A 72089-nucleotide genomic window follows, 5' to 3' on the forward strand; every position below is an offset into this window, starting at 1 on the left:
AAAAATTTGACTATTGTCTCTTTCCGGTAATTTTCAAAAGTTAAAAGTTCCTGGCCCTGTTGTTTTTTTTTTGGGTGGTGGCAATTATTCAAACTTTTGGGGACCGGTTTTTCCCAATCACCACGTTCTTTGGTGGGTCCCCTAATTTGATTCCATTTCAAGCCGAAAATACCGGGAAAAATAGGTGGGTAATAAAAAATTCATTGGAAGGCCCCGGTTTTAAACTAAAAAGGCCACTTTGGGCCTCTGAGGTTTTTTTAATGTTGGTTTGAAAAACTGGTCTGACCCAACAAGTGGACACCAAAAATGATGTTGAATTTAAAAACTTATGGGCCCAAAAATTGATTTTGTGTTTTTTACCACAAAATTTCCCAATTTCTTGAAATTTTAAAATGGTGTGGCCACCTGCTGATTTGATTGAACAAAAGCCTCACATTTACATGGACAATGTTTGGAGGTGTTGACTTATGAAAGTGTTGAACCACACTGGGCCACCCAACCAGCTCGACCTCCAATTTTTGGAACCCACTCGTGAGTGGACCAAAATCTCCGTTAGTGAAGCGAATGGCCCCCACCGTTTTACTTTGACTAAAATTTGATGGCCCAAAAAATAAAAAGTTTTTGGTATTTTTCTTTTCAGGCCCACCAAATTTTAATCAAAAATTTTAATGGGTTTATTGGAGCTCAAAATAGTTGAACCCCAAATTCTCAAGTGGATCGCGGGGGTGATATCAACCCCCCATAAATTCTCCACCCAAAAAGGTTTTGGAACAATATATTTTTTTTCCCCTTCCTTCCCAGCTCCCTGGGTTCTTTCATGGTTTTAAAGTAAATACCAATTAAAACCAAAGGGCAGGAGGTTTTCCGGTGGACTTCAAAATTAAACTGGGAATAGGGCGTGTCCCGAATTTAGGGAATCCTATCTCATTTCCCGGGATTCCAGCATTTACCCTTTCAAAAATGGATAGAAAACGGGGCCTATAACACTTACATTGGTGGGTCCCCATTGAAGGACACTAGAACTGTTGGCAGGGACCTGAAACGGGGTTCCTGTATATCACACGTTTAACATGGGGTTTTTCTTCCTGGTCCCCTTTTAAAGGATAGAGGGGTTTAGGAATAGAAATAAAATTTGGGAAAACAGGAAAAGAACGGTTGGGCTTTTTAACATGGCAATAATTATTTATTTTTTTTTTGGTGGTGTGGTTGGTGTGTGGGGGGGGGTGGACAAACTCCCAAGGTCGAGTTTGGGCCCCAGGAGGTTCGAATCAAAGTAATGGGCCCCCAAAATGGGATATAAAAATATATCAAACCGGTCCATCCATTTTGGAAGATCATTTTAATTTTTTTTGGCCCCATTGAGTTTTTAATCTTAAACTTGGTTGAACCCACCAAACCACTAATGGAGGTTGGAAAAATTCTCACCCAAAAATGTTTAATTTTAAGGGCACCCCTACTTTATTTTTTCCCCAAAAGTCATAATTACATTTTCGATATCCAAACGGACATCATTATGATGGGAAGTGTTGGATATACACATACCTCATGGGGGACCTCACATAGCGCCGCCGGGACCATGCCTTTAGCTAGGTATGGGGTTCGTACCCCCTCCAAGGTTTGGTATTACTATTAAAAGGGTTGTAAATTTATTTTTTTAACTGTCAAATTTTCCCAGGAAATTGTGGGAAAGGAAATATTTTTTTCCTCATTTTTTTTCACTTTGTCTATCTCATAAGATGTTTTTAACGGGGCATTCAATTGGTTTCTTATGGTTGGTCCACCTGAGATTTGATCTGCTTTTTTGGTCAAACTAAAATTATTTTAAAATGGATGAATGGCAGGCCTCAAATACATTAGGTGAGCCCCACACACAGCCACCACAGACAGCGCAGCCACACACCAGGCCATGATAACACCAATGGCTTTCCATTTTTGGTTTGAATTACCAAATCAACAAGGTTCTATGTAGGAATTTGGTTCTTGTATATTACCTAAATCAAGTCATTTTATAAACGGGGGTGCACTTAATCATTATAAAATTCAAAAATAAATTAAAGCTGATTTTTATTTTTTAATTTTAAGTCATTTTAATTAAAAAATAGAATTAATAACTTGCATTTCATCACCATAATGGGAAATTTCTCACCCTTAAAATGTTTATGGCCACCTAAGTTTATTTTCCACCAAAATTTGTTATAAGTTAACTATTTAGTAAGGGAAAACAAATACAATAATAATGGAGTTTTTTCAAACCTTTCCATCAACCTCTTTTTCCCCTTCCCTTTCCTCTAAACTGAATTTACGCAACTAAATTTAAAAAAAAAAATAAAGGTTTAAATTTTTGAGGCCCTAAGAGAGCATTAAAACATGCAAACAAACACTAGACGTTTAAAAACTTTGGCTCAAAAATTTTAAAATTATCAAATGGATGATGGTAATTGTGATTTGGATTTCAACTCATTTTAAATATTTAATCAAAAGAACCAATTACAAAAATAATAATAAAAGAGTTTAAAGTTATTTAAAGTAATCCTCTTTAAATGGTCAAAGGTTTCCAGTTTAATTCTCTTGACATTGGTAGGAATCAAATTTTATAAAAATGTTATGCTTACCCTTAATTTAATAAATGGGTAAATTTTTTCATTTATTTTAAAATTGCTTCCCTATTTTTATTTTTTAAATTTTTTATGTATTTAATTGATCATCTAAATTTTGGAAAAAATGTATATTTTTTAATTTATTTAGGCCATTAAAACTAAAAAGCTAGTGCACACACGGTAACAGCAATCGCTCATCCTCAGTCCCTCTCTCATTTTTTAACCTTTCTTTTTCTTTAACCCTGGCTTTTAGCTACCCTTTAATTTTAATGTTAAACTTTCCCGAATTTAAAAGGGACCGTGGGGAAAAGGGCTTGTCGAGGAGCAAATTTCAAAAAAATAATCAATAATCCAATTTTTTAGAATTTTGGCAATTAAACCATATTTTATTACTATTTAAAAACTCTTCAAATTTAAAATTAAAATGAAATTTTTTTTTTTAAAGTTAGTTTGTTTAAATTTCATTTCATTCCTCACATAGATTCTACTCGACCGAGATGAAAACCAAATGACAGTTTTGTTTTTTCCCATGGTTATCATTAAAAGAACCATTTTATTATTTTTATTACAGTTAGGTTTGATTGGGTTCATTTTGATTGAGCTCGCTCGAAATTTTCTTGAGCTAAAAAAATCAGCTCGGCTAGGCTTGAACTCAGTTTCAAACCGAGTTAAATCAAGCTTTTTTGAGTTGAGTTGAGCAAGTTAACCAAGCTAATTGAGTTCGCGTACTGCTCTACTTAGGCCTAACCTCAAACACAGGCTAATTGACCCAAGCCCGAGCCCGGCCTAAAAATCAATTGGGCCTTTACACGCCAGCATGGGCTCGGCCCACAAACCTCGCTGCCAGGTCTAAGCCCGGTCCCATGCTAGGCTGGGCTCGTTGTCTGGGCCAATCAACATGCATGCACACATGCCAATGTAGCATGTGTGCTCGATCTGAGTCTTCAGCTACACCATTCAATCTTCGTACCTAGGGATGGGCCCTTTCTTACCTCAGGTCGGCCACAACAAACAAAACAAATGGACGGTTAGGAAAAAAAAAATCTGGTGAACAAGAATTACTCATCTTTCACCTACCTTGCAAAGAGAAAAACCTACAATAATCCCTCATGTTCAATAATCTAAACCGTCCATCATGTAGACACTACCTTGGATGGGCCATATCCCAAAATACATGCCAATTGGACAGTTCAATCCCTTGGATTGGACCATTTCCTAGGGAGAAAAGTAGATGGTCCTCTGGTTGGTTTTCTTCAGTATACCTCCAATGGAATGGCTATGGTTATCAGAGCAGTACTGCAGACCGTCAAGATCGCCTGGCACAAAAAGCAGGTTGATCCATTCATCAAGGGGCCCACACTTTGATCTTTGTATCTTCATCTAAGCGTGGGAGCTTTCTTATGCACCACTTAGATATCTCAGGACGGCCCATTGATGGCGGGCAAGCCTTGCTTGGTTCAAGGCCCACCTCACAGCGACCCACGGCGAATTTCAGTTCTATTCTGTTGGCGTTCGGAGTAATGATTAGGAGAGACAGTCGGGATATTTATATTTCATAGTTAGACGTAAAATTTATGAATTTATGAAAGACGAACCATTGTGAAAGCATTTTGCTAAGGATGTTTTCATTAATAAATTGGTCCATTCATCATGATTTAAGATCCGCGTGAATGGTGGGTTCACTTGCTAATGGGAGATGGATGGGCTTAGCTGCGCATGTGTGAGATCTGGTCCATTCATTTTGTTGGCCATCATCAGGTTATCCCAATGTTAATTGATATCTGATGATACAAAGCTGATAGGGGCAATGGCCGGCACAAAAATAGGGTGAAGGAGATGGTCTCATACAAAGAAAAATAGTTCATGATCAAAGGACTGAGATACTCCCACGTGGGATTTTTATTTTTTATTTTATTATTATTATTATTATTATTATTATTTTGGGTGCATCCACCGTGTGGCCCACAGCTAACGGTTTGGATCAATGAAAAATGTCCCACATCCATGAAATCGTCCATGTCAACCAGAAGAAAGAGCAAGTTTGCTATGAGTGCAGGATCACACTATAATTTCTTATATACAGAGGTTTTATCTGCTGGGTCCCGCCACTCCCACTCCCACATGGGACCCGTGGCCTACAGACAGACACTTTCAAAGAGAAAAATACATCAACGGTCCATATACAACCAAAATAGTCAAATTAATAGTGGCCAAAGGATCTTCAAATATGGCACATTTCTGGGTCATCTTGCATCCACTCTATGACGGAAACATACCAATTATTTTAATTAGGAGGCATTTGGATCCATGAGTTACTTTAGATAAGCTATTTATGTCATAATTAATTTATATTGATTTCTACTTAATAATATAAATATTAATATTTTAAAAAAAAAGGTATTTTTGGCTTGTTTTGATACAGTCCAGTTGGGTTTTTAAATCCACCTCATTTTTTGTCACAGCAATAAAAGAATAAATAGGTAAAGTAGATTTTTCACAAACATCACAGCAAGAGATTCACATTCTTCAATTCCGAACAAAAAGCGGAGGAAGATTTCCTGCCAAAGCTGTATTAAGATGTTAAGTGTAGTTGGTAATAAATCCATACTTATATTCATTTTTTAATTTAAATTTTAGTATATGAAACTAAAATTCGGATGGATCAGCCGTACCAGAGTAAAAGTTAGAATTTTTAGCGTTGAAACCCTCCTGAGATCTACCTTATGTTTTTATATCATTCAAACAGTTTATAAGGTCATTTCTAGCCAGATGAATTAAAACACCGAAAACCTATCCGGATGCCAATCTTTTTAATTTATTTTGGCTATTAGTATGTTTAAACGATGTTTACTGAATCCCCACTGTTTTCTTTCATGTGGCCCACTTGAGTTTTGAATCTAGCTCATTTTCCGTTGCATGTCCTAAAATGAGATTAAAAAAGTAGTTGGGCTGGTGGATTTCTCACGAACGTCATAGTATGCTCGTTTAACCTGGCGCAGATTAGGTACCAGCCCTGCCTTTTTGGAGCGCGGGATAAGCGGAGGCCCGTGATGTATGAATTTTATCCTCACCGGCCATCTATTTTTTATATAATTAGAAAATATTAGACAAAAACTAAGGCAGATTAAAAGCTCAAATGGACCATACAGTGGGAATTAAATTCCTACTATTGAAAAACCTCAAATGGACCATACAGTGGGAATTAAATTCCTACCATTGAAAAATTTTTAAGGACTACGAAAGTATTGGATCGAGATGATATTTATTTTTTCACTTCATACGTGTGTATGTGTATATGACCATATCAACAAGTCTGATGGAAAATAAACGACACGGTGGACAGTAATAAGGTTTCAATGGTGGGCGTCCTTAGCACCACTTCTTTCTATCGTGCGGTCCACTCGAACCTAGGATTTATCTTATTTTCGATCCAGTATTTTAAAATTATATGAAAAAATAGATGAACGGTGTGGATAAAAGTCGTCCATCACGGTGGCACCTCCGTGGCCCTCAGTGCCTCCGCCTGTCCCGAGCTCGGAACAGGCGGGGGTAATACGTAATCTGCGCCCCATTTATGACGTCACAGCGCAGGAACTTCCTCCTATGTGATTTCCGCGTCCTGTGATTTCCCCAAAAAGCCCCCACTCAAGTAGAGACGAGCGAGAGAAGAGTATAAAGATAAGCATTTTCACAGCTGCAATCACTCCTCTCTCGTTCCATCAAAACGCCATGTCTTTGATTTTCCGAGCTTCTTCACCTTTCACAATCCATCGCTCCATCTCTCCCTCTTCTCTCTCCTTCCCTATCTTCCGCCATTTCCTCAAATCCCATTGCAGACTCCCCAAACGCAGAATCTCCACTGCTTCTCTCTCCGCCTCCGCCTCTGCTTCTCCTTCTCCTTCTCCTTCTCCAAGAACCCTAGTTTCACAATCTGACCTCAGGAACTCAGCTCCTGGCGAGAACAATTCTCTCGTATGGGTCAGCCGCACGGCCTACTGCGGTAATCTGACGGATGTCGATGTCGGGAAGCGCGTCAGGCTCTGCGGGTGGGTCGCGCTCCATCGGATTCATGGCGGGGTCACGTTCGTCAGTCTCAGAGATCATACTGGGATCGTTCAGGTTGATTTTTCAAAGATATCCATGCTTCTGTACTATCTATTCACGCATATTGGAAAAAATTTCATTTACACCCCCCTTTCTTTGTGAGATGAATTTTGATACTGTGGCAGAGTGTGATGGATGAGACGCAGGAACTTCGAAATTACTTTAGAAATTGCATATGTGGTATTCAAGTACTCAGATTAAACTGTCCAAGTTATCTTTCTCTTGAAATTATGCTTATTTGATTATCTAAACTATCAGATTGGTGGAGATTTATTCGACAGTAAAAAAAATGAAACAATCCAATGGTAATGTTTCAATAAAGAAGTGCCGACAAATCAATGGTTAGGATCGTTTAAACACTTTGGTTTTGGTGACAGTGACTTAGTGACAGTGGATTCCACAGTTTAGTTGGTCTAATTTGAGTAATATATGCGGAATTTAGAATTTCCGAGTGCTTGTGGATTAAGTGTCATATGCTGCTTGAGTGTTAGATAACTCCACTTTTTTCATTGCTGCATTCTTTATACAAGGTACAGAAGTGTTATATTATAAAAAAGTGGGGTGGAAAGAATGGGATGTTTGCTTTATATATATATATATATATATATATATATAATTGTTTTGTAGCGTTTCGTTTCGGAACTTTTTTTTTTGGCAATGCTCTGACAATATTAGACGCTTTGGCAATTTTTTTTTTTTTTTTTGGTGATCTTGACTGTTCATCTGGGCTGACTGGTCATGGGTGGGCCAAAAATCTCATTGATTCGGTGATCATGATTGATCACTTGTTAACTGACTGTAAACTGTAAATAAGACTAAGGGCTTGTTCGGTAGATGTCTAAAAATGAGTTCATTTCTTTTTAGTTAATTGTAGTTATGTATCAGAGATCATATTTCTAATTGGCAAGGATTAAAAATAATTTTGATAACCAACAATCATGATCTCTAGTACATAATTACGATTAACTAAAACGAGATGAAATCATTTTTCAGGTATCCGCCAAACAGGCCCTAATTGTTCACAGTTAATGGCAAAATCAACTGGTGGCACCACCGGGAATCTGATTCATATGATTCTTGGATTGTGCCCCATCCACAGTACCACTCATCAGATGAACGGTTGGCGCAGGGGGGGACGTGATGAGGTCGATCACCGTCTTCCTTGGGATAACTACTCCGAATCCACGGAACTCTCTGGACTCCTCACAGTGCTTCCTCGAATCCACGAGGGATAAAAGCAGGAATAATTCCCAATAAATTCGAAATAATTTGATGGATGATAAAAAAAAACAAAATTACAACTCTTTAAATAAAGAACTCAAACCTAGGACGGAGTTTTAGACCTAGATTCCAACTCAAACACCCTAAAAACGTCACGTACTATAGATAGTAATCTTACTATTTATAGACGACCCCTATTCCTACTAGACTTCATGGTTTTCAGCCAAAAATAGTAAGTGTCCAATTTGGCCCAACCACGCTATTCTCCTAACTTTTCTAAGCCATTTTCATGTTGGACACGACTTCTACAACTCAAAGGATCAAAAGTTATACTCGAACTAAAACTTACTATTTATAGTAAAAACGAAACTAAATGGGACTTTTGACCATCGATTTGATGGAATCTTGCAAATCCGGTGTGGGCAAGGGTTGGTTGGCTTAAGTAGGTTCTCCTATCCCAAAATCATATATCATATATCGAAAAACTCATATCGGTTTGCGAGATATGATTGATTTAAGGTTCTAACAGTCTGGATTGTTTCCGCCTCCGATCGGGCTTTCTTTGGTCCATCTTTGCCATGAAAGTGTCTGCGGCCCGCTCTACATCAAGTCATCAATAGTATAGATAACTGCATTGTTGTCCCACCACCTACCCTTTTCTGTGGCCTTAATTTTATCAAATGCCCATATGAAAATGCCCTTTGTACTAAGGTGAATGAAAATGGAGATATGTTGCTTGCTTGCTTGCTTGTATGTGGATGACTTGATCTTCACAAGAGATAATCCAAGTATGTTTAAGGAATTCAAGGAATCAATGGTTCAAGAAGTCGAGATGACGGACACTGGCATCATGTCATACTTCCTTGGCATATAGAAGTGAAGCAAATGGATGAAGGAATCTTTATCTCTCAGTAAGGCTACGCAAGGGAAGTTCTCAAGAAAATGTGGTCTCAAATTGACAAAGCATGATGAAGAAGAAAATATGGATTCTACACTTTTCAAAAGCCTAGTTGGAAGTCTTTGATACTTGACGTGCACAAGACCGGACATTCTATATGGAGTTGGGCTAGTGAGCCAGTGCATGGAAGAACTAAAATCCTCTCACATTAAAGCAGCTAAGAGGATTCTTCGATACGTAAAAGGTACAATGAGTTATGGTTTGCTATATTGCTCATCTTAAGACTTTCAATTTGTAGGCTATTCAGACAGTGATTGAGGAGGAGACAAGGATGATAGAAAAAGCACCTCCGGTTTTGTATTTTATATGGGAGATAGTGTGTTCAAAGATATTCAAATGCATCAAGAGGAGCCTTCGAAGATTTACGTCGACAATAAGTCATCCATTGCCTTAGCAAAGAATCTCGTATTCCATGAGAGGAGTAAGCATATTGACACTTACTTTCACTTCATTCGAGAGCATGTGAAGAACAAGGAAATCGAGCTCATATTCGTCAAGTCACAAGATCAAGTTGCTGACATTTTCACGAAACCCCTTAAAGCCGACATCTTTAACAAGTTAATAATTATGCTTGGAATGGTTGATGGAAGAAAATTACGCTTAAGGGGGGTTGTTGAGAAATAAACATAATTTTTGTAAAATTGTTATAATATGATAAACTAATAGTGTAAGAATAGAAGCTTCAAGAGAGCCACCTAGAAGCTTCATAGTTTAAATTCTTATGGAAAATGACATGGGTAGCTAAGGTAGGTGGAATCTCATTAAATGTAACGAAATGTGTAAAAAGGACCCCAAGGGCCTATATATACATGTAGAGAGTCTTCATTGTAAAACAACAAGTGAAGAATATCCAATACAAGTGAGGTTTTTCCCATCTCTAAGTCCTTCCTCTTGTCCCACTTCTAGCTTATGTAGGAATCCAAGAGTGCATGTAGCATTTTGAAAAATTTTCTACAGGGACCCTACTATGTGCGTGAACGGAACCATCAGTGGGTTGTACTAGTCCAACTAAGTGCCCTAATTATGCTAGAAATGACAGATTTAGGGAAATTTGAGTCGAACGCTTCCCGCTTATCACGAATGGGTAGGCTCGTGAACTCAGGCAAGTCCAATGCTAGTTAACATCCACGAGAAGTTTGGAGGCTTAGTGTATCCCATAAATGCCCCAATTAACTAGATTAGGTCTAGGTTGCGCGTTCTACGTCCGCTAAACTCAAATCTATAGATTAACGTTCGTTTTGCCGGGCTTGATGTCCATCACGGATGTTGAGCCAAGGTGACGCCTCGGATCGCTCAACTTCAGCCCACAAGCTGAGCACATGAGACGTGCAAGTGCCTTAGTTGATAGCCTTAACTTAAGTGAAATGATCACCTTGCGCTCCTTGACGAAGTTTTGACTTTTAGACCGTTGGATCACGGTCAAACTCAAATCGCTGACTTAAGACATTTCCCTACACATATCCGTATAGTTGGGGCCCTGATTGACTAGTGGTGACTGTCGAACCGGATTTGGATCTTATCCGTTGATCAGCATATCCGATCATCAAATGGTTATATCCGACATAGATCTCCTAGTGGGGCACCTATCCCCTAGCTTAGAGTGACCCGTGCGCCCTCCTATGGGCCCCAGTGGTTGGAAACCTCCCATTAGGTTAATATAATGAAAACTTAGCCTCTAGGGCGATTTGCACACGTTCTAGCATTATAAATACCCTTTCAAATTCACACCCCCTCTCCCCATACGATTTTTGTGCCCTAGCATTAGAAAGGAGAGAGAAAGAAGAGAAAGTTGTGTGAGAAAGGGAGATCGATTGTGAGGATTTGCTTCCCTCCCATTCAATCGGAGATCTAGCCACGATCAGATCCACCATTGGATCTTCTTCGCAAGTGATTGAAGGTAAACTTTGACCTGAAATTCCCGAATCTAGGTGTTTTGGGTTGAATTCTCCCAAACCTTACAAAAGGCTTGTTTGAATTGTTTAGGTTTTAATGATTCTTCCCAAAACCTAACCCTAGGAGCAAATCCAAGTCGAGCGAGCTAACGCAATGTGCAGACTATTCTCCTAGGTTTCCGTTTATCAACCCTTGAGGGCGATAGACTATGATCTCTTTTAATTTAGTAGAAATACTTTAGTCAAGTATGCCCTAAATGCTTTGCTATAAAAATCCCTGTTTGTGGTTAGTATCAGACTATCAGTAGCTATCATGTATGATGAAATGCATGCTCATTTTAATGCTTGCTTTGTTGGTGGTTGATTAGGGTTTGTAATGGCAATGGCAGATTTCAAGGGTGTTTAATGCGTTTATAACTTTGGGCATGTGCTTTGCATATTTTGTTGTGGATTGAATGTGGACATATGTAAATTCCGACCCACATTTGCTTTGAGATGCATTGATTATTTGAGCAAAGTTTAAAACCACTGTTGATGTCAAATAAATGCTAAATTACTGATTTAGTCATGTTTTATAAATTAGGCTATGATAGAAAGAGGTCGAGCCTTGCCTAACTTTGAAACAAAGGATTGGCCGTCGAATCCGGCCATTCCGACTCATGTAGTTGACTGAGGTGGAACTTGAGCGATCGACAGTAGTTGGAACTACATGGGTTGCTTGCACCCAATGCCGGTCTGTCCAGGGTTCCCCTTGGACAATCAGAATAATCCCTTGCACGGCTCGATTGCATGTATGACAAATTTTTGAGACATTATGGAATGTGGAATACCCTGTCACCAACGAATGATGTTCATTCATGATCATTAGTGCAATACGATTCGTCGAGACTTGAGGGCCAGACATGGTGGTACGGGATATTATGCCTGAGTTGTCAGCCTACGCTGGGGCGACAAGCTTGCCACATTGGCAAAACATTGGGTGATGAGCCCGCCATATTGGCAAAACATTGGGTGACAAGCCTCCACGTAGTGACCGGCAGGAACGTAAGAAGGCCACGACTCTATCATGATGATGATGATATGGGTGGTGTGCCTTCTCCATACTAGGGTCGGGTGGCGACCTTTGCCCTAGTTGTGGTTGTCCCTGGGGATTGGCCTTACTACAAATCCGATTTAAGTATAGGGATTTAAGGGAAATGAAACCCAAAGTAAATCAAGGGATGCTGGCGAGGAGCCGCCTAGCACCGCAGCGAACCACATAATCCGGATAGAGACCGGAGATTTAACGGCGGTATCCCTGCTTTGCCAACCTGCTGTTTGACTTGAACATTAATAAATACTTGGCTAATCATGCACTCCATAACATTTGTTGGGTTGTGCTTTGGGCCAACCATTGTGCATACGTTGACGTCCTCGCTAGCGATAGTGTTGATGTGGTTCTATATTGATATTGTTGATCTCGGGTCATGCATATGCATATCATGTCATTCATGCATTTAAAAGAACTAGATATAGGACTTTTGTGTTTTGATTTCCCATCATTGCCTATGCATGTGAAACTTAGGTTAATAGTAGCATTGAGTTGATCACTCACTCCTACCTGGGACGATGTCCTAAAATACCATTTAGATGATTTTGTCAATGCAGGTGCCCTAGAGGAGAATACACCTGTTGAGGAGTATGTGGACCCCACTGAGGAGTTCTCGTACTTCCAATGTGCGGACGACCAGACGTAGCACGACACCTTGGGACCACCGATTTTGGTTTCTTTTGAGGATAGGGACGCTCATTACATTTTATTTTTAGATATGTACATTGAGTCCCCAGCTGGGTGGACTCTATGACTTATTTGGATGTATGTAGTTATGTTTAGAACTTGCTTTCTTATACACTTGCGATAACAATGATATACATTGTTTATTTTGCCCATTACGCATGCTTATGATATACTTGGTAATCCACTTAACCAAATTATGCTTCCACAAGGCATAAGTGATACTCAGAATATTGGGGATTGAGTACGTGCTCGACCCCTGAAATTCGAGGCGTTACAGTGCAAAAGGCTTCTTCACATACAACATAGTGGACAAGAGGAAGGACTTGGAGATGGGAAAAACCTCACTTGTATTGGATATTCTTCACTTGTTGTTGTAAAATGAAGACCCCTTACATCTATATATAAGCCACTGGGGTCCTTTCTACACTTTTCTTTACATTTAATGAGATTCCACCTACCTCAACTACCCATGTTATTTTCCAAACGAATTTAAACTACGAAGCTTCTAGGTGGCTCTCTTGAAGCTTTTATTCTTACACTATTAGTTTACCACATTATAACAATTTTACAAAACTTATGTTTATTTCTCAACACCCCCCTTAAACATAATTTTCTTCTATCAACCATTCCAAGCATAATTGTTAACTTGTTAAAGATATTGGCTTTGAGGGGTTTCGTGAAAATGTCAACAACTTGATCTTGTGACTTGACGAATATGAGCTCGATCTCCTTGTTCTTCACATGCTCTTGGAAGAAGTGGAAGCGAGTGTTGATATGCTTACTCCTCTCATGGAATAAAGGATTCTTTGCTAAGGCAATGGATGACTTATTATTGACATAGATCTTCGTAGGCTCCTCTTGATTCATGCAAATATCTTTGAGTAGATTCTTTAGCTAAATTGCATGGCATATTCCTAATGATGTAACTACATATTTGACTTTACATGTTGAAAGAGTGACATTCGGTTGCTTCTTTAATTGCCATGTAAAAGAAGTATCTCCCATGTAAAATACAAAACTGAAGGTGTTTTTTCTATCATCCACGTCTCATCCCCAATCACTGTCTGAATAGCTTGCAAGTTGAAAGTCTTGAGATGATGAATAAATCAAACCATAACTCATTGTACCTTTTACGTATTAAAGAATCCTCCTAGCCGCTTTAATGTGAGAGAATTTTGGTTCTTCCATGTACTGGCCTACTAGCCCAACTCCATATAAAATGTCCGGTCTTGTGCAAGTCAAGTATCGAAGACTTTCAACTAGGCTCTTGAAGAGTGTATAATCCACATTTTCTTCTTCATCATGCTTTGTCAGTTTGAGACCACATTCCATGGGTGTGCTTATCGGCTTTGTCAGTTTGAGACCACATTCCACGGGTGTGCTTACCGGCTTGTCAGTTTGAGACAATGATCATCCAAAATAAGCAAACTAAAACACTTATCATCAATATTGACCGTCAAATAAATCGTTAAAAAAATAAATAAAATAAAACAAGATCAGGGTCCAAGGGGCAGTGGCCTGATCGATAAGATCCGACGGTTGGATCAACACGGAAAAAAAAATCGTATGACTAAAACTGTCTTCTAAGCAGCTCACATGTGCCATCCCTAAGTGGGGTATTCTTGATGCACGACCAATGCATATGGGGTCTTCAAAGTGGCACGACGGGCCTCATTTGGAACTCGTCTCCCATCCACAAAGAGAGTTGTGTCGTGGGTGGTCGCCTCCGTCCTTGGTATACCCGAGTAGGTCCTTTGATGTCCCCATCAGATCTAGATTAGATGGTTTGGAGGTGGGATAAATCTGGACGTCTTTTTTTTGTTCAGTCTTTTTATGATATGCATGATCCAAGCAGGGAAGAGGGCGGAGTGCAAACATGACTTGTTTGGATGCATGGAGCTCCTTCGAAGATTGCAACTTTCAGTTGGCTCGTTGGAAGGAAAGGGTGTTGACAGTGGATAACCTTCATAAACGCTTAATGATGATTCCAAATATCCATCTTATGTGTATGGAAAATGCTGAAATGGTGAACCATCTCTTCATTCATTGTCCGTTTACGCATCAGCTGTGGTCTGGATTTCTTAGGAGTTTTAATGTCTTGTCGACAATGCCAAATTATGTTAGAGATCTTCTTATGTTGTGGCATGGGGTGGGCCTTCGGAAGCAAGATAAGGCTTTGTGGAGGCTAAGTCTGCAGGTCGTCCTATAGGCTTTACAGGCACAAAGGAATGGGAGATGTTTTTGCAATGTTAGTAATAGTGTTAATAAGGTTCTGAGGAGGGCAATGGGTTCTGTTGTGGAGTGGGCATCCTGCATAAATGGGTTGATGGATTGTTATTTTCCTTTTTAGTCTGTACTTTTACTCCATCTCGGCGCCTCTTTTAATAAATTATCGTTATCTTTCATTTTTATTTTTTTTAAGTGTAGGATTTAGATAGAACATTAATGCAAGGGAATTTTCACACCGGGCTCAAGTCGGGTAGCCCGTGGGATGCGGGGACACACTCGGGGTAGGCGGCCCATGTGATTTGGGGCCCACGAGGGGGGTTCAGCTGAGGTCCTAACCCATGAGATGTGGGGCCTGGGCTATGAGATTAAATGATTAATTTGCCATACTTTAACAGTTCTAGCTTTCAGAGCAAGTGGTTAATTGTCATGCATCAAATTGGTATCAGAGCGGGAGGTCTCGTGTTCGAGACTCCTCATCGGGGGTGATTAATGCAGGGGCATTTTCACACCGGACTCGAGTGGGGTAGCCCATGGGATGCGGGGACACACTCGGGGTGGGTGACCCATGTGATTTGGGGCCTATGGGGGAGGTCTCGTGTTCGAGATTCCTCACCGGGGGTGATTAATGTGCATTTCACATCGGGCTCGAGTGGGGTAGCCCGTGGGATGCAGGGACACACTCGGGGTGGGTGGCCCATGTGATTTGGGGCCCACGAGAGGGGTTCGGCCGAGGTCCTAACCCATAAGATGTGGTGCTTGTGCTACGGGATAAAGGGATTAATTCGCCATACTCTAACAGTTCGAGCTTTTAGAGCAAGTGGTTAATTGTCCTGCATCAAATATTGACGTGCTCCAAAATGACACAACTATTGCAGTATATCACAGAAGATAAATACCACCAAAGCCCCTCCCGACTGTCAAACTTTGTGAACAATTTTTAGTCACTGTTTTGTCTTTTCTGGTGTGGCAGTACATGGGTGTGAAATTTTTCTGGCTTTTTGAAAAATGTTGGCACCTTATTGTGGGTCATTTGCTATTTATTGGTATTGCTTGATTGGGATGCTAGCTCTTTCTTTTGACAATCGGTGGTTGGATATGGTTCTCATCTGATTTTGCTTTTTCTTTCAGATTACATCGCTTCCTGATCAGTATCCTGATGCACATTTTGCTGTGAATAAGCTGAGACTTGAGTATGTTGTTTCTGTGGAGGGCCTTGTTTGATCTCGGCCAAGTGAATCTGTAAATAAGAAGATGAAAACTGGTACAATAGAGGTAAAACTCTCTGAAAAGTCTTCTTCTTCTTCTTCTTCTCCTTCTTCTGCTTCTTCTCCTTCTTCTCCTTCTTCTTCTTCTTTTTAGTGTTGAGAAATGGTCATTCTAACACTAAAAACAAAACTAAAGTGAACATGTTTACCAAGAGAATTCCTCAAGTAAAGAAAGAAAGAAAAAATTTGTTGATGTTAAACGGAACTTAATACTATTTTGCCTCTTGAGTTTCTTGGTGCAACAAATAGTGTAAAATTGACACTGATCTTTCTGTTGTGCAAAAGCAGTGGTACCAGATTAGAAAGAAAAAGATAATAATGAACTTCAAAACATGGGTAATGACAACCATGATTTGGACTTGCATTGCATAATCTGGAGTTGGAATATGTGCTGCGACGATGCTATTGCATTGGTTGCCTGGTTATCATGGTTTCAAAATGTTGTATTTGGTGTACCTACCATTTTTTTTTCATTCTTTATGGAAGTTTGTTGTCTGTAATGCTTGTTTATCTGCGGATTATTTTGTTGAAGCTCATCATATCATTAGTTGAGCTTTACACTTGAGATCAAAAGATCATAACTATTCTCCAGATATGAGTTCAGATCTCAAATCATACCGCTTTAGCACTTCAGAGGGAGTTATCTTTAAGTCTTTGTTTTATGTATTTGGCTTGAGGTGATCACTATTGTATTAAAAGAGAAACGTTGGTGCTAGCCATCATCCAGTGTGCAAATTCTTCAGATGAGTTGATTCATATAGATTCTCTCCAACCTTTTGTTGCGGCATAGCGTGGTCAAGCTCATCCGACGGTATCTAGAGGATATGCACGATTTTGTGGAGGTATTATCTCCTGAACTTTCTTGTATTTGAAAATTTGAATTTATCATATTGCATTGCGGCTGTGGGATGTGCTTTAGCGGTCTTCCATTTTGCCTACTGGAACTTTATGCCTTGTTATTTTACTTGGGAAGGTTAATGTTGCATTCTCTTGACCCGAGTTTCTCATGGTTGTAAGGTAGATTGAGACTCCAATCCTATCTAGATCTACACCTGAAGGTGCTCGAGATTACCTTGTACCTTCACGAGTTCAGGTATTTGAGGTTTTCTCTATACCTTCCATTATTTTCATTAAAGCTCTTGAAATGCCCACAATAATTGATTTCTTCTGCAGCTATCTTTTCTAAGGTTCTCATTCTGTTCAGGGATTGGGTGCTGTGAGTTGGGTGCCTTTTTGGGGTGTGGCTAGGGATGTAGCCTTTATATTTTTTTCCTTTTCCTTTTTTTTGCTTCTTTTTTGTTTTGTTTTTTTTTTTTTCCCTCTTCCGTTCCCTCCTTTTTTCTCTTTGTAGGGTTTTTGCTCCTTTCGGCAGTTTTTCTGCCCTTTAATAAAGTCGCTTATCTTTATCGCTATACCACTGATCCCTATTCAGTTAGGATTTTATTTTATTTTGTGTTATTTTCAGATCTTACCATTCTACCACCTTTTGAAGAACCTTGTCCTCAAGTTTCATTCTCTCTTCGGTCCCTCTTCAGAGAAATTGGATTGCCAAATTTGTTAGTAGTGGGTTGAACACAAGGAATCAAAGAATTATAGATCAATTTTCTTTCATAGCCCTTTGATTCAAGAGTTGAGTCATTTGTACAATCCAATTAGTGGTTTGGTTTTCCATCTTTATATGAGGTTTACTCCCCAAAAGATTAGCTCATTATGCCTTCTTTATTTGGAAACTTATATCTGAAGATAAGGAAGTGCCCAAATCTATGTTGTTCCCGAGCTATCTTGAATCGAGTTTTTTTGTTCATGAAGTTGGACCTGTAGAAAGCCTATGATAGAGTGGATTGGGGCGTCCTAAAGGCTGTGTTTATTCGGTTCGAGTTCATCCAGGAGTGGGTGAGTGTAGTTGAAAAATGTTAGGCAAATAGTAGGGTTTCAATTTTAGTTAATGGTGAAGCATGTAGATTTTTCAAATGAGCTCATGGACGTTCAAATGTTTTCTTTCTTTATTTATTTTTTGAGAAGTAATGGACATGTTGATATTCAAGTTCCTTCTACACGATTGAGATCCTTGAGCAAGGTATTCCATAACGGTAATGGTGGCCGTAACGGTCACCACTGTTGGCTGTAATAGCTGTTACGGCCCCTGTAACGGCCTTTACTGTTATTATTATTATTATTATTGAAAAAAAAAACAAACTGAATGCAAGTATCAGAATTTACAACACAGAGAAGCAAGAAAGAACATGTACCCATCACTAACCTCAGATAAATGTACATTGACTGTGAACCAAAATTTGCAGATAAATAGAATTTTTGTCTGACTTTTAAGGAACAGTGATTGATCCATTAAAAATGGAAAAGAAACAGAAAAGAATATATGATGAAATTTTATGATGATGAGTCATTGTTTGAACGGTCTAAATTTTCACTACACAATATCTCTAGATTAATAAAAAGCCAAAATTAATTAGGTTTGATCTTTTCTCTCCTTAATTCACTATAATGCATTAATGAAACTAGGTACATATAATTGTAATGTTGAGTTAGAGAGACAAAGGACTCTAAATTTATAAATGATTTGTTCCAATCTATCAAATGCTAATTGATTTCATGACCGTAGAATGTGATCATGGCAACAAGTGGTGGATCCATTCAAGCTATTCTGCTATCATTTTGGATCCTGTTTCTTTCTAACACCATTCAATTCAATATCTGCAATGGAAAACCCAACATGGGTTGCTTGGAAATGGAGAAAAAAGCGCTGCTTGAATTCAAGAATGGCCTTGTAGATCCTGCAAGAAGGTTCTCCTCTTGGTTGGATGGTGACTGTTGCGCGTGGGAAGGAGTACGTTGCAACAACAAAACGGGGCATGTTATTGTGATCGCTCTCCAGAATACTAACAACAGCCGTCAAGGGAGTTTGGGCGGCAACATTAGTCACTAGCATTATGGGCTTCTAATTTTTTTTTGGTTCTCTGTGGAAACCTTTTTAAACGTATTCTAATCACGACTTCATCATTCAAAACAAACTCTTTAAACCTATGGTGTGAGCAACAATTATTTTGAATTTCATTACTTAAGATTCTTTTCAATTCCAATGAAGCATGCAATGTCTGTTCATTGCAAACTAACCTATAAATTGAGGGTTGCTCTTGGGCCACCATCATTGTCTTTGATTATATTTCCACCCGGGACTCTTTATGGAGAAGGTTTGGTAGCAATAATGTAAGGGTTAACTAATTATGTTTTTCGGAAAACAACACTAGACTAATCCGGATACCTTAGGTGATAACTCTACCTACCCTGAGTTAACCCGGGGATTTCCATAATAACCTTAGGGCAACCTGTTGAGTGGACATACACGTTTTAGTCTCTCTTTACTTTGGCTTCCAAAAAACCAAGGGGAGTTTCATCACATCTTTAGGACCCGCTTGACTCCTCCTTTTAAAGGCTTTTGGGCGGGAACTTAAACAACTTTTCCTTCTACCAAACATTTTCAGTGCCAAAGTTTCGTCCTGTCATATCCAAGGCTTGCCCAAAAGATGTGGCCTTTTTATAGGCAAAACTTCCACACACAGCGGAAGCGGCAAAAATGGAGGGAATGGGAAAAGCCGGAAATGAAACAAAGACATAAATGAGATTGAAGGGTGAGGGTGAGGAACGCAGATATAACGGCTCCATTTAGCAAAGACCAATTGATGAACTCCCATAAAACCTTGTAGTTTTTGCCACCACACTTGGCATAAGTGTGGAAAATTGAATTCCTACGCTAGTCATCACTTTCTACAATCTGACTTAAGGCGCGGCTAATAATTGTAAGTGGCACAATCTCAACTCCTTCAATTTGATTCTCGATATGTGATTGGACATCTTCCCTAGTGTCGAGGTTTGCCTGAAGGGAGGCTTCAAAGCTGATTGACATGTGCATCGGTCATGGTCAATTGAGTTGCTGTGATCCTATTGTGCACTTCAATAGCCGTCAGATGGTTGTTGATAGCGTTAAGGGTATCGGCAATTTGTTCTAGATTCATAGCGGGATGTAGGCCAAAACTACGTCCAAAACGAGTGGGCATACACAAGCTAACTCTTAGGGGAAAACCTAGATCCTAGGATAATGTTTTTTTTTTTGGAAAGATAACATTTTCCCAATAGAGCCTGATTCATAATTTTAAGATCTTTCACACCTGCCCTTCCTTCTTGGGTAGGCTTACAAACTTCCTTCCAACTGACCAAGTGGATTTTTTTCTTGTCTTCCTTTCCATGCCATAGAAAATCCCATCTGAGCCTTTTTGGTACTGCCAATGTTGACACCGGACATTTGAACAGAGACATAAAATAAAGAGGGAGATTCGACAGCACTGCCTTGATGAGGGTGAGCCGACCGCCCAGAGATAAATATCTGCATTTCCATTTAGCGAGATATGATCCAAATCTGTCGATGACCTTCTCCCATAAAGACTTTGGGGGCTTTCCGATGCACTGCGGGAGGACACAAACGTGGTGGGAAAGCGACCCGTCGAACATCGAAAGAAGTCTGCATATTTCTTTATCTCTACTTCCTCCATATTTACCCCAAACATTTTGGTCTTTGCCATGTTAACTCCCAAGCCTAAGAATGCTTCAAAGCACCTAATGATAGTCCGCAGATTGCTCACTTTATCCTGATCTACTTCAGTAAACAGAAGCATGTCGTCCGCGAACTGTATATGAGATATCGGAGTAGCCATCCCTTCCACTCTGAATCCGCTGATGATGCCTTCTGCCTAGGGTAATGTCATGACAAAGACAAAACCAACTAGAGATCAAATCAGACACACTAGAGACACTAATATGAAAATTCAGCAAGCTGTTAACCTGAAATACTACCCTGAAAATTCAGCAATGTGTGTAATATGAAAATTATGAACTGAAAATTCAGCAAGGTGACAACCTGAGATTACAACGCTGAAAATTCAGCAATGGTATAAGTGGAAAACGCTAACTGAAAATTCAGCAATGTGATACTCCAAACTAGAAACAAAAATCTGCAATATGATCTTAGATTCTATATGCAATGTATGCTCTAATAACCCTAGATGTGACTCTAGCCTAAGTGCAAGTGCAACACAAAAATCATTAGGGGTGCACATCGAACCGGTAGAACCGTGGAACCGGACCGGAACCGACCAAACGGTCCGGTTTGGTCCGGTTCTAGAGTGCATCGGTTCCGGTTCCGGTTCCAAAAATTAAAGAACCGTTTGGTTCGGTTCGGTTCGGTTCCGGTTTGGAGGTATGTAGAACCGTGGATCCGAACCGTGGAATTGGACCTAGAACCGTGAGTTTACAATATATTTTAGTTGTATATTTGACTCATGATTTATGGTTTGCAATGCACCTTTTGATTGTTTTCATAAATATATTTTTTCACACCATATACAATATCTAAACCATTCATCAAATGGATCACAACGCGAACGGACATGGGCTAAATTATAAAATAGAACATGCGATTGGGCTGGATTATAAAAAGCCCAGAACCGTGGAACCGAACCGGTTTTCACGGTCCGGTTCTGGTTCGGTTCTAGGGTGCTAACGGTCCGGTTCCGGTTCCAAAAATCCTAAAACCGTAAGAAATGGTTCGGTTTGGGTTTCACCCCAGAACCGGACCGAACCGAACCGTGTGCACCTGTAAAAATCATTTGCTAAACCTATGGCTCTGATACCAAATTTGATGTAGGAGTAGGACCGATGCATGAACTCAAATATTGTGTGAGATCAATCAACAAAATTAAATTAATTAATAAAAAGCACAAAACTTGCTATCATCATCACAAATATAAGGTATACCAAAAACAATGAAGAATGTAAACAATCTAAACAACTAAACTATTTCCTGGCCCATGGGGGTCCATGATCAAGATGTCCGATGATGATCTAATGGTCTAATCATCGCGTCCACCTAATCCAACGGTCCGATGTGTCTATCAATCTCCTATATGAAGCCTGCATGCATATTCCTAGTGTGGGGTCTTCAAAGATGCATGAACATGCACGTGGGGTCTTCAACGTGGCTAGGAATGTGAATTGGGCCAAGTGGGCCCCATGTGATGGTCGTCTAGCCATAAGGAGACTGGCTCAACCCTCTTCTGGTATGGTGCTTGGATGTCCTCATCAGAATGTTTTGTTCCAACTTCCGTGACATAAAATATGCAGCAGGAAAAGGACCTTGGTTAGCAGGAAGCCTAAATGGCTAACCACAATTCAGGCAACGTGATCTGATTTCATCTGTGAAAGATAACAACAAAGTTGGTCTGTCATTCCATCTGGCAAAGAAAAGTGAAGCACCCTTTTTTATCAATTAAAAAGAAAGAAAGAAAAAAAAAACATCTTTATAATGGCCACAGGCTACAGCATGCTTCTAGTTTTATCGTGTTTCTTTTGTTGGCAGGTGTTTTCGTGATGAAGACCTGAGAGCTGATAGACAACCTGAGTTCACACAGCTAGATATGGAATTGGCTTTTACCCCTTTGGAAGACATGCTGCAACTTAATGAAGACTTGATAAGACATGTTTGACCCTTCTTTTTCTTGGCACATTTTTCCCCTTAGAAATATAGGTCATTCTAAGACCTTTTCAAACTTTATTGGGGTGTCACACATAGACACACACCCACACATGTATACAACTTTCGTGGAGTTCTGAATAGATTGGATAATTCATGGCAGGTGTTTAAAGAAATAAAAGGAATCCAACTTCCTGACCCTTTCCCGAGGCTTACATATGCAGAAGCAATGAGTCGATTTGGGTCAGACAGACCAGATCTTCGATTTGATATGGAGCTGAAAGATGTAAGGGTTCTCTGTTATGGTAGTTCATATTGTAGCAATGGGAACTTAAAGCAGATCTCCTGTGTAGGAATCAGATCTCACATGTAGGATTGCTTATAAAATGAGGCACACATGAGTTCCTTTGCTGGCTCTAAACAGTGAATGCTCGTGATTTCGCACAACATTAATATTATTAAATATTTTTTCTTTGGCTTCGACCTTTTTCTTTAAAAAAAGATGAAAAACATATGTATTTTTAAAGAATTTAATGGGGCGGTATCACATATTGGGGAATTGAACTTAAGGTGGAATTTCTGATTTGATTGGAAGTGGAAAATGCATTTAATACAGAATCAATCCACCATAATGTGTGTTTCCATTTGGGGTGTTTTTAGTGATATTTTTTTTTGGTAGGTTTTAGTGTAGAACATTAGTTATTGCAAAGTTCTTAGTGTTTTCCCTTTAAGAGTTGCGGACCCAGTTGCTCTTTGGGCGTTTGAGGACCCTTGAATTTTGAGTTATGGACCTTTCTTTAATTACTATTGAAGTTTATAGGTGGATTATCTGGAAAAATGCACTTCCTCTGTAATATTTTGAGGCATCAGGAGTGATATATAGTGCCTGGTGTGTGTTTTGGAAATGTCTTCCTGGCACCTGGGATCTGGCCATATTAAGATATTACTGATGCCTCCTTATGGGTCCAAAACATGAAGAACTTTAGTATACTTGATTTTGATTCAAGCAACATGTATAAAACACATTACTCCAAAACAGTATCCATGCTTTTAATTCACTTCCCTGATGAAAGTGGACCCAAAATGATTGCTTCAGATTCAGGTTTATTAGGAACCTAGTCATATTCCTACAAATTTCTGAACTTAGCAATCTTGAGGAAATCTTGAATAATTAAATTGAATTGGTAGGTTATCTGCATACATCTGAGACGGCGTTTCTAAGCTTTCTCTCCTTTTCTTTTCTTTTCTTTGGAAATGTAGGTGTCTGGAGTTTTCTCCGAGTCCACTTTCAAGGTCTTTGCAGATACCTTGGCAAGTGGAGGGATTATCAGGGTGTTATGTGTGCCTACGGGAGCAAAAAGATATTCAAATACAGCTCTTAAGAAAGGTGACATTTACAATGAAGCAATTAAATCAGGAGCAAAGGGTTTACCTTTTCTCAAGGTCTTGGATGATGGTAAAGGATTTGCTACCTTTGTCCCCCCCTTTTGTCAAATCTGTAGTCCTTTACAACATGACAGTTTCGCGACTTTGATATCTGAGAAATATCATCTCAGGTGACCTTGAAGGGGTTCCAGCTTTACTGTCAAGTCTACAACCCACCAATAGAGAACAATTGTTGAGATTATGCTCTGCAAAATCAGGCGATCTTATCTTGTTTGCAGTGGGTCAGCAAGCATCAGTTAATAAGACCCTTGACCGGCTTCGGCTATTCACATCACATGAGTTGGGATTGGTTGACCATGTAAGTTTTCATCTTCATCTAGGCTTCTGTTTTATGAACTTACATTTGATGTTTCTTTTTTCTATTTGTTTTGGACAAGTGGGGGATTTATGAGATATGATAATTTTCTATTGATTTTCTGAAACAACACTCTAATTTTCAGAGGAATGATAATTGTTTGGGCTGCATTTTGATGTACAAGTGAATGGAATTGTGATCAAGTTAAACTGAGAGACTTCCCAAATTGTAAGGATGGTTCCTATCATTCATAATGAGGAAGTAGCTCTCGGATTACAGTTTATGTTCCTTGTAGATGTAAATGAATTTGAAGCCTAGTCTCTTGTCTTCTTGGATACCGAGGAAGCTAGATAAAATTTGGTCACTTTAGTCCAAATGTTTCTTTTTTGCCCAACTTTCTTGAACTAATTATTTCAATTCGATTCCATAGGGCATCCAAATGCTCCCTTTGAGTAGTTGTGAGTTTATCAATATCACCATCATATTGAAATTCTTTGAAGGGATAAATTTGCTGACCTGAACAATTTACTGAACTCTGATGCGGCGATCCAGATCTTTTCAGAAATTACAAATGATGCTAAGGGAACACATTTGTTCCGCCAGATGCTAATGGTGATGTAAGAAGATTGTGTTCTGGTTTAGAATATTAAGATGTTTCACCACGCAGGAACAGATAATATTCATATTTATTTGTGGTTTTGGTTATTTATCAACAGATCTTTCGACAGTTCAAATATTTTAGAGCACACTAGATGCTAGTGGTGGTGTTCCTTATTTAAAGAGACAACAAATGCATGGCTAATATAAGCTATTTTTCCTGTGCTCAAGTAATGAAGAAATAATCAGAATATCTTTTTGGTTTATATATATAATATTATACACACACACACACACACACACACACCTCTAATGGCTCTTAGATTAAGTAGCTGATTATTTTTTCCCTAGTGACGAAAATGACTTCATGTACCTGATTCTTGTAAACAACAAAAATGCCCTCCTGTAGCTGATTCTTTGTAACGAACGAAATGCTCACATGCATTGACCATTTTCCTCTGGCACACCCACGCCCTCATCTTAGTTCTTGCTTCCAAAGATCAGAACTCCCCCAACACACACACCAAAAAAAAAAAATCTCTTGTCAATGTGAATGTGTTGTGTAAGTCAGTGATAGTTACTGCCTGACATGATATTTCTCCATCTTCTTTTGCAACACAATACATGTGACTGGAACAAGACCCAAATAGATGCAATTACTGACATCTGATCCCGACTGGAGGATGGTTAGGCTCAGAGTCCTCTAACTTCTATGATGCTACTCTACTGATGAGTGTTTGCAGCTGATGGGCCCTATGCTCAGCATCTATTCGACATAGTTGAAATGGTCACGATGAAAATTTAGAATGAAATAGCATTGCATTTGTCTCACTGTTATTCTGTGGACACTGCTCCATTTCATCTCAAACCATCCAACTGTGGGAAATTGATCAGATGGTTAGGATCATGTAATTATGGTATTTTGGGAGCTGTAGCATCTTAGTGGGACTTATTGATCAGATTGTTGAACAACCCTAACATCTGATTGTTTGTGGACGCTTGCTTGTTGGCTTTTTTTAAATTTTAACCATCTAATAAATGTTGTCAAAAAAAATGTCTGCCAATCTGTTAGTCAGATCATCAAATAAGTTTAATTTTTTGTTAGCAATACATCGAAACATTGGACCCATAATTTGGACACTTCAGTTCGAACTACCCATATGTACTTGTGCAATTTCCAAGTGCCTGCGCATCCGTCAAACTCTGTCAGAGTATTATTGCTGTTCTCACTTTTGGGTGGCTTGCATAAGGGATAGGGTTTGATACTCTGGAAGAGTTTGATGGATGATACGCAGACACAAAAATACTTTAAGTGGCGATGTATGACTCATATTAAACCATTTAGGTTGTGAGCCCACTTCAGATGGTTTATAAATCAAAGGACATGCTAGAACGATGTCCTAACCGGTCTATCAAATGTTATCTAATGGACGGTAAGGATTCCTCTTTCTATTTTATTATTATATTTTTTTGTCACTGTATACCGATGGGGATTTTCGTAATTGAAAAAAATCAGCTACTTAATCTAATAGCCATTAGAGAAATCAAAGGAAGCTACCAAAAAGAAAAATAACTATCTTAATGAGGTACCATAACAAAAAGATGTTTGAAAAAGGTACCAGGATGTATAACCTAACTTTTTGCTTTCACCAATTAATTGGGATAAGGCTTAGATGACGATGATGATTTATATTCGATTTTTTCTCCTGAAATATGTAAATTCTAAACTAATGAGGTTGTATTTTATAAAAGTCCCTATCTTTTTTTTAAATATATGTTTGACCATTTCCACCATTTTACAAATTAAAGAATTAGTGGCATTTTGTTGTTGTTTGTATTGAATTTTCCTACATTTTTATCTGTAAACTTTAGGTAGTAAAATGTTCTTTGTCCAAAGGTGTGATAGTTTTTTACTTCTATTCAATAGGGGTTTCCACATCTGACCTTTCTATTTGTGATATCCAGTCAAAACATTCAATCCTGTGGGTGACCGACTTTCCAATGTTTGAATGGAACAGTTCCGAGCAGAGGCTTGAGGTAATTAGTACGTACATGCATTCCGTTTATGTCAGTTCAACTCAGAGTTTTCATGGAGCTTTTGTAGTGAAGTAATTCAAAACCCAAGCAAGGTTCACTCTTATTCAAAATTAGACAAAACAAGCAGGAATGCACATTAAACCTCTATTAATCCCTGCTTATCATTTTGTGGAAATTCTGAGTTATTCTCATGTGATTGCATAGCTTGCATGTGTGTGCATAAACCTGCACGAGACTGCCAATACATGGGGCTTAATTTATTGAGGGGCTTCTTGCTAGAAATATCCACATGTCCATGTTTAGCTAGTCATTACTACTTCCATGATTTATTTATGTTTTCACAATACGTTCTGCATGTATTTGTTTTGCCTTACTTTGCCTTCCTTGCAGGCTCTTCACCACCCTTTTACTGCACCAAACCCTGACGACATGAATGACCTTTCTACTGCCCGTGCTTTGGCTTATGACATGGTCTACAATGGAGTAGAGGTATTTTTTTGTTTTTATTTTTTACTTTTCTTTTTCTTTTTTGAATGCTGCAAAATTTGTTAATAAAAGAGAGGTGTGTCAGAAATACACAAAGGTGCCAGTGGCTTCCCAATGCATATATTGAAACCCCTTTTCCTCAGAGAGAGAGAGAGAGAGAGAGAGAGAGAGGGAGATCAGCTAACGTCCCGCCTTCATGGGGACGTTAGCAACATCCACAAAACTTGAATGACATGTGGGATACCCAATCATTGATCAGGATAGTTCATTCAATAGTACCTGTCACGCCTCGAAATTCGGAACCCAAGTACAGTGATCCAAATCCTGAGTTTCAGGGTGTGAATTAAATTCGAGCATACATTCCATTCCACACATCATATTAACTAATCTAAATGCTTTATTAAATTCTAACTTAAATCAAACTTAAGTTTAAAATTCAAATATCAATCTAACTAATCTACTTCTAATTACTTCCTATTGAAAGAAAATTTTACTAATGTCTTATTACATTAACTTGTAATGAAATAGAAATGAAACCTAAACTATGAATGACGCCTCAGTAAAAATACTCATCCAAGTACTTAACAACTCTTGTGAATTCTTCTTGAAAACCTGCATGTCGTTGGATTGTGTAAGCAAGAAACCCAGTAAGATCATATTCATCTCAATTGACTTCTAAGGAAGTTTTAGACGGTTGGATAAATGTGGAAACTAAATAGAGTAATAATAGAATAGAGGCACACTTATGTCTTCACTAAGATACATTGCATGACTAGATAATTTCAATGCCATGTATGCATGATTATTCCACTTGATCAATTATGCAAAGCGACTTTCCACAACTCACATGGCACAAACATTAGGATTGCAATCCTGACATGCTCACCTAACTAGTCCATACAAGGCATGTACTCATATTCAGTGTTCGAAATATCGATATATCGGCCGATATTATCGTTATCGCACCCCTGCGAGACGATACAGTCACGATAACCCCCGGAAGATACCAAAAAACTCAAAATCCATATATCGGCCGATATATCGTCGATATCGCACGATATTTTGATGATATCACGCGATTTCCTCTCCATTATTGTCGGACATCGACGTCATTATCCTAAAAATCGGGAAAAAAAATAGAGGGTGGATTTCGGTACCTGTAGAAGAGATCGCCATGATCGGAGGCTTCCATTTGGTGGGCCATTCGAATTGAAGCGCCATTCTTAGGTTACCGCAAATAACATCTCCGATTTTGGAGAGAAATCCGGAGACATCCGATGAGATTTGGGAGATATTTTAGGGTTCTGGTTTTAGCGATTGGCTGGTGTAAGGGTAGTAGCCCATCCGTTTCTGTAAAGGACGCGGAACAGATGAGCAGCGAAGTTCGCTCATCAAGTGACGTCACCAAGTTACGTGGGTCCCACCATGATGAATGTGTTATATCCACACGGTCCATCCATTTGGAGATATCATTTTAGGACATGAGTCAAATAACGAGGGAGATAAAATTCTGTAATGGACCCCACTACAGAAAACAGTGGAGAAAGTGACATACACCGTTGAAACCTTCCTAAGGTCCACCGTGATGTTTATTTGAGATCCGACCCGTTAATAAGTTAAAAAAGGCATCATAAAAGGGGAAAAAATACATCAGCTTAATCGAAAACTTTTGTGGCCCTCAGAAGTTTTTAATGGTGGGCGTCACTCTCTCTACTGCTTTCTGTGGTGGGGTCCATTGGAGCTTTGAATCTTAGTCATTCTTAGACTAATGGCATAAAATGTTCTCTCCAAATTAATGGACGGTGTGGATACAAAACATACATCATGGTGGGGCCCACAGAACTTGGTGACGTCAATTCAGTAGCGAGTCTCGCTACTCAGCTAATCCCGCCCCTTTTTTTTTTACTGTAATCGAGTACGCGCGCACGGCGCACCACCGAACTGTGTTGACGTCACCAAGTTCTGTGGGTCCCAGCATGAGGTATGTGTTATATCCAGGCCGTTCGTCCATTTGGCGAGCTCTTTGTAAGGCTTGAGCCGAAAAATAAGATAGATCCAAAGATCAACTGGACCACACTACAAACAGCAGTGGTAGATTGAACGTTTACAATTGAAACCCTTTTGAGGGTCACGGAAGTTTTGGATCAATATGATATTTATTTTTCCTCTTCATTCAGGTCAGGTCTGTGTGACCTAATTAACAGATTGGATAGAAAATAAACATTATCGTGGGCCCTACGACCCAGGGAGGTTTCAACAGTAGGAATTTTCCTACCCACCTTTTCCTTTAGTGCGACCTACTTTCTTGGATTCTGCTCATTTTTGCTCTCAAGTGGTAAAATGATCTCAAAAAATGAATGGACGAGGTGGATTTCTTACAAACATCATAGTGGACCCCACATAGGTTTTGAGCGAAGGAACTTGGTAGCAGCACCTCACCCCCAGTGTGGTGGGAAGTGGATCCCCTAGTGAGCAGTGTACTTTGTAAACTTTGTGGGCCAACTATAATTCATGTATTTTATCCACTCCGTCCATCCATTTTACCAGATAAATTTATGGTTTGAATGAAGAGAAAAAACTATTATTAGCCTGAACCAAAACTTTTGTGGCCCACTAATGGTCAATCACCATTGTTTCTTATGGTATGGTCTACCTAATTATTGGATCTGTTTTATTTTTTAGATAATGTCCTGAAATGATATGGAAAAACGGATGAACAGGGTTAATACTGAATATAGTTGTCTTAGTTCAATCGGACAGCGCACAGCTTGGGACCTTATACAAAGGAAATTTATTATGTGCACTTCTTTTTTGAAACTTTATGATTTAAAAGTGTGTATTAAGGGCTTTTTTAACAATCCCCAAAGTTTCATTAAAAAATTCAACCATTTTCCCAATGTTTCCCCATGTTTCCCAAAAAGTGCGATAAACTATGCGATACAAACGATATATCCCGTGCGATAACCGATACGTATCTGTATCCCAAGGGTGCGATACATTGTGCGATACCGATATTTCGAACACTGCTCATATTCAAGATCTCACCGTTACTGGTATTAGGTTTGCAATCGCAACATGCTCCCCAAACTGCTTCAGTGTTGTGGCAATCCCGACATGCTCACGGATCAGGGCACTCGGATCTCACACAACCGGACATCAGGGTTGTCACAGTCCTGACATGCACGCAGATGAGAAATCTCGACATGCTCACCGATCCATCGCCCAAAAATAAATCCAATTCCAAGTCTTACAATTCAATTTCAGTTCTAGCATGATCATATAACCAATTCATTCATCAAGCAGTTGTAATGCAATTCAATAGCACATTTTCAAGCACACAATACATGTAATGCATGTAAAGTTCATGAATAGGCTAGTCATCATGTAAGCTATAGTAAAACCTAAGCTAAGATGTAAATCCCTACATTAAATAAGAGTATTATCTAGATTTACACTACAAGGATACGTAGCGATCTAAGGATTCTTCCAACCTTCAAGGTTGGGTGTATTCGGTTGTATAAATGAGTAAAGAGGGAAAAACTGTCTTCCTAAAGAGGGATGAGTCGTCTAGGGGCGTGAAGATGGAATCCATGATGGATCATGCCCTATTTGAGTATAATTCTATATACGAGTGACGCTTCTAGCTAGGCTAGGAAGAGCAAACCTTAAAAATCATGGAAAGTAATAAAAACCAACAACAACTATAAGGAATCTTCTACGATAGGAATATAATTCAGAGAGAGCAATCACTCACCTATAGCAATGTGTTTCTTGCTCGTCATAGACCCGGCTTGAATATGATTTTGACTCAGTGGGTTAACTCATTGGGTAGGATCTAAAGGGAGTTTTCTTCCTTGAATCTTTATCTTTCTTTTCTTTTCTCCTTTGTAGAAGTTTCCACTTCCAGCAGATTCTGAACCAGACTGAACTAAGTTGGACCTGAGTCACCTGACTCAATAATACGCAAAAATTAGTTGGAGACTCTCTCTCTCTCTCTCTCTCTCTCTCTCTCTCTCTCTCTCTCTCTTGTAATTTTCGTTCGTTTGTTGTTGTGCGATCCTTTACAGCAAGGGATTGTTTATAGGAAATAATAACTTACCCTGGAAGTCTTCTAGGTGGTTCTACGCATCTCTAGAAAGCTCTAAATGGATGACTCAACGTCAGGTCGACACGATGAGTTCGTGCGGCTTTTCACACAAGTTTTCGGATGGGTTTTGAAATTCTTCTTACAACAAATCTTAACAGAATTCTAGGGGTTTAACGTCTTTAAGGCCCATCTTGTGATCGTTTCAAATCTCCTGATCATGCACCAATAAGGTTTTATGATCAACGTTCAAACAAGGAAGATGGTGCGGGCCATTAATAGCGAAAACGCACTGCGACTACTTCTTTGATGAAAGCTCTATTTCTTCGATCCCTTTTCATCGGACTGTCCAGATAGGAACCACGGCTTGTGGGGCCCTTTTTTGAAGTTTTACAATCGAAAACCAGTGAGTTCGACGAAAAACGAAAACAGTGAATTCTATCACACGTGGCCATAAAACTTGGCGCCGATCGTGCCCAGAGAGTTTATCTCTATTTCTTGTGCTTCAAGACGCATGGATGAATGGTTATGATTGATTCAAACCAAGGGTTTTGCGAATCTGAAGACTTAGAAGGGAGATTTTTCGTTTTCTTCGAACTCATGCGGCTGCCTTTGTTACAATGCTATCCGTGTAATGGCCTCTCGAACAATTGAGTTATCCTCCCATAAATGGTCGAGATTCAGTGAGGAATACTCCTCTTGGATTCGAGAGGAATTCAACTCCGTAAATGAGAGAACAAAATGGAAACATAAAACCGTATTTTGCGCATTGTGAGTATCTAGTTCATGCATTGTTTGTATTGTATTCCCACACGTATGGGCAATGTGTATCCATGCGCATGAGAACGGCCACGCTTGTTTTAGTGGGGCATGCCAGGCATGCCATCCATCAAATGCATGGCTAATGGACAGTCTGGATGTGTAGCAGCTACCAGAATGGGATTTCCTAGACCTAATCAAACACAGTTTCTCGACCAAGTAGACGGAAGAAAGAAGATTCAGCTACAACGCATCATCTTGTGTCAAGGTGTTCATGTACACAACATTTGTACATGCATATTGAAGGAGAGAAATCAAAACGCGTCGCACGATACTCTGAAAACGGTGTGACCTTACCAATGGATGGATTAGATCATCTAAAAGAGCGCTTCTAGATGATGTTTTTGAAGGATGCTTGTGATTTTTAGTTAGTTTGTATCCATTGTATAGACAATTTCTTGACCGTTGAATGGTGATTGGATGGGTGGCTACATAGTTATTGTTGAATGGATTGCTCAAAACTATGCGTGGGCCAGTCCATTGAATTGCACATTGGATGGTTGTGTATATTATATAAAATATTAGTACTATATTCAAAAGACATCAAAGTCTCTGGATAGAGATAGAGACGTCAAAAGGATATTTCTTAGCTCTCTCTCTCTCTCTCTCTCTCTCTCTCTCTCTTAAAATTTTCTAACACTTGTAATGCCTAAATGCACTGTTGGTTTAGAATGAGATTTTTCCGTGGTCCGCTATTTGTTACGCTCTTTCTACAGACTTAATTTGAGCCTTGATCTCTCAATGATGCCTAAGATGCATTTTAACGGACTATACAACTCCGTGGTCCAAAACAATGTGTATGCATGTAATATATGAAAACTAACTAGTGGTTTCGATGTTTACTTCAGTGTTTGGGTGACCCAATTGGCGGATCTGGGTGGTTAGATGATGTGTAAAAATTGAAATAATTGGATGGTTAGTACCTTAACCGTGTCTACATATTATTGTACAGTTGGTTTCATGAACAGATAAACACAAAACATGTTTTAAAAGTGATCTATGGTAGGCCCGTACACTATCATTTTCAGGTAACTTGTACACGTGTAGAGTCTTCAGTTCGCAATTCCAACGGTAAGTTAAGCATATACATAGTCGACGAATAAGGTGAACGGATCAGAGTCTTTATTGGATGTGTGTGGGTGGATATGAAGTTGTAGTTGGTTTACTATAATCGAGTGGTCCAAAAGCGAAGTTGACAATTGGATATCTTAATCCAGAGATGAATAGTTATTTGAACAGTTGGTTTGATGAAGGGGCAAGAATACTCGCATATTTGAGGGTCCGAAGTTCATAATAGTATGTATATAAGGGTGTGTACACATGCGCTTTTCATTACATCTTTGCTAAAAGAAAAATCTAAGTGCTAATATACATAGGGAAATGCACTTGTGTACCTACTTGTGTGCAGTAATTTTTGGGATATTATAGTGCCATTGGAAGCAAGCCATGGTACAAAAATCACTTCGATCAGATGATCCTAACCCTTTGAATGGGACCAATTTGTTACAACTGTCGTTTCTTTAAAAGCCATATATCACATGGTTAGAATCTTCAAACCAAAGTGCTACTTTGAAATCATAAGCAATACAAAGTTGGGTCTATCTGGTAGATGTTTTAAGATGATGATTGGGCCTATTTTGTTTTTGCTCTCAATCTTGAATGTTCAGTTTCCATGTTATTGATTGGATGTTTAGGATCATCCAATTGGTGTGATTCTTGCACCATGGCTTGCTGCCAGTGGTACTATTGAAGGAACTGTCCTGATTCATGATTGGACATCCCACATATAATTCAAAAGCTTTCAAGATGTGGTTAACGTTCCATGAAGATGGGGACGTTGGCAAAACCCCACCCACCCACACCGCATTCTCACATGCACTCACACACACATCTGTGCATGAGAGGGAGGGAGGGAGGGGGGAGGGTGCACGCCTGCAGACGTGTGTGCAATAATGCACAACCAATGCTTACAGAGGCTCACATGACACAAGTGAATTATTATATCGCCCAATAACTGAGCATCCAAAACCAATCACAAAACTATGGAATTTCTTTGTTGAGAGGAACACAAATCTTACAGAATTTAAGTCTTAAATTTAGGACACTAAATATGCATGCATGTCAGGAGCACCAAAAAAATAGTGGGACTCTGTTGTGCATTTTTCATCCCATAAAAATGGGTGCAAGCCTACACAACGAGATTTAGATGATTTCTCGATGGTGTCACAAGAGAAGACCAACTGATGACATCACTAAAACCCTTTGGGGCCTATTTGGATTCGCATTTAGGGTGTATTGTATTGTATTTGGGTACTGTTCATGTATACATTGGGTGATATTTAGAATACATCCATCAGAAACATGCCACTAACCAATGTTTGGATAGGAGGTATTGTCCTAGCATGTATACAATTTCTTGTACATATCAATGTTTGAAAACGACGTATAAGGGCCACACATTGTATATACATAAATATTGGTAGTCTGTGTACTATGAAGCGTATTTGTAAACTCTCATACATTTTATCCCAGGCGGGGCCTAGTGTTGTTGTTGTGATTAATCCCTGCGGTCCATCACGTTCTGATTTATGAATGATGATCGTTCATCCATTGTCCCCAACTTGGATTCACCTGATTAACGGTATGGATGTCAGGCGGGCCCAGTGTTGTTGTTGTGATTAATCCTAGCGGTCCATCACGTACTGATTGACCTTATGATGACCGTTCATCCATTATCTCCAACTTGGATTCACATGTTTAACGGTATGGATGTCATGAAAAATTATCGAGGTTCCTTAATTCTAACAAACAGTACACAAGGATAAAATCTCAATGCCAAACTATGCCTGGATGCTGGGGAAACATTCACGACTGAGAAGACCGTGGGCCCCACATGGGTTACCAGCCATTTGGAATGATCCTAACCATTCGTCCATTATCACCCTGCTCGATTGACGTCCTTAACGGCATGGATGTCAACTCAAATGGCACAATTTCTTGAACAGTGAAGGATCGTGATCGTTCGTCGCTTATCCACATTGAACATCAAATAACACTGAATATATTTCACTATATGGAAATTTTAAAAATTAATCACCAAAATAGTTCAAAAACTTCATCTGTAAATTTGTGATCGGTTTATCCAACCCGATTTGAATGTCTCTGGAAAACAGTCCATGATACAGTCAGAGGACCCAACCATGATGTTTACAAAAAAGACAAAAAAAATATAGTTGATTTATTCTCTTCAGCCACACATATACTAGAACCGAAAGAACAACCTGATACTGGTATAAAAAATCAACAATCCAAGCAGCAAATGAAGAAGCGGAGCCATGCATGGTTCGTCTCCAACATTAGCAACGGTCACCCTCTCAGCGTTGGCATCTTCCCGAACATTCCTGGTGCCGATTTGGGTTCGATCTGTGAGAGCAGCTACACAGTTGCCACTGTCCATTGTTGAGGGACGATGAGATGCACGAACAGTGACACTTCCAGTTGTATGTCGCGTCGTTCGATTGGGGAAAGAAGCCTAAATGATATAGTAAACATTAAAAAATTCTGCCAATCAAGAAATGGATATGATGTAATCTTCACTGCTTTGATTAACAAAATTTTTCTACATATGAAATAAATAATATCCTACATACCTGATACTGATTCCAGCATTTGTAGCATCTTCAAAAGTCGGGAACGACTCGTGTTTGCATCCTACTGAAACCGTGAACTTGAGCATTGCAATCATCCCATGTCAGTAGGATAACTGGAAAAAAAAAAAAAAACATTCGTCTTCTTTTTGCCTCTAATTGTACTATGTAATCTCGATATTACCAATCTTTCGAAGATGTGGACACCAAATGTCGTTTCTTTGGCAAACAGGTTCGAAATTGATCCCCACAGCTACCTTTGCAAATAAAATGAAATGTTCACGTCAACAATGTCCCACAGAACTTGTTCACACATGGACAAAATTGTAAAATCTCCTTACGACCTGGATATATTTTCAAACACATGAGAGCTTCAGTAAAACCCAGATTTCAGGGCCCCGAATTCAAAAATAATCTGTCAAGATTAATTCAAGAGAAAAGTGTATTACTCCAAAATTAAATATTCGTATTGACATTCAACAGTATAACCTTCTCAATAGCATAATCATTACTAGTAATAATCTGAATTTCCTTACAATAAGCCCGAAGTAAACCGGGTGATTTACACGAAAACAGATAACTGAATCATAATCAGTGAGCGTTGTATAATCCAAAAATATATGATCGAGGTAAAGAGCATATCTGAAAAATTGTCAGCTTTCAAATACATCTACTCCAGTCATATCATTGTAAGTTTAAATTTCAGAAAATCAAAAAGCTAGTCTGTATAAGTAAAATCCTGAATCAGAACAAGTAATTCGACAATAATCTGTCATGATTAGGCCATACAGAAGAGTTCTATTATGTCCACTTATATATCAAATAGAGACAGAGCATTATGAATCAGTGAAAGTTAGAAATCCGCATACATATTAATCCAGCAGAAATTACTATTGAATAATGACAACTGTATCAAGTTAGAATTTGAATCAGAATATCGCATAGCAGTTAAAGTCAGAACCTGCAAAATAAAGAAACAGTGTAAATTTAATATATAGCAGTCCAAGAGTTTAAAGTTTTAATTGCTGCTCCAGCACATAGAGGGTGATAGAATAGGGTGTAGACAGTCCCGGGTGTATAAGTCAGACCGTATACACACCAATAAGAGGGGCCTCTTGCATCGAAGAGGCCCATAGAAGATAAAACCTTTTTCCGATCATGGTTACAGGTGGTTGGATATAGCCAACCCGATTTGCAGGAGGGAGATGATCGTATCTGATGGATTGGCGTTCTGCAACAGGAATGATATGCACGATGGCTCGATTTGCAACAGGCAACCTTGCAGAGAGTTATAATGCCCACTGTATGTGCAGAGGGATCTTCGGAAGGGCCGGTTCGGAGTTGGATGGCGATGTGCAGACTCTCAGATGATCTATGGAGGAGTTGGTGAAGAAAATCACCCGTTCTCCTCATGGAGATAAAATTCTGACGGTTTTTGAAATTCGCTAGCACGCGTTTACAACGCAATGAAGAGAGTGTATAGATGGCAACAGAGGCCTTTGTCAGTACAATACCGTCGGTGAGAAGTTTTGGCTCGACGCTGTATTCGCGTGCGTGATATTCCATGGTCGGCTACTCTGAACCAAACACTGTTCATGTCACAGCAGTCCCATTAATACCATACAATACACCTGTAACCGCGAATCCAAACAGGCCCTTGGGGGGTTTGGTGCATGGGATTCGATGGGTTTAGGTGGGATGGAATTGGCACAATGTAATAATTATATGGTGTTAGGGTTTGTCGTGTAATCCCATGGCTTGGAGGCCATCCCACTTCATGTTTGGAAGAGAAGCCATGAAAATGTAGATCCCTGATTTTACCAACAAATGTGTTTGGATTGAATTGTGGAAGCTGTGGAGATTCATCCACCGTCCGTAGTGCGTTTGGAATTACCACAAACCCCCACCGCCTTGTAGTGCATTGATGTCACCCAGTTATGCAGACCCCATTATGATGTATGTGTTATATCCAAACCATCCATCCGTTTTGCGACATCATTTTGGGGGATGGGCCCAAAAATGAAATAGATCCAAAGCTTACATAGACCACACCACATAAATCAGTGGGTATAGTGACGCCCACTGTTGAAACCTTCCTAGGGCCCACCCTGATGTCTATTTTCCATCAAACCTGTTCAAAAAGCCAGATAGACCCGGATGAAGGGAAAACACAAATATTAACTTGATCCAGAACTTCCGTGGCCTCCAGGAAGTTTTCAATTGTGGGCATTCAATCCCACTTCTTTTCATGGTGTGGTGCATTTGAGATTTGGATCTACCTGATTTTTGTGCCGATGCCTTAAAATGATCTTGAAAAATGAATGGATGGTGTGGATATAGGCCATACAACATGGTGGGACCCATAGATCTTGTCGGCGTCAAGACACCCACATTTGCTGGATTTGCAAAAAACAGGGCATGGATGAAGGCAGTATACATCCAATCCCAGATGGATTTGGTGGGTTTTGTGTTACCGCTCCTAAGTCGATGGTATTAGGGCTCATTTTCCAAAGCATGCCAAGCTTATAGCCAATGAAGGAAACAAACAGGACATGGGAGTAGTTCGGTGGTTTTTTTTTTTTTTTTTTTTTTTGAAGACATAGGGTGTCCCCACCTCTTTTTTGAAGTGAGACTAATCCCTGCGGATACATGCAATCACCCACAACCACATGTATCAGGTAAAGCCAAGGAGGGGAATCGAACCCTCACCTCTAGGGAGCAAACCTATGGTAAAGACCATTTGCCCAAGCCTTGTTGGGTTAGTTCAGTGGTATTTTTAATTTAATTCCATCTATTACCACCTAATACACTGAACCAAACAGGCCCTTTGTGTAGTGCTTGCAACCATTTTTATGGGGTGTTAAATGCACACTAGTCTCCTCCCAAAAATGAAGTCTCATGACAAACAAAATGGTATTGAAATCTTAAAACTAAGGGCCCTGTTTGGTAGCTTTTTAAAAATGAGTTCTCATTTTAGTTAATATTAATTATGTTTTAGAGGTCAATTTTTTTGTTGGTTGTCAGGATTTTTTTATTTTTTATTTTTTATCCCTACCAATAATAATAATAATAATAATAATAATAAGTGATCTCTAATACATAATTTTGATTAACTGAACTGAGATGAGCTCATTTTTAAGTGGCTACCAAACAAGCCTTGAGGTTATTAAATAACCAAAATTCAATTGTGACATATCCTTTGAAATGAAACCAAATATCCATAAAAAATAATATGATGGGACAGCATACAATCATTTTCAGCAGTATTTTAGGTGGTTATAGTCATTTACTTGGTAACTTCTGATTTCTTGTAAAATAGAAATCAAATGGTTGTGTACTATAGGAAATTGAGTAACGTTTGTATTTATGGATTCACATTTGAATCTTATATCTTTGTTGATAAACACGCATGTATGAGACTTAAGGTTGTTGTGAATCCGTTATTCTATTTGATTCGTCTATATTGCAATCTGCACCTGTTTTGGAGAAGTAGCTCAGTGCCATGGTTCAACTAGTGCAATTATCATGCTCTGATGCTACTACATGGTTTTTCCCAGATGCTGGTTACTTGTATGGATTTGACATTGATCAGTTTGTTTTCTGTTCTGTTATGAAACAGATTGGTGGAGGGAGTCTGAGAATTTATAAGCGTGATGTGCAAGAAAAGGTCTTAGAAACTGTTGGTATCACCCATAAACAGGTTAATCCCTTCATTTCTTGTGCTTTCTGTTTAGATCTTTAACTAATTTCAGTGCTTGATAAATGTGGGTGAGAAAAGAATTACTGAAGCTAAGAAGCAAATGCCCGTTTGTTTATAATATTAAAAAAAGCTACTAGATGAAAAGAGATTTTTAAATCCACATGTTTGTTTGAAATTTCAAAGAAAGTATACTCCCAATTTATCCGCGGTTTGGCTAACGTTTAATGTTGAGCTTGTCATAAATGAGTTGAAACACCCCATATCCCTACTGACAAATAAGGATGCTCTTTTCTTGTCTTACCTTGCATGATCTGGTGCTTCTTAACTGCACCCTGATAGCAAATGAGAGGAAAAATGCTTCTTATATTTTTTATATTCTTAGGGGTATGTTCTTTTTCTACAAACTGATTTATGCCTCATGATTTATTGATGTATTTATTTTTAGGGGTTTTGACATATAGCACCCTCCCTTTTTGAACTAATTCAGACATATAACAGCCTCCCTTTTCGCCCAAAGACAAATAACAGCTTCCCTTATGCGATCTTTCAAGAGAGAGAGAGAGAGAGAGAGAGAGAGAGCCTCCCTTACACGTATTCCCAAATAACTGTTTCTATTTTCCAATTTCGGTAAAAATTCACCTTGTGGTTAACATCTATTGGCAAAACATGACAGAACCATGTCATAGCCATTATAGTTGACTGTTGAGCACAGAAAAAAGACCTTTTTACCCTGGTTTAGGTTTAGGGTTAGGGTTAGGGTTCTGGGAGAGGGTAGGGTTAAGCTGAAGGTTTGGGAGAAGAGAGAGAAGAGTTGTTAGGGTTAGGGTTGGGGTTGGGGTTTGAGGGATTTGGAAGAAATGCTATATTTTCAATTTGAAAGAAATGATTTTGCTAACCTAACCCTGATTTGTTTCTGTCCAAAAAATTAACAGTTGGGTGGTTTTTTACAATATTCGGCAAACGGAAGTTGTTTGGGAAAAGGCACTAGGGAGGGTGTTATTAGTCAGAATCTCTTGTTTTTATGTTCTTTGATGTGCTCCCATGATTTTCTTTTCCTAGAGATCTCAATGGCTATGAACCTAGTCAATTACATTCCTAATTGGGTATTTCATATGCAGGCTGAAGAAAAATTTGGCTATCTTTTGGAGGCTCTGGACATGGGGGCTCCTCCACATGGTACGTAAATATTCACTCTAGCTGAAATTTTTATCTCAATGTACTAGAAAATACCAATGCAAATCCCAAGGAAATCTTTGAAACTGTCTTGCTATTTACTGATAAAGCTTAAGAGGCATGACTTACAAGGCACCCCAGGAGCATGGAGTTGGTGTGCATGCTATCTCCCTCCACTTAAAAATGGTTGGCAGGAATGTATAAACATTTCAAAATTTGAATGCTCAAAAGTCCATTTGATATTTGTGTTAAGATTTCCACCATAGTTGTTGAATGGTGGGAGATCTGTGTACCAACTCTCCCCTGATTGTATTTATTAGGAAAGGGTGCTCACTCAAATTTCCCTTCTCCATATTTCCAATTTAAGCAAGCTCTGATTTTACCTTTAATGCACACACAAACACACATGCACATGTATGTATGCCTATGTGTGTATGCATGTATTTATGTATGTATTGTATGCATGTATGTATGTAAATATTCAAGGTGCATAAATTAACTGCCATCTCCACTGCAACTATTCCAACATTGGAGGTGGGTCTGGTGGCTGAAATAAACTTTTCTAAAATAATAGCTCAGTAATTATCCAAACCTACAGTCATAAAAAAAGAACAGCTACTCATAAATGCAAAAAAGGAAATACTCGAGATCAAAGCCAGCTGCAAACCCCACTTTTCAACTGAAGATCACCCAGTTGCAGACCCTGTTTGGAGAGCTCATTGTAGGAAAAATATGGATTTGTTAATTTAATATAATGAATTGTCCCAAAATAGAATTAGGGTGGCAGATTGGTTAGCTAAAGAGGGAGCAGTTCCAGATCATTGACAGGAGATAGGGTGTACCATCCTTTCTTGTTGACTTATCTCAGGAATGGCTGTTTGTAGATCTGTCTCAGGCTGTACTGTGGTGAGCTGTAGTTGTATCTGTTGTTTCTTTTCCTTTCATGTCATTCACCATCAACACATATCATTGTAGGAAAACCAGGAACTGGGACTCAGCTTGGTTAACCAATGAGTGAAAAGCTGAATGAATTGACCTAGTGACTTCACCTAGTGTTGTGAATTTTGACCAGGCTTAATTAAGAACTAGCAAAAAATATGTTTAAAAATGAATTAATCTACAAAAAAAAAAAAAAAAAAAATGTCAAACTTTTTTTTAATGGATGAAAAAACTCCCTATTAAGTGTCAAACTTTATTATATTATTTTAAAATTTTTTTTTTTTTTAAAAAAAAAAAAGTTAAAGATTTTATGAAATTAAAATATACATATAATCATGATTACTGATATCTAGGCTAAAAAGAATGGTTGATTGATTGAGACATTACTACTCAAGAGATTCTCGGGCCTCATGAATTAGGACATGAATAGCATCTCATGTACCTATTTTGTTAAGATGGACCCCGCTGTCATTGCTCTTGACTAGTAACTTGATGGACTTTGCATTAGTATTTGTCTTTAAAAAATTCTCTAAAGTATAAGACCCTACCCATCAATAGTTGGCCTTTTGTCTAGATCATTGTATTGTCTCTTAACTATTTATTTTTAAGCCACTTATCAAGGGTTTAGATCTTCCAACTAGAAAGCAATTTTTTAAATGAGCCACTTATCAAGGGTTTGTTGCCATTTCCCATCTATGATGAGGCTCGTTAGATTTGTGATGCTGGCTAAAATTGATTATATGCCACCAATCTAATGGCTATGATAAAGACCATATCCCATCATTAAGTGGCTACGGTTACAATCATCCTAAATGTCATGGATATATACAGGGGAGATGTTCAAGATGTGTAAACTTGCATGATTTTAGCAGATTGTTTTTCTTTCTTTATTTCTTAATTTCTTGTTTTGAAATGCTACTTTTCAAATATTTACCAGGGCCAATTTCAGTGGGCACTGGTGCATTGACGCTCTTAATCTGTCAGTGCTTTTACAAGTGCAGATGATCAAAACCAGTTTGGACCATACATCAGGTCTGCCTCACATTTAATAGTCCACGATGGAAAATTCAAATGATTAGAAGAACTTTGTTGTCTGATCAAATTCCATATAAAAATAGAAGATTTGGATCAAGGGTCCAATGATCAACATGAATAGTTTGTTCAATAGAGCACACTTTTGATGAAAATGTCTCCATGAAACCATCTTATAAGATGGTCATAATAGTCTCATCTATGGCTCAACAAACCGATGGTTAAAAAGAGAGGCCAATGCTTGCAAGGTTAACATCCTTTGATGAATTTGAGTTTTTCATGGTGGCTGTAAAAAGTTGAGCATACCTGATTTATTGATTATTAGACAACTCACTTGTTATGTGCACATGGACATTAGGGTCGATGCCTTAAAGGCACACAAGATGTCTATAGCAATAAATGCAACCATCGCACAAGATGAATTTAGTTCTTGGTGGCTAGGAACCTCTTTCTTATGCCATGGGCAAGACATTCAAATCCAACCTTTACATTTTTGTCAAACATGAAGTATTTAATGAACTCACCTGAGTCACATACAACTCATCCGGTTCATCAAGTCGATGCAAACTTCCGTTGAGTTTAGGGAAAATTGGTCGTCTTTTATAGGGTTGAGTTGTAGGGAAGATAGCTTGTTTTGAAGCCGATCTGAGTCAACTCAACCAATTCCTAAATTGACTCTCAGGCAAGTTGGGAAGCAATCGGCCAAGTACTGTATAAGAATTGAATCACATCGCCAATCGGCTCGTTTTGAAGCCTATCAATTCTACTCAACTGATTCCTGAGTTGACTCATTGAGTTTGAAAACAATGATGTGTGTCCGTGTGTGGAAATGGCACATTGTAATGTTATCGCCACAATTGTGGTGGTAAGGGCTTGAAATGTGGATGTGTGCATGACATCCAACCTGTTCATCAGGTGTTCCCCCTTGTCCATGGGTCCATAAATCCAGCCAATCCAAAACTCAGGTAGGACAAGGGTTGTACATCGAGCCGAGTCGAGTCGAGGTGGGCCAAGCTTGGCTTGACTTGTCCATGCTCTCCTCGAGCTCGAGGTTACCATTGGAGCTTGGCTTGACTCGTCCATGCTCTCCTCGAGCTCGAGGTTACCATTGGAGCTTGGCTTGACTCGTCTGTGCTCCCCTCGAGCTCACCCTCAAGCTTACCATTCGAGCTCCCAACCCCAACCCAACCCCCAAACCTTTCAATTTGTAAATCATAGATTCAAAACCCCAAATCTCAATTTTGGAATTTGAGGTTTTCCTATTTTCAAACAATTACATAAATAAATAAATAAATAATTGAAGATTAAATTTAGAGGTACCTTCTTCTTTTTTACCGGGAGGGGGGGGGGGGGGGGTTAGCTTGTTAGTACACACCCATGTCAGGGGGGTTAGCTTGTTAGTACACACCCATGTCAGTACACACACTCCATGTTAGCCACCCCCACTAGGGATCGATACCATGACCTCAAGTGTTGAAACGAGGTATCTCCACTCAGTCTGTCAGTTGAGCTATGGATCTGGGTGTAATTTAGAGGTACCTTGTTGTTTAGATAGATAGATAGATAGATAGAGAGAGAGAGAGAGAGAGAGAGAGAGAGAGAGAGAGAGAGAGGGAAGAGTTTGGTGGGTGCAGGCTGTGTGGCTGAGACTTTGAGTTGAGCTCGGGTGAGTGGCCGAATGGGGAGGAAGAAAGAAAGATTGGGAGAGTGGAGCTTAGGTGAGAGAGAGAGAGGAGCTCGGGCGGGTTGGGTTTGTAAAAGGAAAGGTAAAGAAAGGGACGGGTAAGGTAGAGCCTTTAGGGTTACTTATGTTTATATATATAGGGAAATGGTAATATGAGGTCAACCTCATGGGAACTTCCCATGAGGTTGAGTTGTGTGGGCCCCACCGTGATGTGTGTCGAACATTTGTTGAGATAGTGAGAGAGAGAGAGAGGAGTCTGGTGGGTGTAGGCTATGTGGCTGAGACTCTGAGTTAAGCTCGGGTGAGTGGCTGAATGGGGAGGAAGAAAGAAAGGTTGGGAGAATGGAGCTCAGGTGAGAGAGAGAGAGAGAGAGAGAGAGAGAGAGAGAGAGAGAGAGGAGCTCGAGCAGGTTGGGTTTATAAAGGGAAAGGTAAAGAAAGGGACGGGTAGGGTAAAGCCTTTAGGGTTATTTTTGTTTATACATATAGGGAAATGGTACTATGAGGTCGACCTCATGGAAACTTCCCATGAGGTCGAGCTGTGTGGGCCCCACCATGATGTGCGTCGAACATCAACACCGTGCATTTATGGGTCCCCTTTAGGTTATGAGATATCCCAAAAATCAGTCATATACAAAACTCAGGTGGGCCATACCATCTAAAACCATGTGAAGACATGCCTAAAACATATAAAAGCACTTGGTGGGGCCCACACCCATGTCAGGGGGGTTAGCTTGTTAGTACACACCCATGTCAGTACACACACTCCATGTTAGCCACCCCCACTAGGGATCGATACCATGACCTCAAGTGTTGAAACGAGGTATCTCCACTCAGTCTGTCAGTTGAGCTATGGATCTGGGTGTAATTTAGAGGTACCTTGTTGTTTAGATAGATAGATAGATAGATAGATAGATAGATAGAGAGAGAGAGAGAGAGAGAGAGAGAGAGAGAGGGAAGAGTTTGGTGGGTGCAGGCTGTGTGGCTGAGACTTTGAGTTGAGCTCGGGTGAGTGGCCGAATGGGGAGGAAGAAAGAAAGATTGGGAGAGTGGAGCTTAGGTGAGAGAGAGAGAGGAGCTCGGGCGGGTTGGGTTTGTAAAAGGAAAGGTAAAGAAAGGGACGGGTAAGGTAGAGCCTTTAGGGTTACTTATGTTTATATATATAGGGAAATGGTAATATGAGGTCGACCTCATGGGAACTTCCCATGAGGTTGAGTTGTGTGGGCCCCACCGTGATGTGTGTCGAACATTTGTTGAGATAGTGAGAGAGAGAGAGAGGAGTCTGGTGGGTGTAGGCTATGTGGCTGAGACTCTGAGTTAAGCTCGGGTGAGTGGCTGAATGGGGAGGAAGAAAGAAAGATTGGGAGAATGGAGCTCAGGTGAGAGAGAGAGAGAGAGAGAGAGAGAGAGAGAGAGAGGAGCTCGAGCAGGTTGGGTTTATAAAGGGAAAGGTAAAGAAAGGGACGGGTAGGGTAAAGCCTTTAGGGTTATTTTTGTTTATACATATAGGGAAATGGTACTATGAGGTCGACCTCATGGAAACTTCCCATGAGGTCGAGCTGTGTGGGCCCCACCATGATGTGCGTCGAACATCAACACCGTGCATTTATGGGTCCCCTTTAGGTTATGAGATATCCCAAAAATCAGTCATATACAAAACTCAGGTGGGCCATACCATCTAAAACCATGTGAAGACATGCCTAAAACATATAAAAGCACTTGGTGGGGCCCACCTGAGTTTTCGATGTGGCTAAAACTTGGTTTGACCCCTCATCCAATTGGGACACACAATGGATGGGCTGGATTTATGAACCACATCTTAATGGGCCCAATAAATTATTATGAATGTTTTAATGGGAGGGTAACCCTTCTCAACTGTTGTATGTGGTGTGGCCCACCCAAGTCCAGGATTGACTTGATTTTTAAGCCCGTGGTCCGTGGCCCACCATGGAATGGTGCATTTGACTTATGGGGTAGATGTTTGACAGACATCACAGTGGGGCCCACACAGTTCGACCTCATAGTACCATTTCCCATATATATATATATATATATATATATATATATATATAGAGAGAGAGAGAGAGAGAGAGAGTAATGGTTTCCTACACACTGTACTGCAGGAGACCTTTTACGCACGTTTTCCCACCAATCATGCAACTTGTCTAAGTGTGTTTGAGGTGGGCCTTACTGTGACACGTCCTTAAAAATCCACATTGTTCATTAAGTTTATGATAGAAATTAAGCCACAAGTCACAAAAGTTTGGCAGATTTGTGAGTTGGGTGGGCCACAAAAGGGAAATAGAAGGAGAGGAGGGTGCCTACCTTTGAATTTTTATAGGGCCCACCATGATGTTTATGTAAAATCAAATCCAACCATTGGTAGCCTTGTGGAAATTAATTTATGGAGACCAATCATTAGGCCCATTTGTGATGTAAGTCGGCCACACCAAGTGAAAAAGTTTGGATGGTGGGCATATCGACACTCTCTCTGCTCATGTGGCCACTAGAATTATGGACATGGCTAATGTTGGATTCATATGTCTAAATTATCTTCATGACCTTTACGATCGGAGTGGATTTTACATGCATGTCAAGGTGGGCCAAGCCCACCATGTATTGGTTGGGATGTTGTCGTTGCAGGTTGAGACGGCCGGTAGCCACCTGGTTGTTGCTCAGGTGCTCGTGGCCCAACAATGATGTATTTATTTAATCTAAGTCATCCGTTCTATTTTACAAGCTCATTGTATAGCATGATCCCAGGAATGAGCCAAATTCAAATCTCAGGTGGACCATGGCACACAAAACAGTATAGGGACGCCCCACCATTAAAACTTTCTTTGGGGCCACCAAAGTTTTTAAAGAAGTTGATATTGTTGTTTTCCCTTAATCCAGGCATGTATGACCTAACCAATAAGTAGGATGGCAAATAAACATTATAGTGGACCTTAGGAAGTTTTTAATGGTGGGAGTTCAATCCATTGTTTTCTTATGGTGCGGTCCACCTGAGATCAGGATCTGGCTCATTTTTTAGCACATGCCATAAATTGAGTTAGAAAAATGGATGAACAGCTTAGATTAAATACATACTTAATCATTGGGTCCGCCAGCACCTGACCAGAAGCAAGGTGGCTACCGACCATTTCAGCATGCAATCTGCTAGGGACCCACCACTACAAGGACAGCTGGAGGTGGGACCACCTTGATGTGTTTGTAAAATTCACTCCGAACATAAGGGGCATGACGCTAATTTAGGCATATGAATTAAACATCAGCTGCATCCATAATTCTAATAGGTCACATGAGCAAAAATAGTGCAGATGAGTGGGGCACACCTAAATCACAAATCATCGTATTATTATGCCCTATGGCTTAATCACTATCACGGATTTAATAGATGGAGTGGATTTCATAGACACATTATGGTGAGGCCCATCTCAAACACACATATCTAAGATGCATGACTGTTTGGGAAAAAAGTGCGCAAAAGGTATCTTGTGCGGTATGGTGCGCAGTAAACCATTACTCTCTCTCTCTCTCTCTCTCTCTCTCTCTCTCTCTATATATATATATATATAGAGAGAGAGAGAGAGAGAGAGAGAGGAATTCTCACATGCGCACCTTCTTACGTGAGCGCCTAATGCAGGGGCATTTTCACACAGGGCTCGAGTGGGGTTGCATCTGGGATCGTCCACGTGATGCAGCACCCCGTGAAACTCCCAGGGCCTAACTTTTTTCGTGATTCAAAACTTTGGTGAGTCATGGAAAAACAAAATAGTTTTCTCTCTTGATTTGCCTCTCTTTTGCCATAGCCCACCAAAGTTTAGAACCAAGGTAAAAGTTGGGCTTTGGGGTTTCATGGGGTGTTGCATCACATGGACGGTTTAGATCTTGTACTCATATCATAGGAGATGAGTTCTCAAAAAGTTCTCACGAGTTGTTGTGAGAACTAGTGCGCAGGTGAGCATTCCTCTCTCTCTCTCTCTCTCTCTCTCTCTCTCTCTCTCTCTCTCTATATATATATATATATATATATATATATATATAAAATATTCGAGTCGAGCTTGAGCTAACCAAGCTTGGAATCGAGCCGAGTCAATCTCCACTCTGCTCGACCTCGGCTCATTTTCAAATGAGCTGGGTCATATGAAGCTTGGCTCGCCTCAAATCGTTGTTCAAGCCAAGCTGAGCGAGCTTTTTGAGCTAGCTTGGCTCGTGTACAGCTTTAGGCGGGACACGCTAGTAGGAACAATTGGGGGGATGCAATTCACTTGGGCCAACTTGAGGTTTAGAATGGCTTAATTTTTGAGTTGTCCCATCATCCATGTGGGATGAGTCAGATGAAAGGATTGGTCGCGTGTCCACGGCATTGTGGCTCCATGTGCAATCAAGGGTGGGCATCCTCTCTCAATTGTCCCTTGTGGTGTGGCCTACTTGGGTTTGATCAGCCTATTTTTTGGGCCACACAACAAGACAATTGAGAGGGACAACCAAATATTATGTTCGAATATAAGGGCTCGTTTGGGAGATTGTAATTGGAGGCAAATGGGAAATGGAAAATGAGCTGGGTCATATGAAGCTTGGCTCGCCTCAAATCGTTGTTCAAGCCAAGCTGAGCGAGCTTTTTGAGCTAGCTTGGCTCGTGTACAGCTTTAGGCGGGACACGCTAGTAGGAACAATTGGGGGGATGCAATTCACTTGGGCCAACTTGAGGTTTAGAATGGCTTAATTTTTGAGTTGTCCCATCATCCATGTGGGATGAGTCAGATGAAAGGATTGGTCGCGTGTCCACGGCATTGTGGCTCCATGTGCAATCAAGGGTGGGCATCCTCTCTCAATTGTCCCTTGTGGTGTGGCCTACTTGGGTTTGATCAGCCTATTTTTTGGGCCACACAACAAGACAATTGAGAGGGACAACCAAATATTATGTTCGAATATAAGGGCTCGTTTGGGAGATTGTAATTGGAGGCAAATGGGAAATGGAACTGGAGGTAAATGAATTGGGAGTAAATGGCTTACATAGTTGTGTTTCGATGGGAGTAAATGAAATGCATTTGAAATCCAAATATTTTGTTTGAATGGGAGTAAATGGGAGGAATTGGAATGCATTTGAATTTTTCGATATATCCGTAGGAATATATGTTACATCCCCTATCAGCTTTAATATCCCAACTTAGTGTACATATGCGATACTTTATAGAATGATTGTGATGAGCCCATTGAAATATATCCTTTAGCAAAAAATGAAGAAATTTCGAGCCTCGGGTAAGCCACAAATGTAAGGATAAAAAACAAGCAACTTGCTAACTTTTTTAACCGTCCATTTATATGGCCATCCTTTGGACGGTTTGGATCATTCTTTTGATGTGATTTTAGTGATGTAGCTGATCATTGGATTATTTTATAGTACCATTAGCATGACACATGCAGTGGACATGTGCGTAGCGGCACCTTTGTTTGCACGTGTGACTCTCCAAGGGAGCTTAAAAAGGCATTTCACCCCATTTACTTCCAAATCCTCTCTCTTGGAGATGACTTCATTTACATGCACATTTACTCCCATTTCATTCCATTTACATGCATTTACTCACATTCAAACAAATCTTAATAACCATTTACCTTCATTTACTCCCAATTACACTCATTTACCTCCATTTACTCCTATCCAAACGCCCTTGATAGATTTCTCAATCATATCTTAATAATTTGTCCAAACAGGACTTCAGATGACATGCCCCAATCCCTCCATACCCAAATATCAATGAAGTCTTATGGCATTTCACGGAATAGCAAAGATATTGTAACTCCTTGAGAAGGGCTTTTTAAAAGATGAACCCACTGAAGATTAATGTAAAACCAAAAGACATTTGATTCGTGTTACCCAATCTGACTCATGTTACTATTAAACGAAGGGTTAGGATTATCCCATCAGCAAGATATTTGGATCATAGTCCGTATCCGTCCATAGTAGGACCCATCAAATGAACACTCAGCATCACCTGGTCATGGCCCCTACTTGTCCTAACTCAAAGCTTGAGAACACTTAAAGCATACTCAAGACTAGGATCATATAGTTTCTCTTGATCAATAGCATGAATGGGAATGTCGCGACAACTTGTAACAAACCCAAATAAATTAAATTAGTAAAGTAGAAATCTTATTGACAGAATAGCCACTGTTGTGGATGCAACTCTTCACTTACATAAAAGCTTAAATAAAATTCTTCTTCCTTTAATCTTATTCCTACTCTCTTTTTTATAATAAAATGTGCAGTACTAAATGCTCCATCAAATCTTTGGGTCTCGAAGTTTTCCTAATTGTCATTATTTCTCCCTAGAGATTTGCTAAGCCCACACACGTGTGCAATAATAAAGCTCATATACATGCCAGACGTGCCAGCATGTCTTGATAGGTCCAAGGTCAAATCTGTCTTTTGGAACAGCAGCACTATATTGATGTTCTAGCCTAAGTATCAGGTTGATCTACTGGTCAGGTGGGCCACAGTTTGCAAAACAAAAGTACGGCTTTGAAAAACTTGGCCAAAGTTTTGTAACCCATCAACCTGTTTCCATTATTGGGGCCCACATGCTGAGTGGCCCAGGTTTATTTCTGGGAAGACATGTACAATGTCTGACCAACCTGATGGATGGATTGGATCTCAGACCTACGTGCCATGTACATGAGCTTTATTGCATTTGTGTGTGCCCTTAGCAAAGCTCTTCCTTCCTATCCTACATTATTTCCAGACATTTAGTCCTTATTTAAGCTAGATAACTATATCAACTAGGTTAGAGCTCTCATTACGGCTTCATGTCTTTCCACTCCCTAAATAGTGCAATGTATTGTATAATGCTTGGTTTGGAAGGTTCTACACAGGTGGGGCAAATGGAACCCATGGTACAATGATTCAAATAGTTGATACCATAGCCCCCACACTTTGTGTGGCCCGCACACAAGACCCTTAGATTGGAAGTCTCCTAACTCTTCATTAGGTGGCCAGCAAATGGATACTTAAAAGAGAAACATAGCAACTGTTCACATTCAACCAAGGAAAAGGCCAAGCATTATAAAAGTAGGATTCGTTCCATCTTGGGGACTTTTTGGTGCATGGTTAATCAATAGTGATGCCCATCATATCAATGGTTTGGATCATTGAACTATGGCCCCCACCTGTACAAATAGCCTCCTTTGCCAAGGTGTACCTAATAAATATTGTATGATTAAAGCTGATACTGTTTACTCATGTAGGGGGGATCGCATACGGATTGGATCGGTTGGTGATGCTTTTGGCCGGAGCTAATTCAATCAGAGAAGTCATAGCTTTTCCAAAGACCACAACGGCCCAGTGCGCCCTCACTGGGGCGCCTGCAAAGGTAGATCCTCAGCAACTAAAAGACCTATCATTTCCCCCAACCCAGTAGTCAGCTTTGTACTGTATGAGTCTCTAAATTAAATTAAACTCGATTGTAGTAGCAAAGACGATTTATTATTTGAAGTCATCCTTGCTGCACAAAATATGGGGAAGAAGGTCCAAGTGTACATTTGAGAATGGTATTTTCTAGTATTATCATCCCCAGTTGGGATTTTTTGGAATTTGGAAATGAGAATTTTTAGGGCCTTGATTCATCAGGTGTATGGCATCATTCCATGCTGCCGACTCACTGCCAGTGATCCTGACCATTGACCTGATCACCCCACCACAGATGTCAGATGGTCTAATTATTCCCCCTATATGGTCTATTGGTAGGGTTACTGATTCAAGACATAAGATATTCCAACCTTGGAGATTTTTGGGCCGTCCCCATCCACAATGGCGCCCATCATATCAATGACCAGGATCATCTAATGATGCGATCCACTTGCATGAATTGGAGCATCAAGGTTCTGTTCATGTTACTAGGGTCTAATAATCTCTTTGAAAATATGCTACTAATGCTATATCCTCCACTGATATTAGAATTGTAAAATTGATTACAATAGATAGTTTTTTTAAATTGTTTATTGAGAATTGCTTATGAATGGTCAGTCGACATATATGAAGGACAAAAAATGACACTATATTGATACATCAGCCCAAGAATCAGGTTGGTAAACTAATCAGGTGGGCCACTGTTTATGGAACAAATGTACGGCTTAAACAAACTTACTCTTTAAGCTTTTTGAGCCATCAACTGGTTTCTAACATCATGGCCCACCTGATGATTGCACCCACCTAATTTTTTAAAATTGATTTCAATAGATAGTTTTTAAAAATTGTTTATTGAGAATTACTTATGAATGGTCAGTCAACATATATGAAGGATAAAAGGGGCAAAAAATGGTACTATGTTGATACATCAGCCCAAGAATCAGGTGGGCCACTGTTTATGGAACAAATGTACGGCTTAAATAAACTTACTCTTTAAGCTTTTTGAGCCATCAACTGGTTTCTAACACCATGGCCCACCTGATGATTGCACCCACATAATTTTTTAAAATTGATTTCAATAGATAGTTTTTAAAAATTGTTTATTGAGAATTACTTATGAATGGTCAGTCGACATATATGAAGGACAAAAAATGACACTATATTGATACATCAGCCCAAGAATCAGGTTGGTAAACTAATCAGGTGGGCCACTGTTTATGGAACAAATGTACGGCTTAAATAAACTTACTCTTTAAGCTTTTTGAGCCATCAACTGGTTTCTAACACCATGGCCCACCTGATGATTGCACCCACATAAATTTTTTTAGTGAGAACATCTTGAGATCTGGACCCACCTGATGGATGGCTTTTGAGCCACGTAGATGGTATGTCTTGTACATGAGTGGATTTAGCAAACATCTAGGAAAGCTTTGCCGTGTACGGAGAGAAAACTTTGATTCTTTGGCTATTGATGATGTCAGGAAATTGGTAATTAGTTAGAAATTGCTTTTGTGGCCTACAAGTAATCAAACTAAACTGGGTAAATTGTGGGTCCCAGTTCAAATATAAATATATCATGAACTATAAAAATTAGGCCTATGTGAGTGGTCCACATTTATTAGACGACTAAAATGAAAACTATCAAACATGTTTGGATTTTTAACCAATTTGATTTTGGGGTTGTGACTTGGTGACAGCAGGTTTGACAATTTAGTTTATTTTTAGTCAATGTATATCCTACAATTTCTGAGTACCTGCATATTAAGCATCATTTTCTACCAGAGTATTGAATAATTCCCCACAAACCGGATAATGAAAGTCTTGATTTATCTACCAGGGCGTCTTTCAAAGTCCATACCTGAGTAGACGTGTTAGAGATCTAGGCCATTCATTCAGTGGGCTACTAAAATTAATGTTGATTCAATGATCAACCAAACTAATATATGAAAGTGGGCCGTCTAGTTAGGGTGCAACTTGGGTGGGACCAGCTGGATTGAGCCCAACCCAACCCGAGTTACTGAAAAATCACATGGTTTATGAGGTTTAAAACCCTTACCATCATCTCCTTCAGTAGATCAAAGTTCAAGGCATTCAAAAAACTAATTGTATAGAGAATTATGCTAATGGCCACTGACCTGGGTCAGATTGAGGATTTCCAGCTGAGTCCAACCTGGCCTGTCCAAAAGCTCTGGTTGGGCCTGATCCAAGTTTCTCCACTCTCACAAGGTCGATTCAGACTCGTCGGGACCATCACGGATCAGTACCATTAGTCACCCTGACTCGGGTGAGTCAAGCTGGTTTCTCCCTGACTTGGGTGAGTCACGACTCGACATGAACCCAAACAAGTTGGGACGAGTCACTGAGTCTGAAAACCATGGACCCATCAAGTTGACGGTCTGGTAAAGCTGACCAAGAAGCCAAGTTGGATGGTCCAGCTGATGGACTTCAAAAGCCAGATTAAAGCATCCTGACTTATGGTTTCATACCATTAATTCGGTGAGGCCCCATCCAATTGCAACCTGACTTGCACTTTGAGCGTTTTCGACCGTAGACTTCCTCTCATGCCAGCTAACATTGGTGATGACTTAATGGACCTTAGACTTTAAGGTTAGGCCCATTCACACTTCTTAGTGGCTGAAAAGTCAGTCCGTGGACGTGTTAGAGAGTCGTGGGTCTGGCCCATTGACAGCCGTTGTACGAAATATGAGAAATGCTTTTGTGCTCTTAGAGCACTATAGGTTATAGTGCTCCTTGTTGCATAAGTTCAATTGGACAATCTGATCAATCGATCTGAACCGTACATTAAATCCAGAAAACATTTTATGGGTTATGTTGCAAAAATTACACTGATCAGACCATCCAATTTATCCATGATTTGGCCTTATTCTCATTAGCCGTCCTTTTCTTAAGCCATGGATATGATGCTTTTAATTTTCTAACAAAAGTAATTCTTTAGAATTATAAGCAATCCACGATGGGTAATTTTGATTTGACCTATTTTTGTTTAAATGATCTCAACCGTCCATATTAAAATCCATTGATCAGATGATTAATATTTGTTAGATTAGTGCGATGTTTGCATGGTAGCGCATGAAATGTCCGCTGGACCTAATGAATAGCGTAGATCAATGGATTGGAGCACTACACCTTGTAGTGTTCTGAGAGAGCACTGGAGCATTTCCCCTGAAAGTTGCATAATCTTCATGCGTTAGGCACCTGTGATAGTCACCACCATTTTAAAATGATGGTGACTTGTCAATCGTTCACATGTCATACATCGTATTGCAATCCGGACCTTCCAAATTGTGAGGACTCAATTGTGGATGGACCTTGACCTAAAAAATAAAAAATAAAAATAATTTACTCTTTTTTTTCTTCTTTAGAGTTTGAACCATCCATTTGATATTCATCAACTAAACAGTTAGGATTTCTCGATCAATGCAATTTTAGAAATACGGTCCATCCACAATGTGGCCAACAACCTGATCGGTCCGAATAGCCATACATTAGTGCTATATATGAGGAGGATGAGTCACCACCATTTTTTGAAATGGTAGTCAACCATCACAGGAGTGAGATCCATGCAATGTGGGCCACCATGTGGTCCGGCCACAAAACCAAGACCTAGAAATACATGCTTGGAAGTGCAGCACAAGATCCAAAGGACAGCTGTGATAGGCATCAGGACTGTAAAAACTACCAAGTTTCAAATAATAATTTATAATGGAAAAGGATCCTATGTTAGATAGGACGCCTTTTGCTACTGGATCTCATGCAATATATACCTTTACACGTGGGACACGTTCGTCAGATCACATCCGGTCATCTGATGTAGTTAGGCGAACGGTTAAATTTTAATAGGAGATCGTTTGGTCAGCGTGATTTTCGGATCCGGTCCATCCACGGTAAGGTCCGATGAACGGTTGGATGTTGTACATACGTGCGAGATGTACGGGGCTACAGTGCTTGGTGTCGTACAACAGAGATGTCCCTTTCGATGGTGCGCTGTTTTAGGCACTCGCATGTTGCACGTGGCAGTGCGGCGTACGTGTGAGAGATCCAACCTGCTCCTCAGGTGCGTCCAAGTGTTTCCTGGTCTCAGACATCAGGTTGTTCTGGTAATATGGCAGATCGAGCGTGCGTTGAATGTGGACCGTTGGTCAGTTTCTCACATGTGGGGCCCACCTGACGATCCCACAATCAATCCCATCTACATCTTACAAGCCGTTATCAGGTGGGCCCCATCATGCAGATTTCCTCATCCAAAAGTTGGTCTACTCATCAGGTGGGCCACAAATTTTGAAATAAGCCGACGGTGTATGAAGACTTATCAAAGTTTTAGCCCACATGATGAGCGGACTGGATTCATTTTTGGTCCAGAGGATCTACACGATGGGATCCAACTGACGGACGGATCGGATCTCACAGCCGTATGAAGCGCTGCCACACGTGGTCGGTCTAGATGGACCATCTTATACATGACGCGTGGCCTTAACAAGATGCCTTTCAACAGGAATTTCCCACAACAACAGCGAGCCCGTGCAACAAAAACCAATGTGGGGCCCACCGTGATTTGTTTGTTCGTCCACTATTCGCGACAGCCCCTGTTAGAAAGTGACACCAGAAGCAAGGCCGATACAAAACTCAAGTGGGCCCCACTCCACGAAAAAGTGTCGATGGGTCCACCGATCGGATTCCGGGTCGGATCGGGTCAGGATTGCCCAGCTCCCTCTTACCCGGAAACGGATTGGCTACTCCCCCGCCACCAGCCAATGGCTAGTGGTCGGTAGTCTGTGAGCCCCACCATGATGTATTTGTTTCATCCATGCGCATGGGCGCCATAGGTTGTAGTGCCTTACCATCTTTCTGCCAAAGGTATCACTTGTGTAGGACATGCATACCGTATAAATTGTGGACCACACAATCAATATTCTCTGAAATGGAAACGGATTGGCTACTCCCTGCTCTGTGGACCCCACCATGATGTATGTGCTTCATCCATGCCGTTTGTCTATTTTTCTAGATCATTTTATGGTATGAGACCAAAAATTAAGTATATCCCAATCTCAAGTGGACCACATTACAGGAAACAGTGTTGAATGAGCGGTATAAAAGTTTTGGATCAATCTGATATTTGTTTTTTCCCTTCATCTAAGGCCTTCATGACCTAATTAACAGATTGGATATCAAATAAACAGTACATTGGACCTTAGGATGATTTTAAGGGTGGATATCCAATCACTATTATTTTCCTGTGGTGTGGTCCCCTTGAGATTTATATCCCTATTTTTTTTGATATAAGACTCTAAAATGATCTTTAAAAATGTATGAACGGAATGGATGAAACACATACATCATGGTAGGGCCCACAGAGCACCGACCATCAGCCACCGGGCTGATGGCAGGGGGAGTAGCCGATCCGTTTCCCTCTTACCCCGTGCATCGCACGTGCTGTGTCATGGGATGCCCCCCCTCTACCATCACAGCATCAGGTGGGCCCCACTCTATCAACAATTTCTGATGGCACGAGTATCTGTCCTCACATTCCTATTAAAAAAATACAAAATAAAAATAAAGAACCAGCAACAGAAAATGTCCTTTTTTCATCATTTTGGCCACATCCAACCACTGTTACACTTGGGGTTGTGGGGCCCACCTAAATGGTGGAATGTTGGGGTTTGTGGAATCATCCACGCACATGGTTGGTACCAGACACCATCACCTAACCTACCACGCTAGCCCAGATACTCCTGCGTGAGGTTTTTGTTTTGTTTTTTGTCGTTTTCGAAGATAGTCATGACACCTCCACTTTACACGTGGCAAGGATTTCGATCCATCCAGACCGTTAAGATCATGGGCCTCAATATGGATGGTGCAGATCTTGAAAACCGAGGTTGTGGTGTGATCAGAGCCATCTCGGAAAGGACGGTTGAAAGAGATGGTCAGCTGTCCAAATGCAGCCGGGCACACCAGATGACCAGCGCGTGCCACGTAGAGAATGGTACAGATGGTCTTGTGTGTCTGAGACGTATGCTACGATGTTAAAAGATAGACCATTCACCACCATTTTAAGTCCTAGGTAGCACACGGTGAAGCTACATATAAAAAACAGGTAAGGAATCATTCACACGTGTGTCATGCTGTCACGTGCGATGTCAACTTGGATTCTACCATAGGTATTGTATTGTTCCGTGTAGGTTGTCACGTGTGGCTACCGTCTCGATCAGACCGTGTATCTTGGATTTTAAGGTGACCCATACACAAACGTATGGTCCGCATTCCAGTCCATTCATTCCTATGGTGTGACCCACCTGACCTGTGGATCTGGATGATTTTTATCTCTGAAGTGGAGAATAGAGCATAGAACCTAATGGACGGAGTGGATTTTACATATATAACTGGTGGGCACCAAAGAGCTTGGATGTTTTACTCGTGTTGCATAGGATTCCCGCCCTGTGGCAACTCCGTTCTAAGCATGCACGTGAAGATGCTTTCCAACTGTGACACTAACGTGATAGTTTACCACCAATTCTTTTAAATTAATGGTACAGGTGGCAGGCCGCTGTACTGCTCGAGGACGGAGCCAGGGTTTGAAATCTTGGCTCGGCTGAGTCAGGAGAAACGATGAATAAACCGGCTGTCCATCCATTTTTTTCATACCATTAGAATGACATGAACCAAAACATTAGACAGATCCAAATGTCAGATGGACCACACCACGGAAAACGGTGTTAATTAAACATCCATCACTAAAAACACGAATATATCCTTGATCCGAAACTTGTGTAGTCTCCAAGATATTTTCCACGGCAAGTGTTGAATCCCCACCGTTCCCTATGTGTGGTCCATCTAAGCTTTGGATCTACCTCATTTCTTTCCTCACGTCCTAAAATGGTATGAAAAAATTGGATGAAAAGCCTCGATGAAACACATACATCACGGTGGGACCCACAGAACTTCAACACTACCTAGCTGGCTGATGTTAGGGTTCTGGGAGTGATAAATGGTTGTTTGAATCTCGAGAGCAGCAAGCATGCCTCGCTGATATATTATTCTTCCAGCGGGTCTGTAATACGAAGAACTTTACTCCGGAGAGTGTGACGGATGATACACGGGCACTTACACGCTGTCCAATTGTACACTAATCACGTGCCTTAACTTACAGGCGTGGGGCTCTACCTAGACGTAGCCTACTACACTCAAGTGGGCCACACATGTAAATAGAATTTGGACCGTAAGTCTGACCGTTTATTTATCTTGTACACGTGTGGTGAACCTGGCGACTATATCTCTAGAAATTTCCAGACACATCATCGATGCTGTTGGATTCGGATGATGAGAGGCTACAATCGTGCACACGTGTATTGAGAATTCGCCAGGCTGTATGATGTTGTAAATGGACAGCTGTGCTGCTGGTGTGGAATCTTCTAGAAAATATAGTTACAGCTGCAATGCCTTTTTTAGCTAATCGCCACTCGCCAGTGGACGCTCGCCGCCCCCGGTTTTCAAATTTGGAAAAAAAATGATGGGCCCACGAGAAAAGATCGCAGGATTATTTTGTTTTGCCTCTGCAGCGGTCAGAATCTAGTGTCTGTCGCCTATCACTAGGGCCCACCTTTTGGGATGGTCCAATAATTTGAACCGTCCATTTTCTGTTGATATACTAGGTAAGCTATTGTCCACCTTTGAATTTTAGAGTTGAATTCGAGGCATTGAAAGCTTTATTTACACTGTTCTAAATTCATGTAAAGATGGGGACGGTCAAGATTAAGTGGTCCGTCATGTAGCATAGACTACACAAGATGGACGGTTCCGATCTTAGAACGACTAAGCAGGTTGCCCCATTTGGCGCCGACGGACGATGGATTTTGAATCGCGGCGGAGGCAAAATGAACTATGCAGGAAGGAAACATAGGCGCAATTCGACGCGCAGAGGAAGAAGATTTCAATCATACTCTCCCACACGTAAGTGAGATCCGGACCGTTCATCTAGCGGGCACTCTTTTTACGTGCTGTAAAGCGGAAAAGCAAGCAGGTGCGTTTGTCAGCTGGGCTGCGGGTGTAACAATGAACGGATGGTTGAAAGGAATTGACAAACGTCCAATTTAAGTACACGCGTGGGCCACATGATAACAGACGACTGATTTTCTGGCCACGGCATATACATGGAGCGACCCGTCTGATGAACGGCCTGGATCTGCGTAGATTCTACCTGTTAAACAAACCAGACCGTCCAAACCGCTGACACAACTACGGTGGAGCATACCGAAAAATTTCACTGAGTCAGAAGACGTTTCTAATTTTGACCACTCACTAAATTATTTTACTTTCAACCATCCATTTAATATCCAATAATTTGACGGTTAGGATTATTTGATCAATGTGAAATTAAAGATATCCTCCATCCACAACGGTCCTCACAATTTTAATGGTCCCGATGGTTGTACATGAGTGCCATGTGTGAGGAAGATAGACAACCACCATTTTCAAAATGGTGCTTATTACAACATCGGATACCTCTAACGGCATCCTATATTACCAAGCGGCATCAATTTCCAAGTTATGGGTGTGAGCTGGCCCTGACGAAAATTCACGTGGGCCCATGTGAAGCCGTACAGGTAGGAAACGGACTGGCTACGCCCCTTGCCACCAGCCAATAGCTGATGGTCGGTGCTCTATGGGCCCCACGATGATGTATGTGTTTCATCCATGCCGTCCATCTATTTTTATAGATCATTTTAAGTATGAAACCAAAAATGAGATATATACCAATTTAAAGTGGACTACATTACAGAAAACAGTGTTGAATGAACGTCGACCATTAAAAAACTTTTGGTGGCCATAAAAGTTTTGGATCAAGATGATCTTTGTTTTTTCCATTCATCTAGGTTTGTATGACCTAATCAACATATTGTATGTCAAATAAACAGTACATCGGTCCCTAGAAGTATTTTAATGGTGGATATCTAATCACTATTTCTTTCCTGTGGTGTGGTCCACTAAGATTTGTATTCCTCTAATTTTTGATCTCAAGATATAAAATTATATGTAAAAATGGATGAACGGCATGGATGAAACACATACATCATGGTGGGCCCACAGAGCACCGACCACCAGCCACCGGGCTGATGGCAGGGAGAGTAGCCAATCCGGTTTCGTACAAGTAGGGAATGTCTGATGAGTAGACCAACTAGATCTTTTTCTAGGGGCATGCTGGCAATGAATCCTACTTGACAAATGGTCTGGATCTTCCACACGTATGCCATATCAGAACACGTGACGCGAAGCACCTCCATCCTTCTCACGCTAACTTAGTACATTTAACATTTATTATAGAATACTCCCACAAACAAGAAAAAGATCGCGGCTTCCATCATTTTGGGCCACATATAGGTTGGATTGAAGTCAGGTAGTGGGGCCCACATAAAACGTGAAATGCTACTGGTTGTTTGGATCCATCTAAGCACATGGCTGGCAGATTTTTGTCGGATGCGGATTGCTCGTGCCCCCGTCCACACGGAAACGGATTGGCTGATCCCCCTGCCACCAGCCCCGTGGCTGATGGTCGGTGCTCTGTGGGCCCTACCATGATGTATGTGTTTTATCCATTCCGTTCATCCATTTTTAAAGATCATTTTAGGACTTGATATAAAACATTAGCGGTATAGAAAACTCAAGTGGTCCACACCACATGAAAACAATAGTGATTGGATATCCACCATTAAAATCCTAAAAAGGCCCACTGTACTGTTTATTTGATATCCAATCTGTTGATTAGGTCATACGGGCCCAGATGAAGGGAAAAAACAAAAATCAGCTTGATCCAAAGCTTTTATAGCCCCCACAATGTTTTTAATGGTCGACATTCATTCAACAATGTTTCCTGTAATGTGGTCCACTTGAAATTTGGATATATCTTATTTTTGGTCAAATACTGAAAAATGATCTTTCAAAATAGATAAACAGCATGGATGAAACATATATATCATGGAGGGGCCCACAGAGCACCGACTACTAGCCATTGGCAGGTGTGAGGGGAGTATCCAATCCGTTTCCAGTTCACGTGACGGAAGTGGATGGGCTGGTGTACGACACACCATCTATATAACTGCTGTAGGTACGTGTCGTACTGAGATGAGCACCGGTGCTCCTCGACGTTCGAGTTGTACGAATAATTTAAAAGGGATAAAAGTTATATCACCCCACAATAATGTATTTATTATAACTACACTGTTCAACTATTTTAAGAAATTATTTAGCATTATCCAAAAAAATGAATTATATTCAAAGATTATATGTACCGCATCACAAATATCAGCAGAGGTAATAATTTTCACTGTTAAACAATTTGTAGGGCCACCGTAACATTTATTTTCCATCCAATCTGTCCATAAGGTCACAAGGAACTTAATGATCCAAAACTTTTGTGACTCCAAAAAAAAAAAAAAAGTTTCAATGGTACAAGTTCAACTTCCTACTGCTTTTTTTTTTTCTTTTTTTTTTTTTTAAGTGTAGTCTACTTGGTAGATAAATTTATCTTATTTTTCATATTAAGCCTTAAGACAAATTCGTAGAATGGATGATTGATTTGGATATAACAAATATCTCAAGTTGGGACCCACGATACTTGCTGACGTCAATATAGCATTTATATAGCTGACGTGACACAAGCCAATCCACTTCCGAAGTTTCTGTAGTCGGAAGCTGTGTTGGGCCCACAGAGATTCCCGTGGCAAATCCATTCCGCCCATCTGTATTTTAAGACGATAGTAGAACAGGAACCTTTCAAGAGCCGACCACTATGTTTATATACCATCCGAACCGTTCATAATGTTATTACCAATCAGATAAACTGTACGAACAGCCACCATCCCGATACAAATAAACAGTACGGTACGCCTATGGAGGATTTTAATGGTGGATATCCAATAACTATTTTTTTCATGTGGTGTGGTCCACCTGAGATTTATATCTTTCTCATTTTTGGGATCAAGAACTAAAATGATCTTTAAAAATGGATGAACGGAATGGATGAAACACATACATCATGGTGGGGCCTACAGAACACCGACCATCAGCCACGGCGCTGGTGGCAGGGGGAGTAGCCAATCCGTTTCCCTCTGTGCCCCCACAAAGTTTCCATTGTTGGGCGTTCAATCGTTGCTGTGTTGTGCAGTCTGGCTCACATGAGTTTTGAATCTGTCTGATGTTTCGATTCATACCATATCATGGACTTTTGAAACTGATGGACGGAGTGGATTTGTCACAGGAATCTCTGTTGTTCCCACACAGCTTCAATTACGTGAACTTCCTGTAGCCGGGACACAGGCAATCCACGTCCATTTTTGTAACCCACTTTGATATTCCGCGCCGAATATCGGTACTGTGTCTGTGTAGGAAAGTCAGTGTGCCCCACCATGATGATTTATGTGTTTTATCCACGCCGTCCATTCATTTTGCCAAATGTACCACACCACAAGCAGTGGAGATTGAATGCCCACAGTTGAAAACTTCTTTGGGGCTACAAAAGAAAAGAGGTTTTCCTAGCCACACTCATAAAAAAAAAAAGCCCATTTATGCAGTAGGCCCAGGTCAAAGTTGCACATGCATGTGTAGGTAATCTAATCCATCCATTAAGCATACTCAGCCGTTAAATGCTCTTATTATTAAATTAAATAGACCATATAATAACCTTTAAAAAATGGCATACCCCTTAGATTGATTCGCATGGAGCCACATTTTATGCCTGTCCAATCATCTGACTGTACACTTGCTTGTTTCTCCCATTTGATTATTTTTCATACACATGATCAAGGCATGTGATTATTCATTTATCTGTCCATTAATACATCCCAACCAACCATTCAACCTAACCACTAGTCTATCCATTAACCCATTGTCCAATCACCACCATTCGTTCCCAATCGTCCACCACACCATTAGCAAACTTTAACCGTTCAACCAACCAAATATTCATCCATCTCACTCGCTCATCCACTTGATCATGCATCCCCTGTATGATATTTATGCAGCACATCTCACGTGCATGAATAGATAATTAAGAGCGTGGATGGTTAAGAGAATACATTCCAACATATTTTTTCCGATAAAGAATATAAATACTCTCTTTTTTGTTTAATCAAGCACTTACATGTGTTAATAAAGTATTAATGTTATAAGATTATCATGTGGGTGAGTGGATTTTAAAAAGTAGGAGGTGCATGATTAAGATCAAAGATTAATAATATAGGTAGTCCATCATACCTAACAACCTAATTGTTACAAAATATCTAAATTCTATTACAAGATTAGTGAACCATCCATTAATTAATTTAAGCCAACATCATGCAACCATTAAATTCATACATAAACCAACTCCATCCGTAAAACTTCTTAACTAGCCCTCAAAATTCACATGCGACTCAAATCTATCCATCCAGTGGATCCATCAACTCACCCACCTTATTAATCGTCCTGTATATCCATGATTGACGTACCCATTGTACATCCATGATTACATGCCTACGCCTATGTACACACTGCCCACACTTAAGTACCATGCACGCAAACTGTTATGCACCACAGCACGAGCATACTCAAAGATATGGTATTTATGTAATAAGTGAAACTAAATGGATGTTTTGCTTCCAAGAGAAGCGAGTTTTGATTTTGATTTTTATTTTTTTCCCACGTGTGCATTAAGATAGTGGGACCCTTTGTTATAAATAAGGTTGGGGATGTTTAGTGAAGTGTTAAAATTAAAAATAAATAAATAAATAAATAAATAAAGAAGAAAAACAAAAACAAAAAAAACAAAAGATTTTTTTTAAAGATGTTGTCAGAGTGGGTGCTATAATTCATGTTGAAATATTCGTATTATTGTTATTTGCATATTTTGATTCATTTATTGTTAAAATTTTAGTTTCTAAGAAATTAAAATAACGAAATTGATTTAAATTAGCTAGTTAATTAATCTAAAGTCTAGCTTAAGTCACTAAATATTTTTAATATTTTTTCTTTTTATTTTAATTTCTTTCAAATATTGATCAATCATAATTTAACATATGGAAAATTCACTTTTCTGTATTTTTTATTATGAAATTAAATAAGGGATTAAATTTTAAATTGTGTAAATTAAATTTGAATCAGATTATTATTATTTGTTTTTTTTTTTTTTAGAATAGGTAATCTAATTTCAACAACAATAATAATTTTTTATTTAATATTAAAATTATAAAAATCTAAATTATTAGTTTAACTCTGGATTGGCTTTCAAATTATCAAAAGAAAATATTAGCAATCATACATAGAATATAAAATCTGCCCCCATTAGATTATAAATATTTATTCATGAAATTATTTGTTAAATAAATATTAATTCCATTTAACTTATAGGATTATTTCAAAAAAAATTAATCAAGTTATCATTGATGAGTACTATGTGTGTGTGTGTGTGTGTGTGTGTGTATAAATTTATCTAGTTTCTTGAATTACTAAATTTTTGTAAAATTATATTATTCTATTCCATTTTAAAATTCAAAAGATTAAATTGTTTAATAATACAAAATTGGAGTTTACATAAATTACTTATATTTATTACTGACTTCAATAATATTTGTTAATTACACAACCTTATATGGAATTCTCTGCGTAGTCTAATAAAAATAGTAAAAAGTGTGTAAATACAATGTAGTGTTCTTTAAAGTTTAATCCATGATAGAAGTCATGTTTATATTTCTGAATTGAATTTTTGAACATGAGATAATGGTTCATCGCATGTGCATATTTATTTTTATTTTCAAATTTAAAGTTGAATGCAGGTGCATTGACCTGGAAATATCTCTAAAAGGCATAAGCATGTGCGGTGACTGTGTTTATTGGATGGAAGACCCTGAAACCAACAAGTAAGATGATCATGGGTGAAAAACCCTAGAAACCGTTTAGTTATTTCAAATTCCATTTTTATACAACGTATGAGTGCAAATGTGCATATGGACATATATCAAGGCATAATTAGAGTGGTAATTTTACCAGCTAATGTACGAATGGGTCCCTCACCCTGAGGTACCGGTGCGTGGGCGTTAATATAATGTGGTCATCCACTTGGGCACGGTGTTGTAAGAGATGATTCATATTTAATTTATTATTTGTAAGAATTTATGAAAAGTATTACATTTATGACATATTTACAATTCCAGCACTTAAATTCATATTCCTTCATTCTCCATATTTTAATTTAATTATCTTTTTTATTTATAAAATTTTTATGTAATTTGAATATTTCAAATTTTAAATAAGAAATTATCCCATTAGGGTATTATGTATTACAACAACCCATAGGTGCAAAACTAGAATACTAGGAGCAAGTAGGCGTCTACTACTAGTTTTCCCCTTCTAGTAATTTAGACTTAGTTTGAATTTCAATTTAGTTTTGGCATATTTACGATTCCAGCACTTAAATTCATATTTCTTCATTCTCCATATTTTAATTTAATCATCTTTTTTATTTATAAAAATTTTATAAAAATTTTAGATAAGAAATTATCCCACTAGGCTGTTATGTAGTACAACAACTCATAGGTGCAAAACTAGGATACTAGGAGCAAGTAGGCCTTTACTACGAGCTTTCCCTTTCTAGCAATTTAGGTTTAGTTTGAATTTCGATTTAGTTTTGTTATTTAAGTTTAGTTTAAATTTCAAATTTCGGTGTAAAAAAGAAGAAAAAACCATTAAAAGAGTATAATTTAGTGAATATTATATTAATGAGAATTATCAGTAATATTTTTCTTTTAGATGGCTCTGAATATCTATTAAATCTGATGGAATTGTAGATTACAATGAATATTGATCTATTAAACTTACGAGCTTGAGATTCAAGTCTTGAATAACCCTATTCAGGTACCCAAATTTCGGAGTATGACGGGTACCCATATTTGATTGGATCTTGTCTTGCAAACCCATCTAACAAGAGTATGCTTACCATAGGACCTGAGCGTAACCTAACCATTGACACCCCTACATGTGCGAGGTTATCAATTCTCCACTTCAAAATACCACATTAGACTCAGATGGACGTGGTTTGGGTAATGACCCCGACACCAACGAGCTAGCTAATGTTAAAGCCCTGTAGGCCCCACCATGATGTATGTGTTTTATCCACGCCATCCATCCATTTTGCCAACTTATCTTAGGGAATGAGCCCAGAAATGAGTCAAATCCAAATCTTAGGTAGACCACACCATAAGAAACAGTGGAGATTAAATGCTTATTGTTGAAAACCATTTGGGAGCCATGGGAATTTTGGATCGAGCAGATATTTAGGTTTTCCCTTCATCCAAGTTTGTGTGACCTTATGAATAGGTTGGACGACAAATAAACATTATAGTGGGTCCTACGAAGTTTTTAATGATTTAAATTCAATCCATCTTGTTTTCTTATGGTGTTTTCCGATCCTCTTATTTTTGGGTTCATGGCCTAAGATGAGCTAGAAAAATGAAGGGAAGGCATGGATAAAACACATACATCGTGGTGGGGCCTATGGAGCTTTGACACCAGCTCGCTGGCTAGTGTTGGAGTTGCTAGTGGATGTTAGCAATTATTTGATCCGAGTGACTTTCAACCTAGCCCAACCCTGACAGAAGATCTGATGAAACTTATGGCTCATCCAGGTGGGCCTAACAATCAGATTCGGATAGCATTTTCCACGGGAGCCCCGGTGGCTGTTGAGACACATGAAATGACACAAGTAACGATGAGAAGATGGCCACATCATTGTGATTTGTTACCAAAACAAAAGCAATGTTAGATCCGAGGTGACAAATAGTGCCTCATCTGAAATAAAGCATGTTGGTTCATTGCGAAGAACCCATCTAGGTTTATTGAGATTTTTCAGTATAAAAAATGGTATTTCATTTGCAGTGTGTAAAACACCCATATAAGATCTTATCTTTCCATGTGGTTGGAAATCATGCTTAGATCTTCTTCTTAAAAGCTATGACAATTTTGTTACTCTGGAGGGCCACAATGTGTAGCGTAACTTAACAATTAAAAGAGGTTTTTGGAAATGCATTTGTTTTGATCGGTTGTGGCCACCTAAGATAAGAAATTCCTAAAGTTTATATAAAAACATCCAAACAGTACATCTCACCTGTGGGAAAGCTCAAATCTCACACACATATCACAATGTGACACATGTGCCTACATGTGGGCATGTACTTCCCCCACGCACTTAGAATTAGCAATCTTTAGTTGTCAATAATTAACATGAAAAGGTGCAAAAGACGGCTAATGACGAATTAGAGTACTGTAACATCCCGGTTTTCAAGACTCGAGTATGCAACTCGTTTCCTAAAAACTCGGATGTTAGCAGATAATCAAATGGTAATCAAAACAAGATCAAAGTGTGATTAACAAAAATCAAGCGTAGTATAAGCATAATCAAAGCGAGAACAATATAGTGGGCCACTCAACTGGGGCCCAAATACAAAAACTCAAGTTCCAAAGTGAACTAAAATTAACATAAGCAACTAATCTACTGATTTATCCCAAAGTAAGCAGCCACTTCCTGGTATGGCTCATCCTCATGCAGCTCTTCCTCCGATACGACGATAGCGGTCCTGAGATCCACTGCATACTCGTCCATCCCTGCACCTGTATCCTCTGTACGGTTGAATATTGATAAATGAGTGACTAGCTCAGTGTGATTTTTCCTCGAGATTACACACCGCCGCCCTAGACAATAAATAACATAAAAACATCTAGGCAAACAAAATATAGTAAATGTAGACTTATTATATGCATGGATGCGTGAATGCATCATTGACCCGAGGATGCTCATCCGTTCGAAAGTTGGGCTCGTGTTACCTATGCAAAGGCTGGCCATTAACGAAACACATCACATGTGTACATCATGTACCGTATAACGACTGTCTAACATACATCACGTACATAAATAAATATGTTATGTGTGCATGATTAGCCAGACCATTTTTAGTCCAATTACAATCAGTCGATTTAGTAAAACTCAAGATCACTACGGGGGGCTTGTCACCCAACGTAGACCGACGGCTCGGGCATAGTGTCCCATTCTACCATCCCCGGCCCATGAGTCTACCGCCTTAGGGTGTGTATAGAACCAATCAACACGTAGCCAATCAACTCACAATGGAAGGGAACTACCTCCGAATGCTGACTAAGAATGAAGTATTGAAAACATTAAATTCAGCTACTAAAGTGAGGCGGTATGTGTGATTCAAATGTCAGTAAACAAACGTAATAACAAATGTTGAAAAGGTCATTCCATAGTCAGGTATGTGTGGTAAATCCCATGAATTAAACTGGCACTAACCATAACCTCCATGTTGAGGGTCTAATCTTACCATAATCCGTCCCGTTACACCCTAAGTTTGCACTCTCTTTAAATAGAGGTTTTCATAGAGAGATTTCAAATAATATGTGACTTGCAACCAATACACTCATATGAGGGTGTGACATGGAGATTCAGGCATGATTCAATACTCAAAGTAAAACTCATGTATACATATAATTCAAGAGTCATGTGTTCATAACTTATCAGTTTCTAAAGCATGTATCTCAAGGGAGTCAATCAAGTAATTCATGTACTTAGGCATCTAGTCAATCAATTCTTAAACATATGCTTAAGAAAACTAATTAAGTATTTTAATAAATCTAAGACAAGTAATTAAATTAACCAAGTATCCAAATCAACCCTAAGACATTTCTTTATGTAACTAATTAAGTATCCTAATAAATTCTAAAACATGTGTTTAAGTGAACTAAATAGAAGATTTAACCATTTCTAAGACGTGAATTCAAGTGAGCTAATCAATAATCAAATCTCTTATGAGGCATGCATTCAAGTAAACTATCGAATGATTAACCACTTATGGGTCATCATTTGTAGTTACAACAAAAACTGCCCTTAGCCTAGTTTAGAGATGGAAAGCTCAAGGGGAGAAGTCATCACCAGGCGGGTCGTAGTTTCTCCCTTGAATCGGATTCCTGCAGTTATCTAACGGTCCAACTCCGTATGATTGATTCCCTAGAATTTTTCCAACCCAAGAGTTTGTATTAGATGGTGTTCTCAAGCCCAATAACCCATTTGAACCATAACAAGTGGGTAGCTTGTAAGAACCCTTTTTATATGTGAATTGGGCCATATTTGGCCCAACTGCAAGGCCCGTACTGGGCCTAGTTTGGCCCAGCAGTGGCTGCCCATCTGTAGTTCAGAACTGGGCTAGACTGGGCCCAATCCAGCCCAGTTGTGCTGCCTAGAGATGGCCCAAGGATTGGGCTAGTCTAGGCTGATTACTCTGGCCCATATGTGCTCATGGTCCGTATCCAAATGAGTGTGGCCCACCAACACTTTTGCAACATGTGGCCCACCTGTGATTTAAGGTGAGGCCCACCTCCTGAATGTGGTGCAGCCCATTGAGTTCCAAACTCAGGTGCGGCCCACCCTCTGGATATGGTGCGGCCAACTGAGGTCTAATTTCAGCCCATTTGAGGGCTGGTTTTCAGCCCAGATTGCTGCCCAAAGCAAGGCCCAGCTGAAGCCCGATTTCAATCCAGTTTTCGGCCCTCTGTATGACCTAATGAAAGCCGGTTTCCAGCTCACTTCAAGGCTCAGTTGAGGCCCGATTTCAACATGATTCAAGGCCCAGCTGAGGCCTGATTTCAGCTTCATTTATGGCCCACTTAAAAACCTGTTTCAGTGTAGATAGTGGGCCAGCTGAAGGATGTTTTCAGCAAGATTGAAAGCCCATCTAAAGGCCTGTTACAGCCCCATTTGGAAACTATTTTCAACCCTCCTCACGGCTGTTGTTTTCGGCCCATACTACGGCCCAAAACATGGCTAGTCTCAGCCCATTTGAGGGTCGTTTTGAGCCCATTTCTCAGCCCTGCTAGAAGGTCGTACTTGGCCCATTGCACGGCCTAAAACTTAGCTCGTTTGCTGTCCAGTTCTGAGGCCGAATTTGGCTCAGAACGTGGGCAGGTTCTGGCCTATTTCATGGACCATTTGAGAGCTGTTTTAGCTCCTGACATGGCCCATTTACAGGCCTATCTTCTGCTCGTGGCATGGCCAGATCTTGGCCTGCTTTCAGCTCAATGATGGAGCGTTTTTTAGTTTGTTGTAAGGCCTTATGAAGATGGAAGGATAAGGAGTTACCTGGGCTTGACTCAGGCTGGCCTGAACTCAGTCGAGCTCGATTTGGAGTGGAGCAACACACGTGCCCACCCTCACTTCTCTCTCTCTCTCTCTATTTCTTTCTCTCCTTTGGATTTCCCTTACTCTCTCTATTGTGGTGCTACAGCTTTGCACTGACCCAACTCGGTCCGATCTTGTGCAGGCTAAGTTGGTGCAGTGCGCACTAAGTCCACTCGGTCGCACCTGGCCACTCTCCTCACTCTCTCTTTCCGTCTCTCTTTCCTCTCTCTCTTTTACTCTCTCCCTCTCTGGTGCGAATCCTGAGGGCAACAGTAGCCCATTTATAGGCACGAGAGAGACCTCCAACGGTTGAGAAGAAAATGGCTCTTGCAAGGGCCATCTTCGAAAATCCATAATGCATGGGGTCCATCTGACCTGGAGGATGGATTCCCACTACAATGGCCCACCAAGAAAGTAAATTTTTAGCCCTGGTGGGCCCCATCTCGTGATCATGGGTCGGGTGGTTTAACAAAGAAGATGAAGTGGCCATTAAAGGCAAATCACTCTCTAAGGTATTTCGGTACGATCTTGTCCGTTTGAACGGACCAGATAGGACTGCTGATTATTGTGGGGCCCACTTTTTAGGCATTTAACGTGTGTTTCCAATCCATCTCACGAGATATTCCCTATCTCGTCACTTTCTCAAGAGATGGAGCGTTTTCTCTCAATTATCTCATACTGCCTTACAGGGAGGGCTAGGATTGCTCCACATGGCCCAGGGAATGGCTAGAACAGTGCCAGCATCCATTTCCCGAAAGGGAAATGTCTCTCTTTACTTTTTACGGTGTAGGAGGTTGCTCGGTTATGTTCAGAAATGGGAGAACATGGCTTCAACTGGAAGATGGATGGCTGGGATAGCACGATCAGACCAATCGTGGGCCACCCATGCAGCCACGGGTTGGCCCACTATCCTTGATCCTAGCCACACGC

At 39.8% G+C, this 72089-nt stretch overlaps 1 protein-coding gene across 1 annotated transcript; it reads left to right on the forward strand.

Moving 5' to 3' along the window:
• Positions 1-6214: 6214 nt before the first annotated feature.
• On the forward strand, positions 6215-52149 carry LOC131219167 (aspartate--tRNA ligase, chloroplastic/mitochondrial-like). The gene is given in 17 exon segments (XM_058214185.1): positions 6215-6716; positions 15907-16050; positions 16805-16885; positions 17065-17136; positions 17248-17322; positions 17509-17599; positions 17787-17860; positions 18664-18888; positions 22445-22591; positions 22748-22870; positions 23845-24040; positions 24141-24328; positions 26888-26959; positions 27350-27448; positions 39615-39695; positions 40814-40871; positions 51772-52149. Coding segments are annotated over 17 exon segments (2289 nt in total). The 5' UTR covers positions 6215-6326; the 3' UTR covers positions 51945-52149.
• The last annotated feature ends 19940 nt before the right edge of the window (positions 52150-72089 follow it).

The sequence above is a fragment of the Magnolia sinica genome, chromosome 11, assembly GCF_029962835.1.
Source record: "Magnolia sinica isolate HGM2019 chromosome 11, MsV1, whole genome shotgun sequence".
NCBI lineage: Eukaryota > Viridiplantae > Streptophyta > Magnoliopsida > Magnoliales > Magnoliaceae > Magnolia > Magnolia sinica.